The 72089-nt window shown below is 47.0% G+C and overlaps 2 protein-coding genes, 2 long non-coding RNA genes and 1 other non-coding gene across 6 annotated transcripts in view; 1 reads left to right on the top strand and 4 right to left on the bottom strand.

The window, feature by feature from the left end:
- Positions 1–25920: 25920 nt before the first annotated feature.
- Positions 25921–28648, bottom strand: LOC120974924 (uncharacterized). Its single transcript, XR_006670990.2, has 2 exons — positions 28384–28648; positions 25921–27047 (listed from the first exon to the last, which is right to left on the bottom strand). It is a non-coding gene; the product is annotated as an uncharacterized lncRNA (long non-coding RNA).
- A 10718-nt stretch (positions 28649–39366) lies between these two features.
- On the bottom strand, positions 39367–51998 carry LOC109761874 (uncharacterized). Its single transcript, XR_012201739.1, has 3 exons — positions 50345–51998; positions 50038–50201; positions 39367–39963 (listed from the first exon to the last, which is right to left on the bottom strand). It is a non-coding gene; the product is annotated as an uncharacterized lncRNA (long non-coding RNA).
- Positions 51999–54615: 2617 nt separating this feature from the next.
- LOC109761875 (uncharacterized) lies at positions 54616–56154 on the bottom strand. Of its 2 annotated transcripts, XR_002232609.4 has the most exons (4): positions 55864–56154; positions 55670–55790; positions 55205–55459; positions 54616–54981 (listed from the first exon to the last, which is right to left on the bottom strand). It is a non-coding gene; the product is annotated as an uncharacterized protein (transcript). The 2 variants fall into 2 exon arrangements; XR_012203715.1 differs by lacking the exon at positions 54616–54981 and having other exon boundaries at positions 55079–55459.
- A 4246-nt stretch (positions 56155–60400) lies between these two features.
- LOC109761871 (galactinol synthase 2) lies at positions 60401–61923 on the bottom strand. Its single transcript, XM_020320693.4, has 3 exons — positions 61519–61923; positions 60967–61428; positions 60401–60882 (listed from the first exon to the last, which is right to left on the bottom strand). Exons 1-3 carry the CDS (start codon positions 61834–61836, stop codon positions 60682–60684), a joined length of 981 nt encoding a protein of 326 aa, XP_020176282.1. The 5' UTR covers positions 61837–61923; the 3' UTR covers positions 60401–60681.
- An 8427-nt stretch (positions 61924–70350) lies between these two features.
- Positions 70351–72089, top strand: part of LOC109761868 (uncharacterized) — a 2330-nt gene continuing 591 nt past the window's right edge. The window contains exons 1-2 of the mRNA XM_020320690.4: positions 70351–71020; positions 71766–72089. The exon at positions 71766–72089 is cut by the window's right edge and continues 591 nt beyond it. Of these exons, the coding sequence (XP_020176279.2) occupies positions 70746–71020; positions 71766–72089 (599 nt within the window). The 5' untranslated portion in view covers positions 70351–70745. The remainder of the gene's footprint in view (positions 71021–71765) is intronic.

Raw genomic sequence — 72089 nt, 5'->3', positions numbered from 1 at the left:
CCTTGTAGATATTGAAGCAAAGGTAGCCATCCATTGCAGCGTAGTGGATGTGGTCTATATCTAGTACATTCCGCTGCAATGCATGATGATGAAACTGTTAGAATTAATGGGCTAGGCCCATAGCAATTTCTGAAATCTCAAAGCCCATGTGTAAAATGGCAAGTGGTGGTGCTAAGTTTAGTCCCACCTTGGAAGTTGAAGAAGAGTTGGACCTATTTATATAGTGGGTTCTCTCCACCACTCTAAGTGGTGTGTGAGAAGAGAAAGGGAAAAGCACACGTGCGCGCTCGCTCGCCTCGCCTCGCATGGCCTGGCCTGGCGTGGCGTGGCGAGGCGGCGCGTACATGCGACATGCGCGTGAATGGTTCGCCGAAATCCGGTCCGTCTCCTTGCAGGAGCGCAGCTTCCTTTTGCCGTTTTATTTTTATGTCTTGGCAGACAAGTTTTTGATTTCTTGTCCGGTAAGTATACGAATTAGAAACCGAGTCGGTTTGGGATTGTGGTCGCGACACAATACCGCCTCTGGTCCTAATATATATACAGCTACCGGCTGCGGCCAGAGACACACCGAAAAACACCTAGGGTTTTGCCTCATCTCACAACTTGCGTCGCCATCGTAGTCTACTCCATCCCAAACGCCGGCGTGCATCGGCGCGTGGGAGAGCAGGTCTCCGGAACCGTTCGTCTTTGCGATCCTGCACCGGGATAGGACAAATTAGGTTTTTGGGAAGCGCTGTGCGCGACTGCTCAAATTTGTCATCACGGGTCGTCTTCCGTCTAAGGCGGGCGGTGCTACTCATCGTTGTATTGATCGCCGTCAGCAGCAGATCGTCGCCAACATCGTCATCAACACTGTCGCACCCATAATAGCTAACGACCAGTACGTCCAACATCCTCTGTTCATGTCTGTTTCTACAGCTATTGTTACGTGTTTGCTGCTGTTATGCATGTCTTGCTGTTCTTCTAGTTTGCTAGATTATTGCATGCTAGTATCTCTTCTAGTCATGAATTATTTACTGGAATTAATCATGAACTTGCCTAATATTCCAACAGAAACGTGTATGGAGGTTTCTCCAGTTTACCGTACGAAGGATGAACCATGGCTCCTGCTAGGGTCAGCATTGAAGGCTGACGAGAGGACACCAGCCGATTCTTCTAGAGGTCGAAGGTGTTGCCTACAACAAGGCCTATCCGACGTAGGACTTCTTTGTCATTACCAAAGTCTACAGTAACAAATTTGACTAGGTTGCTCTCGAGGAAGTCCTTAAAATCCTGGCACTCAACCTCGGCATGGCATATGTGGTAGACCAAGCATAAGTCATGCACGCAAACCTGGATCACGGCGGGCTTCTTCCTCTCTTCGTCCTTTAGATCCTTCTCTCGTCCCAGGACTGTGGTGTACTCAACATCTAGCCCAGTGACCCACTCATCATCTGAGTCTTCGAACATGCGTCTGAAGCGAGAAAGGCATCCTTTCACCATCGCGGAAGAACGGGTGTAGATGACGTTGAACTCATCGCCGGTGATGGTTCTAACCTTGTACTCACCGCCGATCGTGGAGATTTGGGACGCCATGGATTTGGGAGGAGGGTTAGGATTAGTGGAACTGCCGTAATGTGAATGGACGGGACGACTAGGAGCGAACCGCCGTAGTATTGAAGGACGTGCGGGGACGAGTAGGAGCGAACTGCCAGTGTGCGAACGGCAGGGTAGTGGCTTTCCATTCTCCCATGATACGGGCTTCCGAGAGCCCTTGGATCTGAGATCGAACGGTTGCATGGCGTGATTCTAGACCTATGGGTGAATATCCTATCCTGGAGGGTTATTCTGCAAATTTTCAGCAACTTAGCATGCGACCGTTTGATCTCACATCCAAGGGCTGCCAGCAGCCCGTATCATGGTCGCGCCTACCACGACCGTCGCGTCGCTCGCGCCCTTGGAGATTTTACACGGTGCGTTAGGCTATCTGATGTTGGCATGTCATACATAGTCATCACTTAGTCACTCATACTACAACAAGGTTGGCTATAAGTGTAATTTTTTTTACTCCTCTCTATCTCTTTTTCCGTACTCCCTCCGTCCCATAATATAAGAACGTTTTTGACACTAGTGTAGTGCCAAAAACGTTCTTATATTATGGGACACAGGGAGTACCAGTATTTATTGCATTTGCCAAGGAGTGACCTCTTCCAATGAAATGGTGTTGCTAAGTTTGCTTCATTTAATTAGCTATAGACTCAAAATTGTCTTTTCACCTAGGTACACACGCTTAGCACCGTTTCTTCCTTTGGTCACCAAACTAGTCTCTCTCTTCTTGATTAACTTGCCACATCAGACTTTATGCCTATGTGGCAAGCTTAAGCACCTGTAGGAGCAAGTAAAAGTAAGTACAATAGTGCGCTTTACATGGCATTTTTGCATATATGGAGGAAAGAGAGGCAAGGAAAAAGTGGAGAAGTGGGCTCTCATGCAAGAGCCAGCCTCTACTACATGGTGGAGCATTGGGAGAGACACCTGTATGGAGGTGGTCAGGAATTGGGAGACTCACGCCGGTCGTAGCGCCGCAATTAAAATGATAATGGCAAGTCAAATCACGGGGCCCCACCTGTCCAGCAGTAACTCGCTGTCAAATCACACAGCCCTACGTTTGCAGCAGCCTACTCCCTCGTCTTCTCGCGTCTCTGTCGAACCGACTAGGCGGAACTGCCCCGCCTACCGCGCAGGAAAAGCCCCGCCCTCGACTTTTAAATAGTATACAGTATACTAATTTTGTATCCATGGATTGCGCCCACGCCATGGAGCAAAGCGTCTAGAAAACGGCGGTACACATGTACGGAGTATACAGCACGCCCGTCGCGTTCGCGTCGCACCCCAGACGGTCGGTCGGTTTGGCACGCTGCTCTCCGAATGGAACGCGTGTCATATTGCGTTTGCACACACATGTGGGATGGCAATTGAGAACCGACCATAGGCACACTCCCCGGCCCCGCAAGTCGGGTGACTTAATAGAAGAGGGAGATGAGCAATAGTACTAGAGAAGTGTTGTACTACGTTGGTGCCTGGACGATCCCTGCAAAACACGGAAGATCGGTTCGTCCATGCATGTGACCAGACTCCAGCAGACACGCCTGGATTGGCTATCGTCTACATATCGTGCAGGCTGTGTTGTACATGGCTGTAGTTGTGGTGAGAAATCTAGAAAAAGGTTTCTTGTCATCTCGCAAAATTAGGTGTCATGTGCTTCGGATCACTGCGAGGGTTAAACAGCGACAACTGAGTTGGGCTAGTCATTGGGGGCACATGCACGAACAGTGACTACTCGGCTGCCATCTAGGTCAAGCCGGCTATGTTAATTAGGACATCTATCGGTGGACCCCTTTTCTACGAGTTTATCTTTAATTTGAGCTTTGTTCCTCGTCTAGTTTGTCCGTCGGGATTCATGTTGTCTCCTTTGGGCAGTGAGGTTATGATTTCTTGTCATGTGGCATTTTTTCGTGTTATATGTTATAATCCGGCACTTCAGATGAAAATGACGACAACTGCGCCTCCGGGCCACGTGCATGAAGACTTCTCAACAGTCATTGACGAGGTCAAGCCGGCTCCGGTAGACAAAAGAAAACTAGTACTACTCCACTATATAGGCAGGAGCCTCCGCGCTTGCTTGCTAGTGTTGCTCTCTTAACACTGTCTCGGCCTCTCCAGATCTAAACACGACAGCGGTGGCCACACTCTCTCTCTCTCTGCTCACCGCTGGTCCCAGATCCAGCCGGATCCTCTCTGCCGGGGAAGGTGAGAAGGTGCAACGTTCACGCGGTCGTCCTCGGCGACGGCTCTTACCCACTGCTGGGCGCGTCCCGATCAACCTGCCTTGCCGTTCTCTCCCAAGCACCGCTGGCGAGGGAGGGCCTCCGACCCCTTCTTCCTCGCTGCCGTAGTGTGGGCAGATCCGGCCTCCCGCCGCCCACCTAGCGACATCCCGGCGACCATCAGGTATAACTTCCTTCGAAACCGGTCTTGCTCTACTTCCCGAGCTCCTGACGTCGCTGCATTTATATCTTTTACTATTTCTCAGGCCCCCTCATAGAAAGGATCTATCGGCTGTTCGAAAACCACCTAATTTTTTTACGTTTAAGAGGTAAAACTAGTTCATGCACTCGAATCTAGTACTACTTGGTTCAAACAAGGAAGAAAGGGGGTGGGGGTGGGGGAGGATTTGTTACCTGAATCTAGGACTTGGTCGAAAGAGGAAATAATGGGGGCGAAAAGTAGCAAAGACTGGCTATCCAACTGGTCTCTAGGTCTAATAGGGAAATAAAGGGAAACGCAGTACAAACTCAATATAAACCCGATCTATTGGTTGAAAAAGGAAAGAAAGTGGGGACTGGGGGAGAAGTCAACAGAGTAAGTCTAGCACTAGATTTGCTAGGCTCACACAGTATAAGGTGGCTATACCGAATAAAAATGGGACCAACCCAGATATCCTGTTCTGATGTTTGTTGCCCCGAGCCACTCTTATGTAATGCCAGTGGTAAAATGTAGCAGTCGCACTGCTAAAAGTAAGGACACGTTAAACCAATGTTGTTTTCAATGTAATGCCTCCAGTAATATGAATCAATGGCACTTCTTTACATGTCCTGCTAAAATTTCCCATTAAGATAAGTTCGTTCTTTTCGTTAGAAATGCAACTGTCCTGGTCCGCCTACTCTCCCGTGCCTAAAGTAATGTCGTATTTAACAGTTGTCATAGTTAATCCTAATGCCCACACTAATATCTAGCAATCCCAGTGCTTTAGAAATTGCTACTGTCCTTGTAGGATTGCCATTCAGATAAGGAACATGCTTCTTTTCATTTGATGCATGTTTCATCACTTGTTAGTCACCCTCCTTTCCACCTTTTTTGTGCAAACAGAGATATACATTTCACGCTCGATCTTAGTTGAACTGCACAAATGATATCCAAATTATAGTTGAGCATTCCAGGAGCTTCACAACCAACCTTGATGTTGCTCAATTTTATTGCAACTAATGAAGAAGAAGCTCTTTGGTTTCGTTTTCTGATGGAAATGGAACCAGGGCTGGAGCCCTTTCCTTAAAAAAAATTGAAGAAGCTGCTAGCTCACGAGACATTGCTTCATTTTAGGTGAACTGCACCAAAAGGTCCCATGAATTGAATCATCCATGTTGGTGACTGAAAGAGCCAGCTTCAGCATCCCAGTCTAAGCACCCCCGTCCTCCATCCTTGCGACGCACGGTACACCTCGTTTGCCACCTGCTCGACCCTAGTGTCACTGATAAAATGAAGTAATAATACAGTTAAAATAGAGCGAGTGTCATCTCTATCATTTCATTTCCAATGTAGATAAAGAAAGTGCTTCTCTTTGTTAATGTATGTTTCATCAACTAGTCCCATTGTTAATGTTTAAGCGTTTCTGCAAACTGGGGTGCTTAATTTTAGTTGATATGTACAAAAATATAGATTTGAATGTCTCAAGGCGCCTCCTTGTACTACCGATGTACACTGATGTTCATCACTGGCAGAAGGTGTATCTGGGAGACTTGGGATGATGTCCAGTATGAGGCGTACCGTATGAGGCGTCGCAGGGCCCATCTCGCCCTCGCAGCATGGCATACTATGATACTATCGTAATATTTTCTTCTATTTATTTTGTGTGTTTCATCAAGTAGTGCCACTATAATGTAATCACGCTTTTTCATTATCTGTGCAAACAGGGTTATTCAGCTGCATTTTGGTGAAACTGCACAAATGTACGTATGGAACCGGCATATATGCAGAGTGCGAGGTGTGCCAAGTAAAAATTACCGACACCAACCATGCTGCATGCACGCATTGGCATCCACCACCACCAGTGGGATGTGTGGCGCTCTCTGTGGACGGATCTTTCTCGGCAGCAAATCATCTAACCAAATACTAGTAGCTTATATTGGCAGTTTTCTAGGGAGTACTGTTTTCTGAAAGAAGCACCAATCTATTTTTCTTTATTTGTACACTGTGTCACAACTTTGACCCAAAGGTCCAGTGCTATTTTAGGGTGATTGGCATAGTACTCGGAGACTGATTGTAAGCATGATTTTCATTAGCTGTCACACTGATTGTAAGCATGAGCAGGTGGAAGATTAGGTTAGTGCGAACCTTACCTTAAACCCTACCGCCGGCGTTGAAACGAGGCGAGCGTCGAGGGAACCGTGGAGAACGACAGGGAAGCGACGTCGCGCCATCCGGCCTCCTCTTGCGGTGGGAGAATGAATACTCCTGTGGCTCCGGCTGGCTCTGCACCCTCACGAACGGCACACCATACTCGATCGATTCGTTATCCTCTGGGTGCTCGACCTTCGACCTGTACGCCCACCACCTCCGCCTGACTGTTGCCTCGGGCGAATCTGTCTGCTCCATCGCCCAGAGGAGATACTCGATGAACTCGGAGGACTGCGGCGTGACTGCCGCCGAGGAGTACATGTACATCGCCGCCCTCATCGCCGCCGTCTCGCTCTTTCGCATACATTGCCACATGGCCCGCACCGTCCTCGAAATCTCCCACTCATTGTCAAACCAACTAAGGATCTCCTCAACCTGGCTAACTTTGCCTGGTCGCCGCCGGCGATCTGCCTGATTCGCTGCTGCATCCTCTCCATAGATGTCCTTCTGAGTGGTCCGGTGCTAGCTTTGGAAGATGGGAGGAGAGACGGTGGTCTTGCAATAGAGAAGAGGGAGAGGCGAGACGGTGGTTTTGGAATGGAGATGATGGAGAGGAGAGGAGGTGGTTTTGCAATGGAGAAGATCAGAAGAGGGAGAGGCGAGACGGTGGTTTTGGAATGGAGATGATGGAGAGGAGAGGAGGTGGTTTTGCAATGGAGAAGATCAGAAGAGGGAGAGGCGAGACGGTGGTTTTGTTATGGAGATGATGGAGAGGAGAGGAGGTGGTTTTGCAATGGAGAAGAGGGAGAGGAGCGTGCGGCAGCGATTTAGGATTGGACGAGAGGGCCGGCGCGCTGTGACTGGATCAAAATCAAAATCAATTTACCCTTCAATTAAGAAAGCGACCCCACATTAACTAGTCTCCCTTTTATTCTGGGTCATAATTGACCATGATTTTCGCACATAAAATATATGTTATACGTTGCAAAAATAATATAATCTGAAAGTACATTCAGATACGAACCAAACAATACAATTTTTGGTGACATGCATTCACATTTTGCTTGTCAAATACAGTACGTGGTCAAACTTTGACCCAAAATACGCAAAACAACAAAATAATACTTCCAAGACCAGCGCCGCTCTTCCGCTCTTCTCCTCTTAAACCACCGCCGCTCCTCTCCTCTTCCATTTCAAAACCACCGCCCCTCCTCTCCCGTTCCAGTCCAAAACCAGTGTCGCTTCTCTCCCGTTCTAAGCCAAAACCAGCGCTGCTCCTCTCCTCTTCCATTCAAAAACCACCGCCGGCGAGTGAAGGTGCTATGGAGAAGTAGATCGATGGAGGAGTACAACCGATACGTGAGGATCGCAGACGGCGACCCTGTGAAGCTAGCTAGGATGTTGGAGATACAGTCTTGGTTTGACAACAAGGACCAACTAGCGGCGACGGCGACATCCATGGCCAAATATCTGCAACAGAGCGAAAAGGCGATGATACTCCCGGAGGGAGTTGCGCCGGAGTACATAGAGCTGCTCCTCTGGGCCATGGAGCAAACAGATTCACCGAATCCGATCGTGAGGGAGCGGTGGTGGGAGTATCGATCCCAGATGGAGCATCCACCAGAGATTGAAGGATCGAGCATCTACAGGGTGCCGTTTGTGAGGGTGTCCTGCCAGAGCGAGCCGGTGGAGTCTTCGTCGACCGAACCCAACTGCAAGAGGAGAAAAGCAGTTGGCCAGACGACGCTTCCCCGCCATCGTCTCCCTCGCCGTTCACATCGTCTCACGGGGCGGCTGTCTGCCACCGAGAAATAGGAGGGGGCTGCCCCCCCTCCCCAGCCCAATAGTCGGCCAGGTTGTGAATTGTCAGGAGGAGCTTAGGGTTGTCAGTATTTGCAGGTTGTGAATTGTGTTTTGTGTTGTGTATTTTGAGAGTACTTTCAGATATGAATGTCTTTTAAATTTCAGATTTGCAGTATTGAGCATATGAAGTATTTTATGAATTCTAGAGATCTATTTTTAGCACTTAAAAAAATGTAGTTTCATAGGAGTATAAAAGTGCAGACAATGTGATTCTCAGAGAAGAAACTGCAAGTTTCAGTTTCAGATAAGAAACTGCAAGTTCAGTTTCAGATAAGAAACTGCAACTTTCAGAGGCAGAGCATTTATATTAACACGGCCTTTTCAAACAGGGTTAACATCATGTTGGAAGTTTTATTCATGGTCGAAAATGTAACTACCAGCCAGTTAACATCATGCTGATCAACATTCATGCATAGCACATCTTCATATGATGCACAGTCAAAATGCCCACACAATGTCGAGTGTGCAAAACACAGAGAAAACGAGGGACGAAGTTTTGGCAAGTGTTGGACGTGGTTTTGGGCTGCCCCGTCTAGGCCTGCTCCCTCCTCCCCGCGGCCGGCTCTGCTGCCGCGCAGGCCTCACCGCCCCACCGTACTCCCATCGCTGGCCTAGCCATCCCTCTACTCACCCACACCTGCTGTTATTCTCAGGCGACGGCAGACAAACCAGTAAACCCTCGTACAGTCGTACTCCCCTCCGCGTGGGAAACAACTGCCGAGTCTTCCCTGCCTCCGTGTCGTTCCCTTCCTAGGCCTCGCCGTCGTTCACCTCCCTGGTGCTCTCGGCGCGGCCTGGTCAAAGTGGTCAACGACCGACATGCATCTGAAGTGGACTGTACGTGGAGAGGCCGACAGCTGGGTCCACGGCCGCACGCAAGGAAATGCCTCCTTATTACGCGCAAAATAATGATTCCTCCACCTGACATCAGGGACCCACCGAAAGGGCCTCTGTATTTCGCGAAAAAGCATTACCGCCGCTGACAGCTCGGACCCACCAGCTATATCTTCGCACGCAAGGAAGTGCCTCCTTATTACGCACAAAATAAATGAATACTCCCCTTGCTAGATGGGACCCACCATGGTGGGAGGCTGACTTGTGGGCCTACTAAGTTGACTGGGACGGGGGCCTTTGTCAACTTTAGTCAATATGAACGATTCTAGCTCCAGTGACCATACGATGTCCATCCAACGGCCGTAGTGCTTCTTCAACCTCTGGTCTTCTTGCTCCAGCCGCCCAAAGCAGCGCCTGTCCTGCCGCATGCTCCTGCCTCCCGTGGCTGGCTGTGCTGCCGCGGAGGCCTCACCGCCCCCTACTATTCCCACTGCTGGCCAGGCCCTGCGGCGACGGCAGCCTCACACCGCAGTCGAACCAGTGAACCCTCGTACTCCTCTCCGCGCGGGCTTCCACTGCCGCGTCTTCCCTGGCTCCGCGTCGTCCCCTTCCTAGGCCTCGCCGTCGTCCACCGCCGTGGTGCTCTTCGCGCGGCGTGGTCAACGTGGTCTAGGAACGACTTCCATCGGAAGAGTACTGCACATGGAGAGGCTAACAGCTGGGTCCACGGCCACAGCCCAGTTTTTTTGTGATTTGCCAAGTAAGTCACATTGTCAGACCTGTTGGGCTGCAAATCTTTCAAGACGAGGAGAGCTTTCATTCGTCTGGCCGAGAAAATGGGCCATCAGTAATGAGAAATGCGCTGTACATTTTTAAAACACATCAAACCGGCAATTAGTTTCAAATATCTTATTTTTTTCATTTCGAGATTTTAAATTACATTAATTTTTATGCGTGGAGAATTTGTTGGAGTTTATATTGATATACATTTATTTTTAAAATCAGTTTGAATGTGAGTCGAAATTTCGGGATTAAAAACAGTTCGGACCGCACCGAAATATGCAAAATTTCGTATAATTTTTTAACTGGGGCCACAATATGGGATGTAATGCTAACAAAAAGAATATGGGCTCCAAAAAAACCTAAATAATTAGCAAATGGGCTGTAAATTATTAGAAATAATGGCAGATGGGCTGTATGTTGTTTTTCACAGATTTGAGGCTTTCCTAAAAAAAGGTTGACACACAAGCAGTGACTGTTGGAGTGCCATCCAACGGCCGTCGTGCTTCTTCAATCTCTGCTCTTCCTGCTCCAGCCGCTCAAACAAGCGCCGGCGGGACTGCCTGCTCCCTCCTTCCCGCGGCCGGCTCTGCTGCCGCGCAGGCCTCACCGCCCCACCGTACTCCCATCGCTGGCCTAGCCATCCCTCTACTCACCCACACCTGTTGTTATTCTCCGGCGACGGCAGACGAACCAGTAAACCCTCGTACAGTCGTACTCCCCTCCGCGTGGGAAACAACTGCCGAGTCTTCCCTGCCTCCGTGTCGTTCCCTTCTTAGTCCTCGCACGTCGTCCACCGCCCTGGTGCTCTCGGCGCGGCCTGGTCAACGTGGTCAACGACCGACATGCATCTGAAGTGGACTGTACGTGGAGAGGCCGACAGCTGGGTCCACGGCCGCACGCAAGGAAATGCCTCCTTATTACGCGCAAAATAATGATTCCTCCACTTGACATCAGGGACCCACCGAAAGGGCCTCTGTATTTCACGAAAAAAACGTTACCGCCGCTGACAGCTCGGACCCACCAGCTATATCTTCGCACGCAAGGAAGTGCCTCCTTATTACGCACACAAAAATGAGTACTCCCCCTGCTAGCTGGGACCCACCATGGTGGGAGGCTGACTTGTGGGCCTACTAGGTTGACTGGGACGGGGGCCTTTGTCCACTTTAGTCAATATGAATGATTCTAGCTCCAGTGACCGTACGATGTCCATCCAATGGCCGTAGTGCTTCTTCAACCTCTGGTCTTCTTGCTCCAGCCGCCCAAAGCAGCGCCGGTCGTGCCGCATGCTCCTGCCTCCCGTGGCCGGCTGTGCTGCCGCGGAGGCCTCACCGCCCCTACTATTCCCACCGCTGGCCAGGCCCTGCGGCGACGGCAGCCTCACACCGCAGCCAAACCAGTGAACCCTCGTACTCCTCTCCGCGCGGGCTTCCACTGCCGCGTCTTCCCCGGCTCCACGTCGTCCCCTTCCTAGGCCTCGCCGTCGTCCACCGCCGTGGTGCTCTCCGCGCGGCATGGTCAACGTGGTCAAGGAACGACTTCCATCGGAAGAGTACTGTACGTGGAGAGGCTGACAGCTGGGTCCACGACCACATCCCAGTTTTTTTGTGATTTGCCAAGTAAGTCGCTTTGTCAGGCCTGTTGGGCTGCAAATCTTTCAAGACGAGGAGAGCTTTCATTCGGCTGGCCGAGAAAATGGCCCATCAGTAATGAGAAATGTGTTGTACATTTTTAAAACACATCAAACCGGCAATTAGTTTCAAATATCTTTTTTTTCATTTCGAGATTTTAAATTACATTAATTTTTATGCGTGGAGAATTTGTTGGATTTTATATTGATATACATTTATTTTTAAAATCAGTTTGAATGTGAGTCGAAATTTTGGGATTAAAACAGTTCGGACCGCACCGAAATATGCAAAATTTCGTTTAATTTTTTAACCGTGGCCACAATATGGGCTGTAATGCTAACAAAAAGAGTATAGGGTCCAAAAAAACCTTAATAATTAGCAAATGGGTTGTAAATTATTAGAAATAATGGCAGATGGGCTGTATGCTATTTTCCACAGATTTGAGGCTTTCTTAAAAAAGGTTGACGCACAAGGAGTGACTGTTGGATGGCCATCCAACGGCCGTCGTGCTTCTTCAATCTCTGCTCTTCCTGCTTCAGTCAAACAAGCGCCGGCGGGACTGCCTGCTCCCTCCTCCCCGCGGCTGGCTCTGCTGCCGCGCAGGCCTCACCGCCCCACCGTACTCCCATCGCTGGCCTAGCCATCCCTCTACTCACCCACACCTGCTGTTATTCTCCGGCGACGGCAGACGAACCAGGAAACCCTCGTACAGTCGTACTCCCCTCCGCGTGGGAAACAACTGCCGAGTCTTCCCTGCCTCCGTGTCGTTCCCTTCCTAGGCCTCACCGTCGTCCAGCGCCCTGGTGCTCTCGACGCGTCCTGGTCAACGTGGTCAACGACCGAAATGCATCTGAAGTGGACTGTACGTGGAGAGGCCGACAGCTGGGTCCACGCCCGCACGCAAGGAAATGCCTCCTTATTATGCGCAAAATAATGATTCCTCCACCTGACATCAGAGACCCACCGAAAGGGCCTCTGTATTTCGCGAAAAAACGTTACCGCCGCTGACAGCTCGGACCCACCAGCTATATCTTCGCACGCAAGGAAGTGCCTCCTTATTACGCACAAAAAAATGAATACTCCCCCTGCTACCAGGGACCCACCATGGTGGGAGGCTGACTTGTGGGCCTACTAAGTTGACTGGGACGGGGGCCTTTGTCAACTTTAGTCAATATGAACGATTCTAGCTCCAGTGACCGTACGATGTCCATCCAACAGCCGTAGTGCTTCTTCAACCTCTGGTCTTCTTGCTCCAGCCGCCCAAAGCAGCGTCGATCGTGCCGCATGCTCCTGCCTCCCGTGGCCGGCTGTGCTGCCGCAGAGGCCTCACCGCCCCTACTATTCCCACCGCTGACAGGCCCTGCGGCGACGGCAGCCTCACACCGCAGCCGAACCAGTGAACCCTCGTACTCCTCTCCGCGCGGGCTTCCACTGCCGCGTCTTCCCCGGCTCCCCGTCGTCCCCTTCCTAGGCCTCGGCGTCGTCCACCGCCCTGGTGCTCTCGGCGCGGCGTGGTCAAGGTGGTCAAGGAACGACTTCTATCGGACGTGGACTGTACGTGGAGAGGCTGACAGCTGGGTCCACGGCCGCAGCAAGGAAGTGCCTCCTTATTACGCGGAAAATAATGATTCCTCCACCTGACAGCTGGGACCCACCGGACGGGCCACTGTATTTTGCGAAAAAAAAACGTTTCCCCCTGACTGCTGGGACCCACCAGCTACATCTTCGCACGCAAGGAAGTGCGTCCGGGCAAAAAAAAATGATTCGCCCCCTGACAGCTGGGACCCACCAGCTACATCTTCGCAGGCAAGGAAGTGCCTGACAGTCGGGACCCACCTGGTCGAAGCGTACGTAGCGTTGTCATTCTGGTCGCGAACGCGTACGTACATATATACTGGTGTATGTAGAGGCGCGCACGTTTCGTGGTAGAGGCGCGTACGTGTCGTAGTAGAGGCGCGCACGTAGCATGTACACGTACGTACAGCGTCCAGGGTGCAAGAAAGAAAATACGGCCACGTATGTGTACATACGGGCGGGGGTCTCGAACGCCTACTCACGCATACGTACGGCCAGGGCTCGTGTACATGGCTGGGTCGGAACGGAGAAACAACGTCGTCGTCGTGTTCATGGGGAGGCAACGGAATGCGTCGTGTTCATGGGGAGGCAACGGAATGCATCGTGTTCATCGGGAGGCAACGGAACGCGTGGGAGCCAACCGGCTGGGTCACAACGGAATGCGTGGTCGTGTTCATCGGGAGGGCTTGGACGGAACAGGCGATGGAAATGAGGCCTGGCGTACCGCACAACGGAGGAAATGGACCTCCTACGTTCGGAATGGGGTCCTGTTGATCGGGAGGGGTGTGGCGTACCGCAAAACGGAGGAAACTGACCTCCTACGGTCGAAACGGGGTCCTGTTGACCGGGAGGGGTGTGGCGTACCGCAAAACGGACGAAACAGACCTCCTACGGTCGAAACGGGGGTGCTGTTGATCGGGAAGGGTGTGGCGTACCGCAAAACAAACGAAACAGACCTCCTACGGTCGAAACGGGGGTCCTGTTCATCGGGAGGGGTGTGGCGTACCGCAAAACGGGACTCCACGGGATACTGTTCATCTCCACCGTCGACCTCCTCCAGCCTCCACGGGCTACCGTCGACCTCCTCCAGCCTCCACCGCGCGCTACTCCATGTTCAACCACCCCTCCACGGGCACCCCTCCACCGTCTATTGTTCATCCAGCCCTCCACACCACGGGGTCCTGTTCAACCACCTCTCCACGGGCACCCCTCCACCGTCTAATGTTCATCCAGCCCTCCACCACACCACGGGGTCCTGTTCATCCAGAGGCAACGCCACCGCTCACTGTTCATCCAACCCCCCCCCCCCCCCCGCGCAACGCTCACTGTTCATCCCAGAGGCAGCATCGATCGGCTTCAGTTAGCAGCAGTAGCGAAGGAATCGCTCGATCGGGTTCAGTTAACAGCCATCGATCGATCGCTCGGGTTCAGTAACGCGTAGCCTGCAGTGAAATCGCTCGGGTTCAGTTAGATCCCAACGCCTCGCTCGGGTTCAGTTAGAGCCAACGCCTCGCACACACGCGCGTACGTGTACGAGAGAAACGCACATCGCTCGGCCCCCGACCTCCCACCATAACCGGGAACTCCCCGAAATTTTCCTCGCCCTCGCTTCTACCATGGTTTTTTCCGTCATGGACGGCCCAAAGAATGTCATGCAGCTGCGTCTCCAGCCCGCCCAGGACGAAAAGCCCATTTTCTGTCATGATTTTTGGTCATAGAAGTAGGAGCCCACCACATCTATGATGATACCGGGTTTTGTCACAATTATCGTCATAGAAGTGTCATATGTATGACAGAAAAAATTTCGTTCGGCCCAAAATGTCACGGATGTGTCTTTTTTTGTAGTGTATAGAGTATTACCATCGCGGTCCAAGTCATCTAGATTTCTACGTCAGTTGGACGGACCTTGTTTTGCAGAAGATTGTAATCTGCCAAGTGCCCACACGACATGCGGATTACGCAGACTTCAAGCTAATTGCCTTGTTCGACAAGGGACTCGCCTATCTTTACGCCGGTGCCTTCTTTAGATGGAGACAACTCAGCTCACAGTGGATCGTCGTCAAAGCTGATACACACTTCTGTGATGCTATTGAACACAATGGCATCATCTACGTGATCGACAAAGCAGATGGCACCACGTATTGCTGGGACGGCGCGTGTAAGTTGTTTCCGTCTCATGTTAATGATGACGCCGTGACACTGTTTGAACTTTTTGTGATGATTGGCATATCCCTGTTTGAGCAGAATTTGAGTAGAACTATGGCAATGTATTAGAGACGCCGTAAATCAGCTATATTTAGAATGAGTTAATTCATACGATTGCGATCATGTCATTACAGCCAATTTGTACCCCTAAATAATCAAACGGTTAGGAATATATGGATATTCTCCTTATTTTACAGTAATCTATATACTACTACTAAATATGAGTGTGTATCAATGGCCATGTTAGTTTCCTCAGTTTCATGATGTAGAAACATGCACCACGCTGTTGGTTTCATCTAACCATACATTAGGGAAGTAAATGTGCATATGGAGAACTCTATATTTGGAAGTAGTGAAATCCTGCAATGCTTACCATGTGTACATACCTATATTTGCCCTTCAGCAATCAATGGCTAGAATAATATCCTCACAAAAAAATTTGCCCACAGAACACGAGTATATAACAATGCATGGTCTGTTAGTTACCTTGAAGAATTTGTTTGTGAGGACAGAACATGATTACTCCCTCTGTTCCCAAATATTTGTCTTTCTAGAGATTTTAACAAGTGACTACATACGGAGCAAAATGAGTGAATCTACACTCTAAAATATGTCTACATACATCTGTATGTTGTGTCTATTTGAAATGCCTAGAAAGACAAATATTTGGGAACGGAGGGAGTACATAACATGCATGACATGGTAGTTTCCTGTGAAGAATCGATTGCGAGATAACAAGAGTATAACCATGCATGGCACTTCTATATTTTCGAACCCAGTATACATTTCCCTGTATTTTCCTCCCAGTTCCAACAGGGACATATCAATGTTGTTTCTTGCATTATCCTACTCATACTCTGAACAATGCTGATCTTACATTAACAATGCCTGTCCTTTTTGATAGGATGCAGTGTCCCTACAGTTACTGCCCTTTGTAATCACACCACCTTTGCCAAAAACAGGGAAGCACAACTGGTTCCTCGCTCGATCAGACGACGGCAAAAGACCGATCATCATTCGTACACATGAGTCGGAAAAGTTATATTGCAAAAACCCCACTGCATACAAGCACCGTGTAATACGTGAGTATCCGGACAGTGGCTGTTACGTCTATGAGCAGGATACCAGCTTGTTGGGGCCTTTAGGATTTTTTAGTTGGAGGCAGGTAAACAGCCTTGGTTCACACTCTCTGTTTCTGGGACTCAATTATCCGATTAACTAGGAGATCACCGTTGGCAAGGACCTTGATGGCAGAGAGGCTCTGTTTGCTATGGAAAACTGTGTCTACACGGCGAGCCCTAGGAGTTCGGGAGCAAACTCCCCTGATTGTCAACGATACAGCCTGCAGCCAAAAGAAGGTGAGAATGACAAAGGCATCCGGATTAACTTTGATCCTTGGATGTCTCAATTACGACAGGCAGTGATGTGGTTCAAGCCTTCAGGTTGATAGGTAATTGGGCTGTTGCATCGAAAGGGTGGAGTACTGGTGTCTCCGGATCACTGGTCGCTGAAGCGGGGCTGCAAATTATGATGGTGTTGGATCATCTCTTCGAATGACTTTGTTGTCTTTGCTGCTGGTTCTGGATGGGTAGTTCTTTCTTTTGTTATGCATATTCCTTGTCATTTGGTCATCCTCGTCTACGTCACTCTTACTATGTAATATTTGCTTCTCTTTAGAATGTCATTCTCGTCTGGATCACGAGAGTCTGAGCACTGCAGATGGGTGCGTTTTGGTGGTGTAGCAAGACTTCTTATGAACTATCATGTCTTGTTGTTTATGTCAGTAGTAGTCACTAGTCAGTGTTTGAATGTTGTATATATCGTTGTTTCGAACTGTTTATTGTCTCGAACTACTGGTGGGCTAAATGAGGGCATCACCATTCTCCAGTGTTCAGAGTATATCTCCTTTTTTCAAGTTATATAATTTGAGCTCAATGTCTTTTCGATGATGTACACTTGTTTGGGCCAGTGAGGTGTCGTTGAATATGGGACGAGTAGTAACGCAATGCCAAACATGTCAATTATGACTCTCAGGCCGGGCTCTCAAAAGATCCTGAAAAAAAAGGTCGGCCTCTCCAAAAAAATAAAGAATAAGGACTCTTAGGCCGACATGTGGGCGCCACCGGTGTTTTCGTGCGCTTGCGCGCCGAGAGCATATTGGCGCGTGCTCGAAATTCATGTTACCTTTTCATCCCCAGTCTCCCGCCCCTCCCCCACCTCTGAAATCTCGATTCCTACTCCAGTTCCCCCAAATCCCCCTCCTGTACTCCCTGTACTCAAGCGCACTATCATGTCGCCGGTCAACGCGGATCTCCGAGCCGGAGATCCTGAGGTCCGTCCTGCCTTCGGTCGCTGCGTGCCGTCGCTCAACAGTGGCATGGCGGCGCTTGACGACCAGTTTGCCGGCAAAGTGCTGATGGTAACCATCAACGGCGACCGGCCTCCCGTCTCGCCGGACGACCTTGTCAAAGCTCTTGGCATTGCGCACGGCATCCAAATAAGTGACTTGCTCGTCGAAGTCTGTCCGCCACCGACTGATTTCTTCGTCAGGTTTCGGACAACTTTCGACTGCAGTCGTGTGTTCGAATCTTCCCGGCGTTTGTTCTGTGATGGCGCGCTGGTGAGCTTTGATCGGTGGCACCCAGGATGGGGCTCGGTGCCGTCTGAGCTTGAGTTTTTAACAAAGCTTACCTTCCACGGCATGCCTCGACGTGCTTGGAACAGCGAGTCCATGAGCGAGCTTATCAACAACCTTGGAGGTGAGCTCGTAAGTATGTTTGTTCCTCCAGACAGCTGGGCTCTGACGGTTATGGCATGGATGAAGAAGCCGTCCACCATACCGAAGGTGATTGGTGTTGAGATACCGGTGCAGGAACCGGGGTTGTACTATTCGTCGCCACCAAGGCCGCCGCGGACCACGTTAGGGATGTAGCTGTATCGAGTGTTTGTGCATGTCGAAGAAGTGGTCAATCCATCAATCAAAGTCCTGCCGCCGCCGCTGGTGCCAGGGTCCGTCGACGACGTCCATTACAGGAGTCAACGTCAGACTTTCCCCGTGTTGCTCGGAACGATGGATGGCACAGGGCCTACTCCATCGCGCGGCGGAGGCCACTGCTTCTTTGGGAGAAGAGGCAGGGCTGGCTGCCTGGATGTGCTCTAATTTGAGGTAACAACTGAATCTTGTCAGATACTAGTTAAATCCGAGCTATGGGTGTGAAGCACTGATATGCCAGTACATTTGATTGTGACCTGTTCTAATTTTGTACCTGAACTTTTTTTAGAAAGGGTTGTACGTCAACTTAATGTGCTAGCAGAACTTATTGTGTTGTATGTCTGTTTTCTTTGCACAACATTCAAGATATTTCCCCGTCATTGATAAAGACGATGAACCGTTATGTACGACTTCGTTGGTTTCAACATAGACCTTCCCGTAGCGATCCACTGCTTCCATCCTGATTGTGCCGCCTGCGTGAAATTTTTGTATGCAAGTTCAGTGTGCTATGATGTTCTATATGATTGTGTCAACTATATAAGTTTTTACTGAGCATCAGCAATGCATATGGCTGAAAGATGTATTTACGAGCATCGACCGATGGGTCTCTCTCTATCTCTCTCTCTCTCTCTCACACACACACACACGCGCGCGCACACGCACAAGTGGGACCCGTTGAATTATTTATTTGCTCGTGACAGCTTTTAATTAGGTTCCACTGTAATCTAACTTTTTTCTTAAGTTATTAATTGAGCTCAGTGACTTCAAAAAGTTGTACAGAAGCCTTGTTTGGGCCTTTCCGGCGTCGCTGAATGTGGGCTGAGTAACCATGTTAGGTTGTACTGTACTACACAGGCCTTTTTTTCAACATCAGCAATAAAACTGGGCCGACAGTTGTACACAATATCCGGGTCAATTGTTATTCTCCGCCCTGCTGGGCTGCACACTTTCCTAGGAGGTACGCATTAGGCTTAACAAGAAAATGGACTTTAAGAAATAATAAATGAGATGTAATTATAATAACTGGACAGTTACTATGCACCAAACACGTAATTAGTTTGAAAAATATATTATTTTTGGAATTTGAAAATTTTAATTTCATTACTTGTTGCGCGCGCAATATTTTGTTAAATTTTAATGTAATACAACTTTATTTTGAAATTATATTTAACCTGACTAGAAATTTCGGATAAAAATATTTCGGATCCCATCAAAATGTGGGAATTTTTTTTGAATTCTGTTTTGAGCGGTTGTTTGAAATTATTAATCGTTGTCCTAGCTAGAAGTTGGGATGTACTTTTAACAAACTGTAAATGGGTTGTAGAAAATTCCATTAGAATTAAAAAATGGGCTGTACATTCTTACAAATCGCAAATGGGCTATATGTTCTCTGCCAAATCCGAGCTGTGGGCCTACTAAGTTGACGCGTACCAAGGGCTTTGTCAACTTAGTCAATATAAACGATTCTAGCTACAGTGATCGTACGATGTCCATCCAACGGCCGTAGTGCTTCTTCAACCTCTGGTCTTCTTGCTCCAGCCGCCAAAGCAGCGCCGGTCGTGTCGCGTGCTCCTGCCTCCCGTGGCCGGCTGTGATGCCGCGGAGGCCTCACCGCCCCGTACTACTCCCACCGCTGGCCAGGCCATCCCTCTACTCACCCACACCCCCTGTTATTCTGCGGCGACGGCAGCCTCACACCGCAGCCGAACCAGTGAACCCTCACACTCCTCTCCGCGCGGGCTTCCACTGCTGCGTCTTTCCCGGCTCCGCGTCGTCCCCTTCCTAGGCCTCGCCGTCGTCCAGACCACCGCCCTGGTGCTCTCGGCGCGGCGTGGTCAACATGGTCAATGACCGACTTCCATCGGAAGAGTACTGTACGTGGAGAGGCTGACAGCTGGGTCCAGGCGGCCACAAGGAAGTGCCTCCTTATTACGCGCAAAATAATTATTCCTCCACCTGATAGCAGGGACCCACCGGACGGGCCACCTTATTTCGCGAAAAAAACGTTTCCCCCCTGACTGCTGGGACCCACCGGACGGGCCAGCGTATTTCGCGAAAAAAACGTCCCCCCCGCTGTCAGCTCGGAACCACCGGAAGTGCCTCCTTATTACGCACAAAAAAATGAATACTCCCCCTGCTAGCTGAGACCCACCATGGTGGGAGGCTGACTTGTGGGCCTACTAAGTTGACTGGGACGGGGGCCTTTGTCAACTTTAGTCAATATGAACGATTTTAGCTCCAGTGACCGTACGATGTCCATCCAACGGCCGTAGTGCTTCTTCAACCTCTGGTCTTCTTGCTCCAGCCGCCCAAAGCAGCGCCGGTCGTGCTGCATGCTCCTGCCTCCCGTGGCCGGCTGTGCTGCCGCGGAGGCCTCACCGCCCCCTACTATTCCCACCGCTGGCTAGGCCCTGCGGCGACGGCAGCCTCACACCGCAGCCGAACCAGTGAACCCTCATACTCCTCTCCGCGCGGCCTTCCACTGCCGCGTCTTCCCCGGCTCCCCGTCGTCCCCTTCCTAGGCCTTGCCGTTGTCCACCGCCCTGGTGCTCTCGGCGCGGCATGGTCAACGTGGTCAAGGAACGACTTCCATCAGACGTGGACTGTACGTGGAGAGGCTGACAGCTGGGTCCACGGCCGCAGCAAGGAAGTGCCTCCTTATTACGCGGAAAATAATGATTCCTCCACCTGACAGCCGGGACCCGCCGGACGGGCCACTGTATTTCGCGAAAAAAAACGTTTCCCCCTGACTGCTGGGACCCACCAGCTACATCTTCGCACGCAAGGAAGTGCGTCCGGGCAAAAAAAAAATGATTCGCCCCCCTGACTACTGGGACCCACCAGCTACATCTTCGCAGGCAAGGAAGTGCCTGACAGTCGGGACCCACCTGGTCGAAGCGTACGTAGCGTTGTCATTCTGGTCGCGAACGTGTACGTACATATATACTGGTGGATGTAGAGGCGCGCACGTGTCGTAGTAGAGGCGCGTACGTGCTGTAGCAGAGGCGCGCACGTAGCATGTACACGTACGTACAGCGGCCAGGGTGCAAGAAAAAAAATACGGCCACGTATGTGTACATACGGGCGGGGTCTCGAACGCCTACTCGCGCATACGTACGGCCAGGGCTCGTGTACATGGCTGGGTCGGAACGGAGAAACATCGCCATCGTCGTGTTCATGGGGAGGCAACGGAATGCGTCGTGTTCATGGGGACGCAACGGAATGCGTCATGTTCATCAGGAGGCAACGGAACGCGTGGGAGCCAACCGGCTAGGTCGGAACGGAATGCGTGGTCGTGTTCATCGGGAGGGCTTGGACGGAACAAGCGATGGAAACGAGGCCTAGCGTACCGCACAACGGAGGAAACGGACCTCCTACGTTCGGAACGGGGTCCTGTTGATCGGGAGGGGTCTGGCGTACCGCAAAACGGAGGAAATGGACCTCCTACGGTCGAAACGGGGGTCCTGTTGATCGGGAGGGGTGTGGCGTACCGCAAAACGGACGAAACGGACCTCCTACGGTCGAAACGGGCGTGCTGTTGATCGGGAGGGGTGTGGCGTACCGCAAAACGGACGAAACGGACCTCGTACGGTCGAAATGGGTGTCCTGTTCATCGGGAGGGGTGTTGCGTACCGCAAAACGGGACTCCACGGGATACAGTTCATCTCCACCGTCGACCTCCTCCAGCCTCCACGGGCTACCGTCGACCTCCTCCAGCGTCCACGGGCTCCTGTCCATCCAGCCTCCACCGCGCGCTACTCCAACGGCTACTGTTCAACCACCCCTCCACGGGCACCCCTCCACCGTCTACTGTTCATCCAGCCCTCCACACCACGGGGTCCTGTTCAACCACCCCTCCACGGGCACCCCTCCACCGTCTACTGTTCATCCAGCCCTCCACCACACCACGGGGTCCTGTTCATCCAGAGGCAACGCCACCGCTCACTGTTCATCCAACCCCTCCCCCCCCCCTCCCCCGCAACGCTCACTGTTCATCCAATCGATCGGCTTCAGTTAGCAGCAGTAGCGAAGGAATCGCTCGATCGGGTTAACAGCCATCGATCGATCGCTCGGGTTCAGTAACGCGTAGCCTGCAGTGCAATCGCTCGGGTTCAGTTAGAGCCCAACGCCTCGCTCGGGTTCAGTTAGAGCCAACGCCTCGCACACACGCACGTATGTGTACGAGAGAAACGCGCATCGCTCGGCCCCCGGCCTCCCACCGTAACCGGGAACTCCCCGAAATTTTCTTCCCCCTCGCTTCTACCACGGTTTTTTCCGTCATGGACGGCCCAAAGAATGTCATGCAGCTGCGTCTCCGGCCCGCCCAGGACGAAAAGCCCATTTTCTGTCATGATTTTTTGTCATAGAAGTAGGAGCCCACCACATATATGATGATACCGGGTTTTGTCACAATTATCGTCATAGAAGTGTCATATGTATGACCGAAAAAAAATTCGTTCGGCCCAAAATATCACGGATGTGTCTTTTTTTTTGTAGTGAGGGTTTAGGGTAGTTGATGAGTGTTATGCACATGACCGCTTAATTAAGACATGCAAACGTGTGCGCATGCAGTTACCACTGGACCTTATTAATCATTAAAGTTGAAGAAGGAACAGTTGAAGTACTGGACTCACTACTTAAAATATAAAGTGACTACTCAATCTTGAAGGGGATAGTCGGCAGGGCTTGGGAAAAGTTCATCAACGTGACTCCAGGCCAATGGAAAAAAAAGATGTATTGGTTTCGACCCAAGGTAAGTAATTAAGTAGTACTAGCTAGCTACCATCTCTTTAATTCTTATTTTAATACCATTAATTATCATGCTTGATTAATTTTTATCTGATTAAATTCTATTCTCGTAAAGGCCCTGAAGCAAGCGCCGCAAGTGTGTGCATACTACGTTTCGAGAACATTCGCATGATAGCGTCCGAAAGGAGCAAATCTGATAGACAGTTATGGGTACGTTTTCCAGAAAACTATTCAGAATTTTTACATCATTATCAATATCTAATCACACAACTAATACATGCATATTGGTCTCCTTCTGAAAAGTTTAATGAGATGCGGGATAAGCTCCTACAAACGGAGCGCATACGAGCACTTCAAGAGGAAATAGCGGGATTTTTCCTCGACCAGGTCATAGATCCCAAAGGAGAATACCATTACCCGCTACCGCCCCCATGAACCACTCCCAATTGTCATCGTGCTCTGAAGGCACCAAGGCAAATGCCACTGGCTCCGAAGGCAACATGTAGGAGAAATTGTATATACCTAATTATATATATACATGTGTATGTGTGAATAGTGGTTGTGAGACATTCGATGATATATACTACCATGTGATACTTTATTTACTATTTTATTATTTTAAATATGTTCATGTATTATATCTAAGATATTTCAAAGCAAGCTACATGAGAAAATTGCAAATGAGCCATAGTTTTTGTTATATTTGTGAAATACGTACATATTTGTACGTAAAAAACAGCATACCCAAAACATGGTATATACTACCTAAAAATTAGTATATATACTACTTAATCATTGTTATATACTACATACTACACGTACATACTCTCAGTTTTGATAGATACTACATACAACATACAAAACGCAAGTGGTGATAACTACCACTGCTTGTAGGATATATATATATATATATATATATATATATATATATATATATATATATATATATATATATATATATATATATATATATATATATATGGTCGCGCTATTTATCACCCAGGGTGAGGAATTCTTATTCCTCACCCCAGTCCAATCTCACCGGCAAGACTTGAAAGCGTAAGAAAGAAAATACTTGAGGTAAGATTACAGTGGGGAGAAAAGAGACCGGTCTCCCATCGCACAAAGAGAGACACGTAATCTTACGGAATGCATGCTTGTAAGTTACGTCATGTCCATGAAACGTGCACCAAAATCATGCTATAAAAACGAAAGATAGTGTTGTAATCTTACGGCAATGAATGGGGTGGTGTTCATAATTTTCTTTATATGATAAGAAGCCTGCATTCCTATATTGTATTTTCTCTTAAGTAATTTTATGACCCGTATAAAATAGCATACATGAGGCATTTGGACGTCCATGGCGCGAGAAAAATCTGTACAGGAGGCATTTGGACAACCATGACGTAAGAAAAATCTGTAGCCAACATACAAATTATTGGAACCTCTCTAAAAGGTGATAATCAGGCCCGTGAGAGGCATTAATGTACAGAATTTGAGAGCCAAGACAAGAACTAACCTGATGGCCTTTAAATCATACTGCATGGAATAACAACGACATGGCCCAGGAATAACAAAGCCAAATAAATATATTCCATGTAGAAAAAAAACTGATGATTCCACAAAATATCTCACGTAATAAAAATCATCCATACGAGTACAAATGAAATTCCTTTGGAGAAACTAAATGCCACTTGGCACTCGGTAACCAGCAGCAGGAAAAATCACAAATCATTACTACAGAACTGAATACTACTGGGCTAATTACATCAAGATGCAAAGAGATTTGGAGGCGCAACTTCAGTGACATCGTACAGGTTTGAGCTTGGTCTTCAAGCTGCTTAATTTGCAGGGGGGCAAAGATTTCTCATCAATTTCATCTGTCCAACAATCTCTCCGGCGACTGGAACATTCATATCCATGAGTTGGAAGCAACATCATATCCTATTAATAGATCTGAAGCCTTTATGTTCACTTTTCTTCTCGCCAATCCTGAATTTTGCTACTGTAAAGGAAGATCCCAAAATTTGAATCTAACATTACTTGCACCCACCAAACAATAAAATAAGAAGACATGTTCCAGAAATCCACTCCAGTTTGAAATAAAATACTGTACATTCTATCCCTTGTATATTAGCAGTCATCCACTTGAATGGACACTTGAAAAACATACTCCGCTGTTAGAAGCATACCAACAAACAGGTAGAGGCCGCCAAGGCGCCAACACGCAAGAACATATAACATTCGTGGATTGTCTGAATGATGCAGTAAACCAAACAGAGCAAAAACTAATATAAATATGCAAATGATCAAAATGAGCAGATTATACAAGAACAAAGGGAACCTTAAACTTCTGATTTCCTCTTCGTATACTAATAAAAATTCTGTAAGATTATGAGCTAAAAGCTTGTCATGATAATTTAAACTCATACCCAAATTTGTACACCACATTTTCTTTTTCAAGGAATCATACAAACTAGTCTGTAGCCGGGAATTTCAATCAGTAATGGAGATGCATGCCATCAGTCTATCTAGTCTAGATTAAAACAAGCTAGTAGTCAAAATAAACCATCACAGGAAGCCAGAAGTCACTGAAGATTGATTTTTGGGGACAAAACCTACTCTTTTTGGTCACCTAAATCTACAGTTTCATGTATTGAGAAATCAAACCTTTTTTTTTAACCATCAAAGACAGTAGGAAAGATTCGTACAATCCTACTGACATGTATTAATTCATGAATCAATTTACAATTAAATGCTGGAGTATCACCCTATTCCTTCTCTCCCCATGACTGAGGAAAAGGTTATAGAGTAACCGCAAAGAGAAGGAGCTCTAAACTAGAGAGTTTACAAAAGAGTTTATAAAGGGCCCTAGGGTAGGTTTGGTTGTGTGAAATGGTACTAATACTCCCCCCCTCCCCGCCTCAATCATGCACTGTATCAAGCTTTTTAAGACATCACGTGTGTGGTATATGACAACGCTGAACACTCTTCCTCCCGTAATCAATGGAGGATGGAAACAATAGCATTTTCTTATTATAAGGAGATGGGCGCAAAGTAATATGAATGTATAACCATAGTCATAAACTATGAATTGACATGTACATGTCGAGTAAAGTTAAATTAGAAATGACACTATTTATGAACAAAAACAAGAAAAAACTCTGACCAAGCACATACAACTGGGGAAAACAAAATATGACAGTCTGAGTACTAAGCTTGTCGGAGAGCTATGCCCAAAACACCATACATCCGGGGACGAGATCAAAATAGTATACAAAATGCTTCAGCTCTGCATTTGGGGACGTAATCCATCCAAATTCAGGAAACTATATTTCTTATAGAATCTAACTTAATACAAGCAGATATTATAGTTATTTCGCACTCCTGAAAATCAAAACTGAACTCTGGGATCATAATTCATGTTATCTAAATATTACAGTTTGGACAGGACAATTGTAGAACCTTCAGCCAACAATTACAGTTTGGTCGTAGAGCTATCACTATATATTTAGGAGGCAATGTTATCCCTGTACTAACGAGAGCAAACTCAAAAACGGAAGTGCGCTACTGAATCCCCAATTTGCTGGAACTACCAAAGGCACTAGTTCTGAACGCCAATTAAATAGCTGCATAGTCCAGCCAGCTACACTGGGAGCTACAGAGTAGCTGGCTGGTAGCCTCGTACTATTGTCAGATCAAGCTAATTTTGTGGCGCACATGAACATCTCCTGAAGCGGCTGATGCAATCAAATTTGGGACTATTAAAATGAAGATGAATCGAGCCACACTCCTAACCAATCCGAATACCAATGGTTCTTGTTTTTCTTCAGGCCACCATCAAACAGGCCATAGATGAGGTGCTCTGTTTGATGGTTCAATAAATGACTCTATCTATGAACAAAACCAATAAGATATCTGACTAAGCACATACAAACTACGCAAAAGAAATTATGACAGCCCGAGTACTAAGCTTGTAGGATAGCTATGCCCAAAACAAATATATTTGGGGACGAGACCAAAATAAAATACATAATGTTTCAGCTCTGCACTTGGGGACACAATCCATCTAAATTTAGCTAACCAATTTTCTTACTGAATCTAACTTAATTCAAGCAGATACTTGGCATGGGAGAGTAAACTACACATACATGACGGAGAGGGGGCGATACTGAAGAACTCCGATGGTGAACACCTAGTTGCTGACCGTTGTCGTGGGAGTAGATGCAGCCCGCATCAAACAGAATGCCAACCACCACCGCACCCTAACAATGATTGCCAGTGATGTTAAAATATTATACAAGAACAGAAGTTCTATATGAAAACAGCAAATAAACACATAATTCGAGCAGATATATTGGATGGGAGAATAAGACACATACTCATATAATTTGATGGAGAGGGGGCCATACTGATTGTATTACTATGGTCATAGCAAGTGATAAGTAAAAGTGCACTGGGATTTCCTTTTTGAAGTTATTACTTCATAAAATTTCTTATTTATCCAGTAATCTATGTGGAGACTGTTTGAGCTAACTCAGCACTTCCTTAATCCAGTTATAGATGACCTGGTAGCCCTTCATAAATTTTCATGTTATGAAGAAAGTTTCAGGCAGCTAATTCAATATTTACGCAGAGACATCAGGCTAGCTGAAACCAAAACAAAGTGAACACGGTGATGGTCATAAGTCTATTTGATTATTATTTTTCTCCACGCCTTGAATCCGAACTGAACTCTTAGATCACGATTCATGTCATCTAAATATTACAGTTTGAACAGGACAATGGTGGAACTTTGAGCAAACAAATTTTTTTTCATTGGTTTGTAAAGTTATCACTATATATTTTGGAGGCAAAGCTATCCCTGTACTAAGGAGAGCAAACTCGAATACAGAAAAACACCCATAAGCTTTATACTAAATCCCTGATTTGTTGGAACTACCAAAGACAATAGTTCCGAATTCCAATCAGATAGCTGCATAGTACAGCCTGCTACACTAGGAGCTAGGGAGTATGCCTACTCGTACTATCTTAAGATCAAGCTAATTTTGTGGCGCACCATGGCCATCTCCTGAAGCGGCTGATGCAAACCAAAATTTGGGACTAATAAACCGAAGAGCATTCAAACAACAGTCCTAACATTCGGAATACCAATGGTTCTGGTTTTGCTTCAGGGTTCAGGCTACCATCAAACAGAGCACCTCATATACGGCATGTTTGGCAAATGATGGGGAGAGCAATAGGAGATTAAAGGAGGGAGTTAGAAGGCCCCCCTGGGTCTGTCTACCCCCGCCTCAGCAGCCTGATATTTAATCAACAACCCAACCTGAACTTGAGTGAGAAAACATTCTCCTATATCCTGAATATACAGTAGATGTTTCCTTACTGGGAACAACCTTATACAAGAAAGCACATCCGAAGCATGAACCTAGCAAGTAAGTAAATGTCTAAGGTAGTCAGATATGATTGCAATTCTTTATCACTTCACTGATGAGGCTTGGTGCACACTTCTCTTCCTATATAATATGCTAATTAATCTAAATGGCAGTAGCAAAGTGACTAATAAGAAGATACAGACAAGCATTGAGAGAGAGAGAGAACCTGGGGACGGCTTGGGTGGCAGCTATGCGACAGAGGCCATGGAACCTGTGTTGCTGCTGCTACCTTGCATCTTAGATGGAGGAGGGCAATGGTCAGCTCGCTGGAGAGTTCACAGAGACGGCCTCGGCTTTGTCCGGGCTCCGGAGCAGTTGTGACGGAGGGGTCGCAAGCCTTGCTCCCATCAGAACCCCTCCTTATGCCGCCGTGCGCGACGAAGAGAAGAGGAGCGTGGAGTAGAGGCAGGGGCCGCCGCCGCCGTGGCGACGAGAGTCCAGCGGCCAAAATAGGGGAGCGCGGGTGCGGGTTATGGAGAAGGAGGTCGGGCCATGGTCCTCGTCCATCGCCACGGGCCGCCACACTGTCGCCGCCGAAGAGGCCGCCACCCGCCGTGAAGCCTCTTGCAGCACCGGCCGCTCGCCTCGGTGCTGCCTCCGGCAAACGGGGCACCACCAGTGCCACACGCATCCGTGTCCAGCAGCAGCTGCCGGCAGCTCGCCGTCGAAACCTCCCGCCGCTCGCCTCCGAAAAACTGCTCGCCGCTTAGATCCAAAATGCCGGGGTTATCCATTCTTCTTTTCTTTTCTTTTTTTTTACTTTTGATCGACGGGAAGAGTGGGTTAACCGTCGCCTTGAAAAAAAAAGCTTGACCGGACAGCGGTGCGGCTTGAGCCATGTAGAGCGATTGCGATGGAGCCAGGGTCTCGGTTGGGTGCGGCCGTTCGACCCGGGTGAGGAATGAGTAATTCTTCACCCTGGGTTACTAATAGACTTTCTATATATATATATATATATATATATATATATATATATATATATATATATATATATATATATATATATATATGTATGATCGGTTCTACGAGAAATTCTATTTATATATATACATAACGTGTGCAATATGTAGTATCATAAAATACCAGCAAACGAAAAAGAATTAAATGGAAAACACAAAATTAAAGGGAAAAAAATCATGAACCCAAAACCCCCAAATCTTTTAGTACCGGTTGGTGTTACCAACCGGTACTAAAGGGCTCCCCGTCCCCGGCGCTGGCTCGTGCCACGTGGTGGCCTTTTAGCGGCGGTTCGTGCAGAACCGGTACTAAAGGGGGGACCTTTAGTCCCCACCCTTTAGTGCCGGTTACAGAACCGGCACTAAAGAGCCTTACGAACCGGTGCTATAGCCCGGTTCTGCACTAGTGGAGGAAGGGAAGAGGGGGGGCTGAGGAGAGGTGGCTAGGGTTGGGAGGAGGGGCGGCTAGGGTTGGGCTCCCCCGGTACGATTTAGACACGCCGATCGCAATGCCGGAACCTTCGTCGCGCTGGCCACCCAGGGTAGGAAAGCACCGTCCGGGGCCGAGCTGTTACGGTCCGTCAAAAACGATGAGGACATGCGCGGGGATCAAAAGACATGTCCATTTTGGATGAGCGGCCATGGATTTGGCTACTACCATTTTAAATCTTTGCAGATGCTACTCCCTCCGTATCAAATATAACACGTTTTTTTTACTTTTATCGATGCTAATCTGGCGCGTTGTGCCCCGCAAAAACTCATACGGCGTGGTCTCACACAAAAACGACTGAGCGCTGTGGCATTCACAAGAACATGCACAATAAATTTGCAATAGCTTTGATTTGAGCATGCAAAATACAAGTATACGTAACCAGTAGATTTATACATGGTTCATGCCTCATGCGTTCATGTCATGCGTTGTACCACTTTCTGTACTCACTCTTAACTTCTTCTATCAATGAAATGATACGCAAGCAAAAAGGAAAGAGAGTGGGAAAGCAACGTCCGGGGCCGAGCTGTTACGGTCGTGGACAACCAGGAGGGGGGAAAAGAGTGGGGATCGAGGAGAAAGCGGACGGGCGTGGGGTCACGACGTCCTGCACGTCGAGCGTGCGGCGGGCGCGGAGTGGCTGCCTCGGCCACTATTCATAGCCGACGTGGATGGCCTGGTTGTGTCTAGCAGGGGGCTCATCCTTTATATGTTCAATTGGTTGATTCTCGTAGATATCTCATGCCTTGACTGGCTGGCGACTTAATTAAAGAAGGTAAGGAGTGATTTTGGGTGTGATACTACCGGCCATTTCTATCACGTACGGTTCGTTGACGAATGGGACTTCAGTATATGCTACTGTAATAAATGGCAAGAGAAAATCAATCGATTTATCTATCCAATCTGAATATTTGTTGATTCATTTGAATCTAATCCAATTGAAGCAGGAGGTATGTCGGTTTTACCAAAGGTGAAACTCCTGGCAAGTCTAGCTACTTCAACCGCCCTCGCGAGGTGCGTCCCGTGAAATCTATTTCTTTCCACGCCTTCCTTTTCCGTCTATCACCCTGTACCCATCATCACAATAAAATGTTTCTGCGACAGAGAGAGGAGATCGATGGAACCTTTTGTGGTTCAGCTTCTTTTCCGGGTGTGGCACATGCAGAGGAGCCATGTGGATGGAGCCATCGACAGATCGCGAGATAACTAATTAGCACCTGATTGTGGTCAAACAACGAAACAAGGATTGCTGGCTAGTGCACCGTGTCATCAGCTCAGACGGATAACAGAATGGTGATGGAACTTGGACTGCGCATTGTGAATTTGACTCTACTACTATTAATAACATTATCCCAGGCAAAGTGGTAGCGGTGCGTACGTGTCACGACGCAAAGGCGAATGAAATCGTACGCCCTGCCTGCGTGCAAGAACCACACCAGATCCCAACCAACTTTTTGTACGAACTCAACAGGAAGCTACTGTATTGATCATGGCCGGTGCAGCGGTTGTTGTCACCGTTTTATCCGGATAACGTTCGTGGTGTGGCCGGTTAGTTAATTATGCGAGTAAATTCTGGTTTTTACCCCTATTTTGACATTTTTAACACTAATTACCTCATTTAATGAGATTTCATCCGTTTTACCCCATTTAACAAAAGTTCTGCCATAATTTATCCTGTTTAAAATTTTATGAGCATTCCGACCGGTAGATCCCAAATGTTAGGTCCAGCTGGCATGCCACATCGACGCTTTTTTTCTACCTATTTTTTCTCCTTGCTGAACCGGTCCTCGCAACTTCTCTCGACTGGGACCGGCCTGATGGAGCTTGCACACGTTGCGTCCAACGCACAACGCCCGAGTCGGCCACGCATCATGCTCGCCTCCAGCCGTTCTCGCTTGCGTTGCTCGCACCCAATCGATTGCATCGTCCAGGCTTCCAACCGCACACACCCGTCAGGCTCGCTCGAACCTAGGGTTAGGTATTGTGCGGTAGTGGCGACGACGACGGCGGTGGAGGGTGCTGAGGGGCCGGTCGTGCAATTTCGTACATCCTCGAGCACGGTTGCATGGCTGGAACATCAAGGCAAGAAACGACCCCGTGGAATCCGATGGCTCCGTCAAGCTCGCCGACGTTGGCCTAGTCCTCTGAATTTGATATACTTCAAAAACAAATCATGTACGTGACCCCATCAAGTTGTGCTCAGTTCTTCTTCCTAGTTTGGCGACATAGTAAGGACCCCATCAAGCTGTGCTTATAACTAAGATGTTTATTAGAAGATCACGTGTCTACATGGCACCCTTCTGCAACTGAGGTACGTTGATTTTATGTTTTTTTCAACATTTTGAATATTGACGAAATTCTTTTTCTTCTTCAGTTTGCTGAACCTTTGCCAGAATTGCTCTGAAATCAATTCGTTCGGGGTGATCTCCTCCAGTGGTTGTAAGGCACAGAGATGGAGGATGAGTTTTATGGTTTGTGATAGCTGCTTGAATCCATTGAGGACAAGATGATGCTAATCAGTTTTGACAGTAGTGTGAAGCATAAATACAATCTATTTGACAAAAGAGCATGATCAGGAGATGAATTGACATCATGACCCAAGGAACAAATAGGCAAAAGTAGTCGCAATAACACAAATTTTTCGCATTGTATTTCCATGATCTGTTGCAAATAATAGGAGAATGATCTGTTTTTTAAATGATAGGAGAACACCACCAACTCCAAAAATATTAAACAGGTTAAATTGGGACAACACAATTGGACCTGCCGGTCAGAATGCTCCCAAAATATTACACAGGGTAAACTATGGCAACAATTTTGCTAAATGGGGTAAAACGGATGAAATCCTGCTAACTTGGGTAATTAGTATCAAAAATGTCAAAATAGAGGGTAAAAACCGGAATTTACTCTAATTATGCTCCTGCGCCGTGAAAACAACACGGCTGGCAGCAGAGAAACGTACGCGTTTTTTTCCCGCCGACACGAGGTCACTCTCTGTCAAGTTAGTAATACCATCGAGCAGTTTTCAATGGAGAGAAATAGCGAGTCTTGAGCTAACAAGATTTGGACGGTGAAAGCACAGTCCATGCTTGGCACTTGGCAGCCAAGATAGAAGCTGAGCTCGTCCGGTTGGGAGAGTAGGACACCACAAGGTGCGGGCAGGTGGTTCCTCGCCTGCCTTCTCCCTCAACCGCTCAACTCTCTCGTTGCTAGTTGTGGGCGTGACCGGCGTTTGCGCATGTGCGGCAACAACACTTCTCGAGTTCTCGAGTTCTCGCGTGTCCTGCAGCAACAACAGGAGCAGCTGTGTCTCGCCGAAGCCTCGCAACTAATGGACCAGCCCAAGTAGCTTTGCAGGTTAATACTTTTTTCTTCTCTTTTGTTTTTATTTTCTAAAATATTCTAAATACATACATTTCAAAACATAAATGCACTTAATAATTTAAAAACCACAAATTTGGAAATTGTTAACACAGCGTAAATAAAAATTAGCGTAATTATAAAAAATGATGATAGCAATAAACAAAGATCTTTTTTACATTTAAAAATGCTCACATGACTCAAAAAAGTGTATGTGACATTTAAAAATATGTTTATACAATGTAAAAAATGTTTCGTAATTCATAAAGCAAATGTTTGTTCCATTCAATAAAGTATAGGGTACATTTAAAAAAGTGTACACACTTTCAGAAATATGTTCTTGACAAAATGCTCACCGCATATTAGGAGAATGTTCAAAAACATGTATATGAAAAAAAATTAATCATGTAATTAAAAAAGTTAATTGTGTATAACAATAATGTTTCAGATGTATACCAAAATTTATGACCTGTATGAAAAAAGTTGACATCAAATCATATATTTCCAAAAAATGTTATGTATTTGAAAAATGTTTAACATGTAAAAACATATTTTAAATGTATACGGAAAACATATATTTGAGCGAACCAACCTGTGGTTGGATGGTTAGGTGGACAGTGATATCCCCAGCCCACCAGGGTTCAAGTCCTAGTGCTCGCATTTAGGGGCAGTTCCCACAATCATATCATTACTTTGAGATTTAAGAATCATTTTGGTCAAACATTCAGCTGCAATGTTGAAAAAAAAAGGAAAGAGGGGGTCACCCAGTCTGACCCCCTTAGCAATTTGGAAATAGGGGCCTACTTTATCATTAATCTAAATGGACATGGTGCAATTATGTAAATCTTGTTTTACCCAATTGCGTCATTTAAAATTAAAACATCTAACTTGGTGGCATGCAATAAGAATGTCTCGATTGACCATGTCGTACGCCTTCTCAAAATCAAGTTTAGTTACAGGCCCCAGTTGCTTTTTAACATGAGCATGGTGCATTACTCATGTAAAGAAAGAATGTCATCCACAATAGATCGTTTTTTTATAAAAGAATCCTGATGAACACTAAATGGTTTAATAAAATAGGATCCCAACAAGTCGTATCTAGAATATCAGTTATATATGTGGTTTGAGGATGCAGGAAGGGACAAACCTTACTACGCACGTCAACGCATTCAACCAAGTGATCATGGAAATAGGTCGGCTAGAGGTCAAAGCGGGAAGATAAAGACATGACCTTTCTTCTGCTCACTTCATTATATCATAACTGTGTTCATTATATCGGAGCTGTCGTTGTAAGTGAGTTTACTGTGGCATTTCTAGTGCATGACGAACCTGAGCAGAACATTGCTACAAATGGTGTTCAATAACATTATTCTTCTTCCTCCTATGTGAGCATGTGAGGTACCGCTCGTGACAGGTCCAATAACATTATTCTTCCTCCTCCTCATCTGGCCCCTAAACCTCTATGCGATACCACTTTTAAAGTTTCGATGCGCAATGATCAATCTGTCAGGGATGGCAATGTGACTTCTTAACGAGGTTCAAGGCAAAGTCCTAAATTGCCAACACATGACTATGTGGGCTCATCTTAGGTATATTGAATAGATGACAAAATTAACCTGTCGGCCATCTGACAAAATATTCGACCACGGGTCGACAATATGCATGTGAGTTTCGTCTAGCTAGTATATAGTATGTTTTGGCTACCCACATATTAAGTATCATAAGCCGGGAATTACACGTGTACACTTATAACTCTCTAATTACAAGTCCAAGTCCAAATATATGCAAGTCATACACATAGTATGAGAATGGATTTTCAGCACCCGGGTGTCTAGGCACCCGGTTATCACCCCGTCCGTCGAGACAACGTTTGCTCGAGATCTGGACCAGGCCATTTTGCTGTAGTGTCATTAGCAGGTGCTGATTGCATGCAGGTACTGACGTGCGCTCTCTCTGTTGTCCACATGCAAGGTACTGACCTGTCATCTCTCTGCTGTCTACATGCAGGTACTGTAGTGACGTGAGTTTGCCAGGAACTGAAGCAGAGAGACAGAGCGCCGTTGTGCAAGTTTTTTCAGAAGATTAAGAGAGAGAGAGAGACTTGCAGCTGACCCAGAGAGAAGTATCGATTGCATTGCATCCTTTTGAGTGAGAGAACCTGGGACTTGCATGGGATATTTACACAGAGAAAATATTTTCTTTTAAAATCTGAAGAGAGATAGCAGGTGACTGTATGAGAGAGAAATCGGCTTTTTCAGAGAAGTGAGAGAAAGAACGTTTCTTTTAGAAGTGGGAAAGAGAACATGTGTGAGAGAGATGTTATTTTTGGTAAAAGGTATGTGAGAGAGAGCTTCGCTCGTGCATGCGCTGAGCTGCATGTCTGCATGTGAGACAGCTTTTAGCAGTGAGAGACATGGCATGGGGTAAAGTGATGGGACTTGTCTTGTCAATAGTATACCGCTGTTGAAGTTGAGCACCTATATTAGAATAATTATGGCCTGGACACTGCAAATCCTCTGTGGCTTATCAGAATAGGGCGCGAATCTTGGCGGGGCTCAACGCACGGGATAACCGAGGGCCGGGATTTCCGGCTGCTACCACGCCTTTTCGCACATAGTATTTGACACACACACACAATTCTAGTCTTTATACATACAAGTAGATGGCTACCAAATCAAGAAGAAGGATGATAGTCGTGCGCTACGCTGCTGGTGCCGAGCAGCTGGCCCAGCAGAAGAAGCCAATTAGGATCGCTGGGCTTCATGTACCTGACGCACTTCCGTTTGTAGTCGCGAATCGGCAGCGCTCCATTGGCGCGAAGCGCCTCCTCGTTGGCCAGCAGATAGGTGACAAGCTGAGCTCTGAACCTGCAGAAGCGGTTGGAGCGCCGGTTGGCGGCGGTGCCGTAGTACTCGGTGGCTCGCTTGTAGAAGAGGAGCGCGTTCGGGAGGTCGTTACGGTCCAGGTGAAACTCGGCCAGGTCGGAGGAGGCGGTGGCGGCCAGCCGCTGGTCGCCGTGCCTGACGAACAGCGCGAGGGCCTCCTCCAGGGCGAGCTTCATGGCGGCGACGTCCTCCTCGCTTTTCTCCTCGATCTCGGCGTAGCATTTCGCCGAACGGAGCAGCGCCGACCCCGCGCTCAGCTCGCTTCGTCTCTGCAGCAATGCACAGCGCTCGCTTCCTCTCTGCATCGCACCAATATACAGCGATCATCAGATGAAACTCTCCAAAAATAAGTAACTAGGAGTAATTAACACCAATTCTAAAACATAACTTGAAACGATATTTTACCCAGAGAGAATAGGCGGCTAACTCGTCGTATGCCTGCACCGCTTTTCTCCCTGCATTGTCATCGAAGCAATTAGAATCATTGGTTTGAGTTATTTGGGGGAGCATAGTAGTGGTGGAGCAAAATAGAGTAGTTAGCATGGTATAGTACGTACAGCTTCCGGCTCGGGTGTACATGTAGGACGCGTCAGCCAAGTCCTTCCAGCCGGCGAAGCTCGTCTCGCTCCGGCTCCGCAACCTGCACCGGGCCATGAGCCGGTCGCCGCACCCCTCCGGACCCTCCCCATCCCGCTCTTCCTCGCACTCCACCAGCACCTTCTTGCACCCCTCGCACAGCACGCTTTTGCATCCGTCCTGCACCTTTTCGGCTTCCTCCTCCTCCCCCGCGTCGCACCGCGGGATCCGCTTGTATCTGCGCCGGTAAGTAGGACGTCTACCTTCCCTAGATCCCTGCCCCCTCTTGAATCAGGCAGAGTTGAGTCCGGGCCGGTTTCAACGACCCGGGCGGGTCCGTGTCCGACACGAAAGACAAAACGACCCACGCCCCAGCCGTCCATCTCGCGATCAGATCGCACCACGTGGTACGAGCGACCGACCAGGGAGGGGATAGGGAGAGACGGTGCGTTCTATGCCGTCGCCGTTCGGTCCCACTTCCCGTTCGGAAACCGTTCTATCTTCGCCGTTCCCCTCGTCCCCCTCTCCGGCACAGGCGAGAGAAAACCCCGCTAGGTTTTTTGCTTTTTTTTATATCGCAGAAAATCAATATTAAACAGAGTCCAAACACGGCGAAACTTTTTGTAATTTTTTTATGGACCAGAACACCCAGGATGGGTCAGAGCAGCACCTGGGGGTGCCCAGAGGGGGGCACAACCCACCAGGGCATGCCTAGGGGCCCAGGCGCGCCCAGGTGGGTTGTGCCCACCTCGGTGGCCTCCCGCACCCCCTCTTTACCCTATAAATTTTCAAATATTCCAAAAACCCTCGGGAAAAACCTAGATCACTGTGTTCATAAAACACGCTACTACTACAATTGCCAAACCGTTGCCGGCAGGCCAGGCATAGTAGTAGCGCTTGTATGTAGAAAGCGCTACTGCTATTGTACGTAGCAGTAGCGCTTTCTACATACAGGTGCTACTACTATGGGCACCTTATCCATGCTCCGGCCCGCGCTCGACCTCACTCTCCCCCTCACACACTCTCACTCGCGCGCCCCCGTCGCGCGCCGTCGCTGCCGCTGTCTCCCGCGCCGGTCTTCAAGAGGAAGACTGACGCTGATGATAATGTTACTATCTACAAAGCTCGACTTGTCGCGAAAGGTTTTCGACAAGTTCAAGGAGTTGACTATGATGAGACCTTCTCACCCGTAGCGATGCCTAAGTCTGTCCGAATTATGTTGGCAATTGCCGCATTTTATGATTGTGAAATCTGGTAAATGGACGTCAAAACTGCATTCCTTAATGGATTTCTTAAAGAAGAGTTGTATATAATGCAACCAGAAGGTTTTGTCGATCATAAAGGTGCTAACAAAGTGTGCAAGCTCCAGTGATCCATTTATGGACTGGTGCACGCATCTCGGAGTTGGAATATACGCTTTGATGAGATGATCAAAGCATATGGTTTTATACAGACTTTTGGAGAAGATTGTATTTACAACAAAGTGAGTGGAAGCTCTATAGCATTTCTAAATATTATGTGGATGACATATTGTTGATTGGAAATGATATAGAATTTTTGGATAGCATAAAAGGATATTTGAATAAGAGTTTTTCAATGAAAGACCTCAGTGAAGCTACTTATATATTGGGCATCAAGATCTATAGGGATAGATCGAGACGCTTAATAGAACTTTCACAAATCACATACCTTGACAAGATTTTGAAGAAGTTCAAATTTTTTCAAAAAATAGAAGGTAACCCTACCTCCTCTCCTTGAACTCCATGAAATCTTGTACGTGATAGCTCATATGTGTGAAGGTTTTCTCATGAAAATGACCATAGACCAAGTTTATGATTTTTGGTTGGTAACATGTCACATAAGCCAACATTGTGTGTATGTATTATATATTTTTTGTTTGTTTTAATTAATTGTGCTCATTTGACCTCGATCGTGCCAGCTAGGGTTTTTCATTAAAATGACCATAGACCAAGTTTAGTATTTTTCCTCGTTAGTGTGTCTTATAAAACGACAAACGGCGAATGTTTCATATTTTTTGATTTTTTTTTTAAATTAGTTATGCTGAGTCAAGCCTTCAAAACCCCGTTGACCAGCTCAAAACCCTAACCCTAGCTTCGAATGTCAGCCGTCCGATGATACCCTGGCGCCAAGCGACAGCCCTCGGATGTGGTCTTCTAGAAGGAATTCGGCGGGCAGGCTGCGTGCAGGCTCCGCGCCATTGCATCACAAGGACGGCTCCGAATCGTTGGATCATGGGGCGATCCGTAAGAGGCGATCCTATTGGTTGTGCTCAGCTGGTCGCCCATCACTGACCACCAGGTCGGAGAAATGCAGGAAAGATGAGACCACAACAGGATAACCATCAAACTCCACACTTCCACAGAAGCTTTGTGGCTGCAAGGAAAACAAGAAAAGATTAGAGAAGCTCTTAATATCTTCATCCAAAGAGGATGAACATAGTATTGAGTCGAGCAACAGAAAACCATGCCCCAAGGTACAACCAGTGGCACATGCAGACAAATACAAGAACCAAATTACCACGGCTTGAAGGCTTAGTTTGAGACTACTACTAGCCATGTTTTCTTTCCCACATCACATGTTTGTAGGGAGAGTAAGGCGTCGTATGAAACTTGTAACATAGTTACCAGAAGTGTGTGGTTCATAGGGTTGGCATGTTATATCTCCTCTGACAGCCGTGTGTCTCCTGAGTTGCATGGGGGCATCCCAACTATTGTCCCGTACGCTGAGAGCGACGAAGAGGTTTCTCTTCCGAATGATGATATTGCCTTCTGCCTGCGAGCAATGTTTGCATCACTGGGTGAGTCGTAGTCTCTGTCCTTAAACATGTTAGGATAAAATCTGGAGAGGTTGCGAGTCGATGGTTGACTTGCAACTGCCCCCCTCCCCCTAATTACGGTATTTTCAGAGCTCCCACAAAACGAGCTCTCATAGAACTGCCCATCTAGTTTGAGATCTTTACAAAAAAGGGTCTAGTTATTGCGGCAAACCAACCCATGGTTTAAAATGTTGACAAAAAAGGGCCCAGATTTTGACAAGTCGGGGGAATATTCACTAGAAATTTCGGCAGCATAACACGTTGGGAAGAATTGCATGCATAATGGCAGTACAATAATATTCAACAAAGAATGAAGTTGTCTTGTTCATTCCAAAATTGCATTCATGAAGAAGAAGAAGAAGAAGAAATAATGTACAGAAATTTTTCTCAGCGAGCAAATGTACTATTTACTAGTGCAAGAATCTGTATGGTGGCAAGAATGTACATCTTGGTAAACTACCAGGGTTACCATGCTTAGAACTGCAACTTCGGGTCCTCGACTACACTCGGCACCATCGAGATCCTTCGGTTCAGTGCGTTGGCGTCTCAAAGCAAAATACCAACTAAACAGCAAGTCCAAAAAGATAGGCATCTTTGGCATACTGCTCCGGCTGAATAACTCATTGCATTGCAAAGTCCATGGCTGCAGACAAGAGATAAATGAGTAATTTTCATCAATATCAACAGTAGCCAACAGTTTGGCAACACCATGAAACAAACAATGCACAAAGAAACCACTGTTGGAAATATGCCCTAGAGGCAATAATAAAATGGTTATTATTATATTTCCTTGTTCATGATAATTGTCTATTGTTCATGCTATAATTGTGTTATCCGGAAATCGTAATACATGTGTGAACACATAGACCATAACATGTCCCTAGTGGGCCTCTAGTTGACTAGCTCGTTGATCAATAGATGGTTATGGTTTCCTGACCATGGACATTGGATGTCATTGATAACGGGATCGCATCATTAGGAGAATGATGTGATGGACAAGACCCAATCCTAAGCATAGCACTAGATCGTGTAGTTCGTTTGCTAAAGCTTTTCTAATGTCAAGTATCATTTCCTTAGACCATGAGATCGTGTAACTCCCGGATACCGTAGGAATGCTTTGGGTGTACCAAACGTCACAACGTAACTGGGTGGCTATAAAGGTGCACTACAGGTGTCTCCGAAAGTGTCTGTTGGGTTGGCACGGATCGAGACTGGGATTTGTCACTCTGTATGACGGAGAGGTATCTCTGGGCCCACTCGGTAATGCATCATCATAATGAGCTCAATGTGACTAAGTAGTTAGTCACGGGATCATGCATTATGGAACGAGTAAAGTGACTTGCCGGCAATGAGATTGAACGAGGTATTGGGATACCGACGATCGAATCTCGGGCAAGTAACGTACCGATTGACAAAGGAAATTGTATACGGGATTGCTTGAATCCTCGACATCGTGGTTCATCCGATGAGATCATCGTGGAACATGTGGGAGCCAACATGGGTATCCAGATCCCGCTGTTGGTTATTGGCTAGGGAGGTGTCTCGGTCATGTCTGCATGATTCCCGAACCCGTAGGGTCTACACACTTAAGGTTCGATGACGCTAGGGTTATAAGGAAGGTTTGTATGTGATTACCGAATGTTGTTCAGAGTCCCGGATGAGATCCCGGACGTCACGAGGAGTTCCGGAATGGTCCGGAGGTGAAGATTTATATATGGGAAGTCATCATACGGTCACCGGAAATATTTGGGGGGTATACCGGTATTGTACCGGGACCACCGGAGGGGTTCCGGGGGTCCACCGGGAGGGTCCACCTGCCCCGGAGGGCCTTATGGGCTGTAGGTGGAAGGGAACCAGCCCTAAGTGGGCTGGGCGCCAACCCCCCTAGGGCCCATGCGCCTAGGGTTTGGGGGGAACCCTAAAGGGGGGGCGCCCCACTTGCTTGGGGGGCAAGCTCCCTCCCCCCTTGGCCGCCGCCCCCCTCTAGATCTCATCTAGAGGGGCCGGCCCCCTTCCCCCTTCTCCCTATAAATAGAGGGGTGATGGGAGGGCTGCAGCACAACATCCAAGGCGCAGCCCCTCCCCTCCCCAACACCTCTCCTCCTCCACGCGAGCTTGGCGAAGCCCTGCCGGAGAACTGTCACTCCATCACCACCACGCCGTCGTGCTGCTGTTGGAGCCTTCTTCCCCAACCTCTCCCTCCTCCTTGCTGGATCAAGGCGTGGGAGACGTCACCGCTCCGTACGTGTGTTGAACACGGAGGTGCCGTTCGTTCGGCGCTTGGATCATCGGTGATTTGGACCACGACGAGTACGACTCCATCAACCCCGTTCTCTTGAACGCTTCCGCTCGCGATCTACAAGGGTATGTAGATGCACTTCTCCCCTCTCGTTGCTAGTAAACTCCATAGATTGATCTTGGTGATGCGTAGAAAATTTTAATTTCTGCTACGATCCCCAACAGTGGTATCAGAGCCAGGTTTATGCGTAGTTTCTATGCACGAGTAGAACACAAGTTGTTGTGGGCGTCGATTTTGTCAATTTACTTGCCGTTACTAGTCTTATCTTGATTCGGCGGCATCGTGGGATGAAGCGGCCCGGACTGACCTTACACGTACGCTTACGTGAGACAGGTTCCACCGACTGACATGCAGTAGTTGCATAAGGTGGCTAGCGGGTGTCTGTCTCTCGCACTTTAGTCGGATCGGATTCGATGAAAAGGGTCCTTATGAAGGGTAAATAGAAATTGGCATATCACGTTGTGGTTTTGGCATAGGTAAGAAACGTTCTTGCTAGAAACCTATAGCAGCCACGTAAAAGTTTGCAACAACAATTAGAGGACGTCTAACTTGTTTTTGCAGCAAGTGTCATGTGATGTGATATGGCCAGAAGGATGTGATGAATGATATATGTGATGTATGAGATTGATCATGTCCTTGTAATAGGAATCACGACTTGCATGTCGATGAGTATGACAACCGGCAGGAGCCATAGGAGTTGTCTTAATTTATTTATGACCTGTGTGTCAACTGGAACGTCATGTAATTACTTTACTTTATTGCTAACCGTTAGCCATAGTAGTAGAAGTAATAGTTGGCGAGACAACTTCATGAAGACACGATGATGGAGATCATGGTGTCATGCCGGTGACGATGATGAACATGGCGCCCCGAAGATGGAGATCAAAAGGAGCAAAATGGTATTGGCCATATCATGTCACTATTTGATTGCATGTGATGTTTATCATGTTTTACATCTTATTTGCTTAGAACGACGGTAGCATAAATAAGATGATCCCTCGCTAAAATTTCAAGAAAGTGTTTCCCCTAACTGTGCACCATTGCGAAGGTTCGTTGTTCCGAAGCACCACGTGATGATCGTGTGTGATAGGTTCTAACGTTCGCATACAACGGGTGTAAGCCAGATTTACACACGCAATACACTTAGGTTGACTTGACGAGCCTAGCATGTACAGACATGGCCTCGGAACACAAGAGACCGAAAGGTCGAACATGAGTCGTATAGCAGATACGATCAACATGAAGATGTTCACCGATGATGACTAGTCCGTCTCACGTGATGATCGGACACGGCCTAGTTGACTCGGATCATGTATCACTTAGATGACTAGAGGGATGTCTGTCTGAGTGGGAGTTCATTAATAATTTGATTAGATGAACTTAATTATCATGAACTTAGTCTAAAATCTTTACAATATGTCTTGTAGATCAAATGGTCCACGCTAATGTCAACCTCAACTTCAACACGTTCCTAGAGAAAACCAAGCTGAAAAACGATGGTAGCAACTATACGGACTGGGTCCGGAACTTGAGGATCATCCTCATAGCTGCCAAGAAAGCATATGTCCTTGAAGCACCTCTAGGTGAAGCACCCGTCCCAGCAAACCAAGACGTTATGAACGCATGGCAAACACATGTTGATGATTACTCCCTGGTTCAGTGCGCATGCTTTACAGCTTAGAACCAGGGCTCCAAAAGCGTTTCGAGCAGCACGGAGCATATGAGATGTTCCAAGAGCTGAAAATGGTTTTCCAAGCTCATGCCCGGGTCGAGAGATATGAAGTCTCCGACAAGTTCTACAGTTGTAAGATGGAGGAGAATAGTTCCGTCAGCGAACACATACTCAAAATGTCTGGGTTGCACAACCGCTTGTCTCAGCTGGGAGTTAATCTCCCGGATGACGCGGTCGTTGACAGAATCCTTCAGTCGCTCCCACCTAGCTACAAGAGCTTTGTGATGAACTTCAATATGCAGGGGATGGAAAAGACCATTCCTGAGGTATATTCAATGCTGAAATCAGCGGAGGTGGAGATCAAAGAGGAACATCAAGTGTTGATGATGAATAAAACCACTAAGTTCAAAAAAGGCAAGGGTAAGAAGAACTTCAAGAAAGACGGCAAGGGAGTTGCCACGCCCAGTAAGCAAGCTGCCGGGAAGAAGACAAAGAATGGACCCAAGCCTGAGACTGAGTGCTTTTATTGCAAGGGAAACGGTCACTGGAAGCGGAACTGCCCCAAGTACTTAGCGGATAAGAAGGCCGGCAATACCAAAGGTATATGTGATATACATGTTATTGATGTGTACCTAACCAGCGCTCGTAGTAGCTCCTGGGTATTTGATACCGGTGCGGTTGCTCATATTTGTAACTCAAAGCAGGAGCTGCGGAATAAGCGGAGACTGGCAAAGGACGAGGTGACGATGCGCGTCGGGAATGGTTCCAAGGTCGATGTGATCGCCGTCGGCACGCTACCTCTACATTTACCTACGGGATTAGTTTTAAACCTCAATAATTGTTATTTAGTGCCAGCTTTGAGCATGAACATTATATCTGGATCTCGTTTAATGCGAGATGGCTACTCATTTAAATCCGAGAATAATGGTTGTTTTATTTATATGAGAGATATGTTTTATGGTCATGCCCCGCTGGTCAATGGTTTATTCTTAATGAATCTCGAAAGTGATGTTACACATGTTCATAGTGTGAATGCCAAGAAATGTAAGCTTGATAATGATAGTCCCACATACTTGTGGCACTGCCGCCTTGGTCGCATTGGTGTCAAACGCATGAAGAAACTCCATGCAGATAGACTTTTGGAGTCTCTTGATTATGAATCATTTGACATGTGCGAACCATGCCTCATGGGCAAAATGACCAAGACTCCGTTCTCCGGAACAATGAAGCGAGCAACCAACTTATTGGAAATCATACATACTGATGTGTGCGGTCCAATGAGCGTTGAGGCTCGCGGTGGCTATCGTTATGTTCTCACCCTCACTGATGACTTGAGTAGATATGGGTATGTCTACTTAATGAAACACAAGTCTGAGACCTTTGAAAAGTTCAAGGAATTTCAGAGTGAGGTTGAGAATCAACGTGACAGGAAAATAAAGTTCTTACGATCAGATCGTGGAGGGGAATATTTGAGTCACGAATTTGGCACACACTTAAGGAAATGTGGAATTGTTTCACAACTCATGCCGCCTGGAACACCTCAGCGTAATGGTGTGTCCGAACGTCGTAATCGCACTCTATTGGATATGGTGCGATCTATGATGTCTCTTACCGATCTACCGCTATCATTCTGGGGTTATGCTTTAGAGACTGCCGCATTCACTTTAAATAGGGCTTCGTCGAAATCCGTTGAGACGACACCGTATGAATTATGGTTTGGAAAGAAACCTAAGCTGTCGTTTCTTAAAGTTTGGGGATGCGATGCTTATGTCAAGAAACTTCAACCTGAAAAGCTCGAACCCAAGTCAGAAAAATGTGTCTTCATAGGATACCCTAAGGAAACCATTGGGTATACCTTCTACCTCAGATCCGAAGGCAAGATCTTTGTTGCCAAGGACGGGTCCTTTCTGGAGAAAGAGTTTCTCTCGAAAGAAGTAAGTGGGAGGAAAGTGGAACTTGATGAGATGACCCCTCTCGAACCAGAAAGTAGCGCAGCACAAGAAAATGTTTCTGTGGTTCCTGCACCGACTAGAGAGGAAGTTAATGATGACGATCATGATCAAGTTACCACTGAACTTCGTAGGTCCACAAGGACACGTTCCGCACCAGAGTGGTACGGCAACCCTGTCCTGGAAATCATGTTGTTGGACAACGGTGAACCTTCGAACTATGAAGAAGCAATGGCGGGCCCAGATTCCAACAAATGGCTTGAAGCCATGCAATCCGAGATAGGATCCATGTATGAAAACAAAGTATGGACTTTGACAGACTTGCCCGATGATCGGCGAGCGATAGAAAATAAATGGATCTTTAAGAAGAAGACGGACGCGGATGGAAATGTTACCATCTATAAAGCTTGACTTGTCGCTAAGGGTTATCGACAAGTTCAAGGAGTTGACTACGATGAGACCTTCTCACCCGTAGTGAAGCTGAAGTCCGTCTGAATCATGTTAGCAATTGCCGCATTCTATGATTATGAAATATGGCAAATGGACGTCAAAACGGCATTCCTTAACGGCTTCCTTAAGGAAGAATTGTATATGATGCAGCCGGAAGGTTTTGTCGATCCTAAGAATGCTGACAAAGTATGCAAGCTCTAGCGCTCAATCTGTGGGCTGGTGCAGGCATCTCGGAGTTGGAACATTCGCTTTGATGAGATGATCAAAGCGTTTGGGTTTACACAGACTTATGGAGAATCCTGTGTTTACAAGAAAGTGAGTGGGAGCTCTGTAGCATTTCTCATATTATATGTGGATGACATACTATTGATGGGAAATGATATAGAATTCTTGGAAAGTATAAAGGCCTACTTGAATAAGTGTTTTTCAATGAAGGACCTTGGAGAAGCTTCTTACATATTAGGCATCAAGATCTATAGAGAAAGATCGAGACGCCTCATAGGTCTTTCACAAAGCACATACCTTGACAAGATATTGAAGAAGTTCAATATGGATCAGTCCAAGAAGGGGTTCTTGCCTGTATTGCAAGGTGTGAGATTGAGCACGGCTCAATGCCCGACCACGGCAGAAGATAGAGAAAAGATGAGTGCCGTCCCCTATGCCTCGGCCATAGGGTCTATTATGTATGCCATGCTGTGTACCAGACCTGATGTAAACCTTGCCGCAAGTTTGGTAGGAAGGTACCAAAGTAATCCCGGCATGGAACACTGGACAGCGGTCAAGAACATCCTGAAGTACCTGAAAAGGACTAAGGATATGTTTCTCGTTTATGGAGGTGACGAAGAGCTCGTCGTAAAAGGTTACGTCGATGCTAGCTTCGACACAGATCTGGATGACTCTAAGTCACAAACCGGATACGTGTATATTTTGAATGGTGGGGCAGTCAGCTGGTGCAGTTGCAAGCAAAGCGTCGTGGCGGGATCTACATGCGAAGCAGAGTACATGGCAGCCTCGGAGGCAGCACATGAAGCAATCTGGATGAAGGAGTTCATTGCCGACCTAGGAGTTATTCCCAATGCATCAGGGCCGATGACTCTCTTCTGTGACAACACTGAAGCTATTGCCCTTGCCAAGGAGCCCAGGTTTCACAAGAAGACCAGGCACATCAAGCGTCGCTTCAACTCCATTCGTGAAAATGTTCAAAATGGAGACATAGACATTTGTAAAGTGCATACGGATTTGAATGTCGCAGATCCGTTGACTAAACCTCTTCCACGAGCGAAACATGATCAACACCAGAGCTCTATGGGTGTACGATTCATCACAATGTAACTAGATTATTGACTCTAGTGCAAGTGGGAGGCTGTTGGAAATATGCCCTAGAGGCAATAATAAAATGGTTATTATTATATTTCCTTGTTCATGATAATTGTCTATTGTTCATGCTATAATTGTGTTATCCGGAAATCGTAATACATGTGTGAACACATAGACCATAACATGTCCCTAGTGAGTCTCTAGTTGACTAGCTCGTTGATCAATAGATGGTTACGGTTTCCTGACCATGGACATTGGATGTCATTGATAACGGGATCACATCATTAGAAGAATGATGTGATGGACAAGACCCAATCCTAAGCATAGCACTAGATCGTGTAGTTCGTTTGCTAAAGCTTTTCTAATGTCAAGTATCATTTCCTTAGACCATGAGATCGTGTAACTCCCGGATACCGTAGGAATGCTTTGGGTGTACCAAACGTCACAACGTAACTGGGTGGCTATAAAGGTGCACTACAGGTGTCTCCGAAAGTGTCTGTTGGGTTGGCACGGATCGAGACTGGGATTTGTCACTCCGTATGACGGAGAGGTATCTCTGGGCCCACTCGGTAATGCATCATCATAATAAGCTCAATGTGACTAAGTAGTTAGTCACGGGATCATGCATTACGGAACGAGTAAAGTGACTTGCCGGTAACGATATTGAACGAGGTATTGGAATACCGACGATCGAATCTCGGGCAAGTAACGTACCGATTGACAAAGGGAATTGTATACGGGATTGCTTGAATCCTCGACATCGTGGTTCATCCGATGAGATCATCGTGGAACATGTGGGAGCCAACATGGGTATCCAGATCCCGCTGTTGGTTATTGGCTAGAGAGGTGTCTCGGTCATGTCTGCATGATTCCCGAACCCGTAGGGTCTACACACTTAAGGTTCGATGACGCTAGGGTTATAAGGAAGGTTTGTATGTGATTACCGAATGTTGTTCGGAGTCCCGGATGAGATCCCGGACATCACGAGGAGTTCCGGAATGGTCCGGAGGTGAAGATTTATATATGGGAAGTCATCATACGGTCACCGGAAATATTCGGGAGTATACCGGTATTGTACCGGGACCACCGGAGGGGTTCCGGGGGTCCACCGGGAGGGTCCACCTGCCCCGGAGGGCCTTATGGGCTGTAGGTGGAAGGGAACCAGCCCTAAGTGGGCTGGGTGCCAACCCCCCCTAGGGCCCATGCGCCTAGGGTTTGGGGGGAACCCTAAAGGGGGGGCGCCCCCCTTGCTTGGGGGGCAAGCTCCCTCCCCCCTTGGCCGCCACCCCCCTCTAGATCTCATCTAGAGGGGCCGGCCCCCTTCCCCCTTCTCCCTATAAATAGAGGGGGTGAGGGGAGGGCTGCAACACAACATCCAAGGCGCAGCCCCTCCCCTCCCCAACACCTCTCCTCCTCCGCGCGAGCTTGGCGAAGCCCTGCCGGAGAACTGTCACTCCATCACCACCACGCCGTCGTGCTGCTGTTGGAGCCTTCTTCCTCAACCTCTCCCTCCTCCTTTCTGGATCAAGGCGTGGGAGACTTCACCGCTCCGTACGTGTGTTGAATGCGGAGGTGCCGTCCGTTCGACGCTTGGATCATCGGTGATTTGGATCACGACGAGTACGACTCCATCAACCCCGTTCTCTTGAACGCTTTCGCTCGCGATCTACAAGGGTATGTAGATGCACTCCTCCCCCTCTCATTGCTAGTAAACTCCACAAATTGATCTTGGTGATGCGTAGAAAATTTTAATTTCTGCTACGATCCCCAACAACCACCGGGCAACAAAATAGCCAAGTAGCCAGAGAACTAAATCTGGACAGCCACTATGGCATTATCCAGCAACCTAAACTGCATGATGCCAAATGGAACTAGTTCTGGACAAACACTATGGGAACACAAGGTGAAGTAACTAATCCAGCTCTAAGACTTTATGCAATAGATAAACTCTATTGGACGTAGTAATTTCCCTTGCTTTCAAGAACAGCCTAGGCAAAAAGATAAAACAACACTATCAGAAATCAGAAGTCATTGCGTCATCACGAGTACGAGTATGAACCACACTAAACCTAAACATTAGCACCTCCAAACGGTAGGAACATGTAGTCAGCCTTCACACAATTTGAGCACAACCATAGCAACGTCAAGGGACTAAATCTACAAGTCTATAACCAAGTAAATGAATGGTTCTATGTTACTCAACATGAACAAAGAGCAGAGATTAGGAATATGAACACCAAGTTCACATCCAAAGTACCCAACTCAAGATCGGTGGAAACGAGCCTCTCCGCTTGACAAGGTCGTACAGTTCTCATCAATCACACGTGTGTGCACCACTGTTTTTCGAGTCGTAACTAGAAATCGACTCGAACACCTTGACGACTAGTCGAGACTAGTCGATCGGCAAGGCATGACTCGTCAAGAGTCTCTACCCCAGAACAACTCGTCGACTCAAAAACCTTGGTGCACGCGTGCGCGCGCACACACATACACAAAGCATGTATGTCCAGATGACCAACCCACAAGCCAAGCCCTACCCTAGAAAAAACAAATACCATAGCTCAAAGGCCGGGATCACAACATGGCCTCGACACGATGGCAGGCACCACGAAGCATTGGGTAGAGTAGGGATGTGACCGAAAACAAAGAAAATAACACGCAACTCAGAGTTTAAACACTTAAATCACAAGATGTGTCTGTACAGCAAGAAATGGAAGAAACTACAACACTTCCAAGGCATAACTTTACAACCAACTAAGTTCCAATGCCCCAGTTCGATGGCTGAGAGCACACTATGACATCATCGCCACAAGAATCACTTTCAGTTGTGGCAAGAGCATGATAGGTACTCCCTCCGTTCCTAAATATTTGTCTTTCTAGAGATTTCAACAAGTGACTACATACAGAGCGAAATGAGTGAATCTACACTCTAAAATATGTCTATATACATCCGTATGTAGTAGCCTATTTGAAATCTCTAAAAAGATAAATATTTAGGAACAGAGGGAGTGGATGAAACAAAGAACTTACGTTTTGGAGTTGTATCCGATGCTCAACATCAACACGGCAGCAGCAGCCCACATAACAAAGTCGCAGACCATGACCATGATGACCACCAGGTCGGAGAAATGCAGGAAATATGAGACCACAGCATGATAACCATCAAACTCCATACTTACACAGAAGTTTTGCGGCTGCAAGGAAAACAAGAAAGATTAGAAGAGCTCTTAATATCTTCATCCAAAGAGGATGAACATAGTATTGAGTCGAGCAACAGAAAACCATGCCCCAAGGTACAACCAGTGGCACATGCAGACAAATACAAAAACCAAATTACCACGGCTTGAAGGCTTAGAATGACAACATAGCCTCGGCACGATGGCTGGGAACTTATGTGGACTTCTCTCATTCCAAAACGCAGGTAAAAAATTCTGCAAGAAAAGAATATGAATAGGGAAAATAGTCTGTATCTTCTCGTGCAGACGATCTTTAACAGTGATAGAATATAGAATTTCAAGTAATTTAGCGGGATACCCTTACAATTCCTAAGTAGGTAAATGATAACCACTCTCAAAGTTTCAACAAGTTTCGGAGGTTAAAACTCACGTATGCTTTCAGTATAATACAGATATCCTCTGAAGTTTACACAAAGAATGGATAAACATGATGCTAACAGTACGCCAACCTTATTTAATAGAGCTGCTGATGTGTGAATTTATTGAGATGTCGTCGTAGAGGATGGCCCCGGCGCCGCTCGTGCGGGCCCTGCAGCCGCGGCTAATGGCGAAGCTGGTTTCCGCGGCGCCGACGATCGTGCCCTTGCTGGCGCTGAGCAGCATGAAGTCCATGTTGGTGTTGGGGGTGTGGAAGGTCATGGTGGTGGGAGGCAGGCGAGCCTTCTCCACCGCCGCCGGCGCCGCGCGGTCTGGTGAGCCATCGGGCCAGAAGTGACGCGTGTACGTGTGCCTGCGCGCAGGTGCGAAGCTGTCGAGCACCGAGTAGAGAAATCGCCGGTTCATCGCCGACGGTGAAATCCCGATGGGTCAAAACTGCTCTTCCGTCCCGGCCGGCCGTGTTAGGATTTGTTAACCAAGGGTTTATTACGAGAGGTCAAACTCAAATCGGCAACGCATGACCAACACTACAGTAGTTAACACTTCATGGGTCATGCATGCATGGGCCTATGCTTAATTTGTCCACGTACACTTTAGCTACTTTTCAGTCGATTGAAAATTTATGTTTGGGTCAGTCGATTTTTTCCCCACTGCCATATGCACTTGACTAGCGCTACAATGTGCATGCAGCTGAGGCATGCAAGCTTGCTTAATTAGCGTGAGTACTAATTACTAGACCGACTAGTAGAACGCCCATGCGTTGCTACGGGCTTTAAAAAAATCAAGATGCTTCTCACAGAGTTAAAATAACCAAGAACTATGCACGTATCAGCTAACACACATCTTTTTAATTGATAACCAGACCATCAAACACAATAATATGTTATTGACAACTAAAAAAATGTTACTGAACTCAACCGGTAGTTCAATGGTTAGAAGGGTTGTATTAGCCATCCATGTGTGTGGTGGTGGTGGTGGTGGTGGTGGTGGTGGTGATGTGCCTGCATTGTTGTCCATATTTCTATAAACTTTTATCAAGACATATAACAATTTTTATTATATTACTTTTTTCTTAATTCAAATACAAACAGATCATAGAAATCTGGAGTCCATGTCGTTATTCCGTGGGGAGCACATTTGAGCCACCGCTAATTTCTAATAATCTTTTGAACACGCTTCCTAATATCTCAACATTCCAACCTTTTAGACATGGAGACTGCCTAGTATTTTTTACCATCATGACTTCTTTATATGGTAGAAGAAGCCATCCTTTCTACATAAGTATGACATAATTCCTAAAACACATACAATGATTTTATTTTCATTATGAATAATTTGTTTGTGTGTGAGTCATACAAATTCGGTTGCACACTTGCGGAACATCCAATGAATTTTCTAGATTTAGTTACAGACCAAGCATGGCATGAGAAAAACTAACAATGATGTGTGCCTGAGCATCTTTTCACCATGAAAAGAAATGCATTTTGGGAGTCTTGATCATCACTGAAAGTAAGCTGATTTATGCATTGTGAACCCTTGTGCTTTTTCTAGAAGATAGAGATGGCAAATAATTTGAACTGTATGGACAAAGAATTTGAACCGTATGTACCAGTTTCCTAATTGAGGCCCTGGTATTGACATGTGTGTGTGGTGTTTTTTCAAGTATGTCTGAAACGCAGGTTGTATTGACATGCAGAAATGGCTTTTCAAGTATGGCTGCAATACAGTTCTAAAACACGACACATTTATTATACACCCCAGAACATTTGAATATTTTTTGATGTGGGTATTGGTATTTTTTAGAACAAGACTAAGCCCCCACAAAAGCAGATGAGGTACCAACAGTTTCAGTAACATATTAACTGACTGGTGTTATTAATCCCGAAAATCTGGTCCAGAAAATTACCTAAGAAATTATTGCAAGTGATAGCAGAAACTGGTGCCCTACAAAAACGGTAAGCAAACATTAAAAAGTAGTCATGATATATATGAAATATCTTCTGTACATTACAACAGATCACCATATACGAATAAAATTAGTTGAAAGTAATTGGACATATTATGACATGCTAAATTTGAATCATTAACTATGCAATTTAGTGGGAGTTTAGAGTATCGCACCGCTGATGTGCTTCGCTTACTCGCTCCTCAAGGAGAACATTGTACACACATATAGAAAGAACCAGATCAATTTACAAAAAATATAATAAAGAATGGTCACATGATGTAACTTGTTCGTTGTTCTCGGTAGAAATAAATAGGATCAGCAGTCCTTTACTAACAAATCTGAAACCAAGAGTTAATTGTATGTTCCATCAACCTCTATGAGATCCCAATGATATACAAAAAACAAGTTAAGAGGAAATCCTTGATTTTGTTTCACTCAAGCTATACACGGAGTACATAGCAATCAATGGATACCGATTTTAATTGGCTTACATAATTCGTTACCTTCCTGGAAGCCTCAAATTTGATTGAAGATCCAAAGTAGTCTGGTTGGATGAACATGTTTGTTCAGTCATGGCTATTGAACCCAAACTGCTTACCATTGACGCAACATAATGAATGAACCTACCATGTGTGTGTGTGTGTGTGTGTTTGTGTGTGTGTGAATGAAATAATCAAGTGGGTATGCTAGCAGCTAGATTATTACAGAGACACACGTCAAACCACATATAGTAACATCGATCTGGCTACTTTCCTAGACTACTGGCTGCAAGGATTTGCTAGTAATGAATAAAACATTCTAGAGTAACCACATAACATGGGAAGCTGGTAGTTCACACAAAATTAGAGCATTGAGGTTGGTGTCTCACCTTGGATGCTAGCCATACCATCAACTATAAATCTGCCTTCCGAAGGATACTGTAGTGTTGGGATACATAAAAACAATAAAGTAGAAGTTAGATCCATTCAGTGGATATGGTAGGATGGTCAAGGAGAATATATTTTCCATTCACTTTGTACCTTTGCAGCCTCAACTACAATTTATTGAATTGTACAAATTAGTTTAGTAAAATATTGGTCAGCACAAAATTTACAGGGAATGCTAGAAGATAAGCTATTATCAGACATAGTATTGCATCAAAATAGCAGTTTCATGCAGTTACACACTTCTTTGCTCAAAGATTATCAACACAAGATCTTTCAGAAGATATCTAAGTGAGACATTTGATGGTTCTACATCAGCACGCGCACGTGGCCGCTAATATTTGAGAGCAAGCTAGAAGAACTTCAACAAACTTTTCAGCATCCCGGCTGCATTCAAAATAGCCAAATATGATTTATTATGCAAAGTAGGGTGTATTACCTTGAGCCAAATTGATGTTTATCTCAATTCCTAATCTGAGAAATTGGCCAATGAATACCCGCGAGAAATAAATATTTCATCAGCTTGTGAAGAATCGGATGCCGCTTGAAGGAAGATTGAGATCCAATAAAATGTAGAATACCACAAGTTCTGATTGAATAATTCGAGAAAAATGAAATCTGACGGGGACATGAGGTCCAAACTCAAGCACTGGAGTTCTTATAGAAACAAGCAAAGAAACAGAAAAACTCAAGCACTGAAGTTCTTATTGAAATGGATATTCGATTACAGTCACAGTAACTTCACCATCTTAAATCCTAGGAGAACACAGAACCTAACAACCTAAGAAATCAGTACCATATTTTTCCCTCATGGAGTTGGCGCTGATCAACAGCGACTCGGCCAGGCTGGCGGCTCCACCGCGAGTGGGTATGATAAGAAGCGTGGTGATGTTACTGAAGATTGTCCCACTTTCCTGCCTAAAGCTTGGCCCTTAATTTAGGCTATGCATCCACCACTTATAAAAGCAAAACAAATATGAAATATTGCAATCGGAGCCAGGGCCCTCCATTGCCTGATCGCGTGCGTATGTGTTTGTGTGTGCACGCGCACGCACGTGTGTGTGTGTGTGTGTGTGTGTGTGTGTGTGTGTGTGTGAGAGAGAGAGAGAGAGAGATGCAACATCTGCATGCGTTTTGATAGTTGTAATGTAACATAAACATACAAAAAGATTATTTGCCTTCACATTGTACATTTATCAACGGAGAACTGATAACTCCACTACAAATTACACTTCTATATAATTTCCAAGCAGGCTTCAATGATAACAGTTTCTTGAAGTACTTTGAATTGCCAAACCTTTCCACATGCGGCTGCTAATAATCTCTACAGTAGATTAGAAAGAGAAAATACCGTGTGAAAACCTGGATGGTGATCATCCTGTCCCTGACACACGTCCATTCAGAGCTGAATGTCGGGCTAGAACCAATGAGCTGCAGCAGCGGCACCATTCACCAAAAAACTGCATAGCGTCCCACTAAACAAGAGCATCTGACATAGAAAAAAATTTCATCAACTTTGCATCTGACATCAAAGGACTTCTGTTTAATAGCAGCTATACACAGAATTAGCAAAATAAAATAGCTACTTGAGAAGAACAAAAAGCTTAGATTAGTTTGTACAAAAAAGGCCTTGGTGATTGTCTCCAAGTACAGAGCGTAGTTTACAGTATGGAGCATCCACATGAGAAGAAAAGCCAAACAACTCCAGCGACCTGAACTGAGATGATATATGCATCATTCTTCTCTTCCAAACGCCCGATGACCTTCATATGGATGATACTTGTATTTGTTTAAAGTATCCTTGCATTGTGTGCATTCACTGCCCGATATCCGGGTGTTGTCTCTCCTCTACCTGGTCTCCCGTCGTCCTCTGGATTCTGCTCCACCATCTCGATCGTCTCCCTTGGCGCCGAATTCTACACACCTCCCATCCTTCTCCTCCTCCCATGTGCTCCAGAGTACCCAATCTGCACGTGATTTAGACAGACTAAAGATTAGGTTCACGTTCTTGCGACAAACTAAAAATTACAGTACATAGTTCATCATCCAGATGGTTCAGAGACATAGTAAAAATAAAAATACAACAATGAATACTTGTGTTGAATCTGGAGGTTGAGAGAGGGGGTGGAGGAGGGAGTCGGATCTGGGGGTTGAGAGAGGGGGTGGCCATGAGTCACCTGCACAAACGGAGGCAGCCATGAGTCATCCCCAACGCTGCATCGTTCGTCCACGCGCTGAACATAGGGAGCAGCGTCTCCATGGCCTTCCTTGTTGTGCACAAGCAGAGATGAGTCGGGCCTGCACACAACAGCACGCACGCACACATCAAATCGAGAAGAAGAAGAAGAAGAAGAGAAGGGGATGCACTCACACATCAAATGCTGTTCTTGGAGGGGATCCTGCTGGCTTGACCTGCCGTTGGAAGGAGGGGCTAGGGTTTCGGGCGGCGGTTGAGGTCGGACGCGGCGGCTAGGTCCTCTGCTGCTCGCTGCAGGCCAACCATGGTGGCGGCGCGAAACTGGGCTCCTCTGCAGCGACCGGAGATGAGACGAGATGGGGGAGGAAGAACGCGGGCGCGGGCTATGGAGTGAGGGAGAAGGTGGGGGCGGGGTCGGCACCGGGAGTGAGGGAGGAGATGGGGGCGGGCGGCGCCGGGATCGGGGAGGAGATGGGGCCGGGCGGCGCCGGGAGCCAGGGAGGAGGTTGGGGGTTGGAGGCATCGATCATAGGGTTTTATTGGCACTTTTTTTTTCGTGGGTGGGTTGCGAATTAACGGAGGTGGGAGGATGACAAAAAAACCGGAGGTGGGAGGATGACGAAAAAAAACTAGCGAAAATAAACCGCGCAGACTATTCACCAACTGCTCCATTAGGAGTAGAGATGACATGCGGACGAAAAATACTAATCTGCGTGTTTCTTGGGCAGTGCCAATTTAAATTTAAAGAGAAATTTTATGGTGCTTTTGCTATTTGATAGTGTCTAAAGAAAACCGGTTCATGCTATTTTTTCTTTTCTTTTTATGTGTTTTTGTTTCTCCTTTTTGTCTTGAGTCATTTTTTATGCACTTAGCTACTTGTAAGTTGCCTGAATTTTAAATTTGGGCCAGTCGATTTTTTGGCCGTTAATTTTTGCTTTATGATTCGTGTTGTATTTTTTTCTGCCTGTGCTACTTGTTACACTTGGCTTGTTTGTTTCGATTGGCCGCATATTTGAGTCAGTCGATTGCCACTGGACCGAAGCCGGTTAAGAGCGCGATCCAGCATTCATCTCTCTCCCTTTCTTTGTTTTTTTGTCGGTATTTTGCTTCATTTTTTATTTCTATTTTCTGTTTCTATGTGTGTTCTTTTTCTTTTTCTCTTTCCTTTATTAGTTATTTTTTGTTACTTTGTGAGTTGTTGGCCCTCTCCTCGACCCCTGTCTTCTTTTCTGTTTTTATTTGTTTGCTTTGGTTTTTTGTTTTTCTTTATGGTTAGTTTGTTTTTCTATTGTGGATGTTGGGTCAATGTAAATGTGTACACACAAATACTATAAAGTATATGGAAAGCTTGCGCTATTATATTATAATTCTTTGCATACTGCAAAATGTGCAATTTCAGTGCAAAGTGGTGTGCAAGTTTTTTTTCCTTCTTTTGAAAGGTTAATATCAATGTCAATAATTCATTTTTTCTCTAAAACTTAATTATTTTGATCTTTTAGTTATTGTTTTATTCTTTTTTAATTTACTAACAATGCCACTAATTCATTTCTCCTTAGGAAACTTTTTTGCGGAATTTTCACTATTGTATGCTTATTCTTGCATATTTGAAAAAATGAAATTTGTGTGTATATTTTGTGCAAATTTTGTTCTTGATTGTTTTAGATTTATTTTTATTTGTTTAAGTATAAATGCAAGTACTAAATAATATGTGTGTGAATTATAGTAGAATGTGGAATTTGTGTGTGGAATTTTTGGATGTTGGGTCAGTGTAAATGTATACCCACAAATAATATAAAGTACCTGAAAGATTGCACTATTATATAATTATTCTTTGCATACTACTAAATGTGCAATTTCAGTATAAGGTGGCGTCCATGTTTTTTTTTTTTAAAAGGGTAATACTATTGTCACTAATTCATTTTTCCTGTAAAACTTTATTATTTTGATTTTTTTAGTTATTGTTATTTTTCTATAAGTTAATAACAATGCCACTAATTCATTCCTCCTTAGGAAAAAAATTTGTGAAAGTTTCACTATTGTATGCATATTCTTGCATATTGGCAAAAAGCGTAATTTGTGTGTATATTTTGTGCAAATTTTGTTACTGTTTGTTTTAGATTTATTTTTGTGTGTGTAAGTATAAAGGCAAGTACTAACTAATATGTGTGTAAATTATAGTAGTATGAAAATTGCACTATTATATGCTTATTCTTTTCATATTTCAAAAAAAGAAAATTGAGTGCAAGTTTTGAAAGGGTTTCATTTTTTTTATAAAACTTCATTATTTTGATTTTGTTCTATTTTTTATTTTCTTTCTTTTGAAAGGGTAATATCAATGCCGCGAATTTATTCTTCCATAGAAAACTTTATTTTTTATATTGTTTTAATTTTTATTTAATTTATTGATTTAGTTTTATTTTTTATTTTATTTTCTTTTGTAAGGATAACACCGATGTCACTAATCCATTACTTTTTAGAAAATATTTTGTGTGTGGAAATCTCACTATTATATGCTCATTTTTCTATAATATCACTAATATGTTTGTGATGAGTAGTTGACTGATATTTGTGTAGCCTGTTATGTGCTCTTCATCTTTCTTTCTTTTTAATATGAGCTACGTGGACGGGGATGTGTTGTATTTTGGCCTCATCATATACGTGCATACATACATAGGTATGCTTGTAATATACGGTTACATATGGAGCTGCTTGCCATGTATGCATGCACCTGTAGACAGCAATTAAGTGGATGTACTACGGAGGGGAGTCGTCCTTATATGCATTAGCTCCGACGGTGGCATCATTACTTGCTCCTAATAGTCACGGCCCAAAGAAATCACAAAGAGGCCAGAAGTGACTGACCCAAATACGATATCAGTCGATTGACATGTAGTCAATCCCGTCCACGTAAATATAATGAATTGCTAATCTTCTTGAGTCTTTTTGATCGCACGTAAGTGGGCCTTTTTTAGGTGGTCTTCCCAGTGGTTTTAATCGCTCGCGTCGCCGGTGCTCCGGGATCACGGCCACCGGGAGGACGTACGGGAGAGATGGAAGGCGACATACGTTCGCTGGCACGCAAGGAAGGAACCAGTAGCGTCCGGCCGGCCGAGCACGTGCCAGACGAGCGGTGCTAGTGCGGCCTAGAACGCTTTTCCTTTGCACTCACCGAATCATGCATGCACACGCGTGCGTGCAACTTTAGCCGGTTGATTGCTCCATCTCCATCACCAAGCTAGTCAGATCAGGCTAGCTTCCCGAAGCAGCTCGCATTTGCTCGACGGACCGCCCTGCTCCGGAGGGCGGAGGCCAACGACGTTTGTCAGCTCATCCTCGCCGCGTTTGTGCCGTGGCCCGTAGGGAGCAGCGCAGTGTTGACAAATAGCGTCCGATCAATCGATCGGTACGAGACACTTGTTCCACGCTTGTGCATGGCGCCCTGCAGATTGATTAGACTGGACTTCCGATCGTGTACGTGTGCGCCGGCGGGCGGGGTGGCCAGCAGCGCGAGTTCAGCATGGTCGGTCACTCGGTCGCCGGCCGCCGGCGGCGGAAACTTTAGTGGACATAAATATTCTGGGGGCTGAATGTGCTGTGCCCTGAGCTGCATGCTACCCTGATCGATCGAAGTATTCTTCATGACTCGGTGTGTAGTATGAACAGTAATATAAACCCTGCACGACATGGAACTTAGGGAGTGTTCGGAGTCCCTCCGCTCAGACTCAGCTTGCGGAGCTGGCGAAGCTCCAGATTAAAATAGCGGAGCTGGAAAGTTGGTGCTCCGCAGATCCTGTAATTCCGCGGAGCTGGTGGTACGTATTTGCCAAAGAGGGATAGTACGTGGCCGGTTCGGAATTCTCGAAACAGGGGTACGTAGCATTGACAAAAGGGATCCAATATAATAAAGGCACAGTGACCGTTTGGTGCACGCTAACGTGACGGTGAACACAGTTACGAATAGGATGCTGCGATAAGCGGCAAAGAGATGGGGGCACTGGGCACAGCTACAGCCCGCCACGTATGCCGGGAAACATGGCATCTTCCGTCAGAACCGGCACGCACACCAGCAGCTACTGTGCCTACCTAGCTTCCTAGGGCGGCCACGCGCGTCGATCATCCGTGTCGGTCGGTCTGTTCATGCCGAAGCAGCAGGACGACGTACACGTACTACAGGTGGCCCGTTCGATCTGTGCGACCGATGAAACCGGCCAGACGATGTCCGTAAGTTAAGTCAAACGCTTTGAACGCACAGCATGCAACGTCGGCAATATATATACCTGCCCGTGTGGGCGATCATGACGAGGACGACGACGGCTCGTAGACGTCCCGGCGAAGGCTGGCCAGCACCGGCCGTACGGACGTGGACGCGCCACCGGTACGATTTAGACACGCCCGTCACGATGCCGGAACGTTCGCCGCGCCGGCCACCCAGAATAGGAAAGCACCGTTAGGGGCCGAGCTGTTACGGTCGTGGACAAAGGCGCAAGGCACAGCCGTCGCGTCGTCACAAGCTACGACTAGTCCGCCAATGAGCGGCCATGGATTTTGGTTGGCGAATGCTAATTTAACTTTGACAATGCTAATTAATCCAAAGCTTTGCAAACGTTAATTAACTTTGTCGATGCTAATCGGGCGTCCGCAAAAACTCATACGGCGCGGTCTCACACAAACACGACAGAGCGCGCGCTGCGGCATTCATAAGAAGAACATGTACAATAATTTGCAATAGCCTTGATTTAAGCATGCAAAATACACGTACGTAACAAGAGTAGATCTATACATCAATACATGGTGTACACGCCTCTGTTTTTCATGCAAACTAAAACAAGAAACACGTACTAGATTGATCTACAATACCAGAAACCGTGTAGATCGATCCTGATCATACTTCGATACTATATAGAGTATAGTTCATTGCTGAAAATTCGAAATCCCCTAACTGATAGCACTTAATTAATCATCCTGCCGGGCTAACGCCGGCATGCAGCGGGCCTACGCGGCCGAGGGCGCCGGGAAGTACTTCACGGCGCCGGCCTCAACAAGAGCTCCACGTAGCAGGTTGGTGGTCTCATCGCCGGCCTTGTAGTCGAGGCCCTCGTCGTTGTAGATGTCCCACCATTTCTTCACGAGCATCTTGATGTCCTCCCTCTCCATGTTGGCCTCCTCGCCGGTGAACCTCCAAGGCTTCGAACCCTGCACATATGCATGTCATGGAAACATCAATGATAAATTCATAACTAAGATTCATCTGTGAGAAAATCGATGACAAAGACGTACCGCGGCGCAGTAGTGCACGACCTTGACCTTCTTGAGCTCGACGTTCTCGGGGTGCCTCCAGAGCATGGCGAGCACGAGGTTGTACACGGGCGGGATGGGCTTGTACACGTCCCTGAAGAACATGTTGAGAAAGTCCTGCTCAGCAAACGGGGTCGGGTCGGTGACGACGAGCTTGTCGAGAAGGGCCTTGGCGGTGGCGAGGCTGGGCTCGTGCACGAACATGCCGGCGTTGAAGTAGAGCGGCGGCGGGGGCACGCCCAGCTCGCGCTCCGGCCACGCCACCCGGTCCGGGCACTGCTGGCAGTAGCCGATCTTGTACTGTAGGGTGTGGCTCCACGTCTTCTCGCAGAAGCAGTCCATGACGGCGTAGAAGCTGCCCTTGTCGAGGTCGAACAGGTGGTCTATGTTGTCGAACACCTGGATGTCCGCGTCCAGGTACACCATCCTCTCGTACTCCACGAACTACCCAAGTACATCATCGTCGTCAGCATCAAACCAAAGATGAAACTGAAGAAAAGATGGATCCAGATAGCAAGTAGGTGCTGTACGTACCTCCCAGATGCGGAGCTTGGAGTAGTTGATGACGTAGTACGCCATGGCGAACTGGGTCTGGCTCTCCGGCGGGTACACCGGCGGGTACACCGGCTCGATCTCGCGGACGAGGCAGCCCTGTTCGACCAGCCTGCGGCGGTGGTCCTCGGGGACGTCGGGGAGCACGGCCACCACGAGTGGGTAGGCGGAGTTGACGGCGCGGAGGCCCTTGGCCAGGCCCACCACGCCCTTCCAGTAGTCGCCGGAGCCGGCGAGGAAAGTCACGTACGCCTCCTTCTTGGGCTCGTCCTCCACGATACGCTTGAGCATCGGAGCCATGGCTCGCTCGATCTCTCTTGTCTTGCTTGAAAGAATGGATGAGACGAGATGGGTTTGTTGTGTGTTGTGGACTTGTGCGTGTTTGTGTTTGATGCTTGATGGTGGTGCCTACTGGGCTATATATAGGCGACGGGGGTGGGTCGAGTAGATCCGCGACGAAATGGAAAGCGTAAAAAAAAGGGCATATGTGGATTGGAATGTCTGAGAACTGAGATAGACTTTCCTGCTAGCTATTTTCTCGACCCGTTGACTTTGTTTCCTTTTACTCTTGTGTGGATTTTTCTTGTTAGAAGATCACCCTTTGTATGGATTTTTTTTTTACGATCAAAAAGGGGCCACAGCCCCCCTGTTTTCATTTTGTATGAATATTTGACTTGTATTAGGTTGGTCAAATTGACGACCTAGAGGTACGCGCACGCCTTGTAAACTGAGAGGGAGGGAGTATATCCAGTCCGGATAATATTAACCGGTTGTTTCCCATTCAACTGAAGCAGGAGGCAGGAGGTATGCCGGTTTTACCTGCAGGTGGGGTCTAGCTACTTCAACCGACCTCGCGACGCGCGTGCCGTGAAATCATTTTCATTCCACGCCTTCCTTTTCTGTCTCATCACCCTGCATCAATCACAGTATAAAGTTAAAAAATTGTTTGTGCGTGCTCCATTTAAACGAAACCATGTGGTCATGTGGATGGAGCCATCGGCAGGTCGCGAGATAGATCATTAGCGCATGGTGTGGTCAAATGAAACAAGGATTGCTAGCTAGTGTACACTATATTAAGTGTTAATCAGCTCACAAGGATGGCACAACGATGATCAAACTCAGATGCGCATGTGAATTTGATACTACTCCAGCTTAAAAAGTGCGTACGTGTGACGTTGCAACACTGAATGATAATTAATCGTCCGCCCCGCCTGCGTGGAACAATCGGACCAGATCCCAACAAACATTTTGTACGAACTCAACTGGAAGCTACTATTGGTCATGGCCGGTGCAGAAGTTGGTGTCACCGTTTTTCCGGATAACGTACGTGGTGTGGCCGGTTAGTTAATTACTCTCCTATGCCGTGAAAACAACACGGCTGGCAGTAGAGAGACGTACGCGTTTTTCCCCGCCGACGCGAGGTCACTCTCGATCGAGTTAGTAATACCATCGAGCAGTTTTCAATGGAGAGCAAGAAATAGCGAGTCTTGAGCTAGCAAGATTTGGACGGTGAAACAGTCCGGTGCTCGGCACTTGGCAGCCAAGATAGAAGCGGCCGAAGGTGAGCTGAGCTCGTCCGCTTGGGAGAGTAGGACACGACAAAGGTGCGGGCCGGTCTTTCCTTGCGTGGGCAGTTCGAGGACAATTGGTTTGGTGCCAAAGAATTGTCACATTCAAATATTGGCTACTACTTTCTTCATAAAAAAAATATTTGACCGCACATTTTCAGTATGCTGCTTAATCACATTAATTTGCTTACCTTTTGCAGCACTATATCATCTCCATCTTAATTAACTTACCTTTTGCATCAATTCCATATATCACGTGATTTACTGACCTTACACATAAATTCAATGATTATTCACGTAACATGAATGACATCGTACATTCTTTATTAATTTTGTATGTTTAGATTTTTTTTTTGTACACATTTGATTGTGAATTGGCTCGCATGCGCGCTAAGGTTAGGAGATCATGCATATGCATGAATCGGTTAGAGTGCCTGGGTTTGGGAATGTTTGGATTTTTCCTGAAGACGCGATTCATATATCTCCTTCTTCTTTCTCCGACTTAATTAATTGAAGAAGACAAGATCTAGAAGCCGATGATGCGACGACAACCGCGATGGGCTCATCAGTGCATTTTCCATCTACGATTGTTGCGTTCGAATTATTTGGCCCTCGTAGCAACGCACATGCAATTACCTAGTCTGAATAAAAGATCTTACAATGATTGCCTCATCTGTAGCTACCACTATGCGTAGACAGTCCATTCTCTATGTTTATTGCAGGTGGTAACTTAGTATATGTTGTTATTTTATGAGATCATATATAAAGTCTCTTGTTTTTGAAGATTTTTTCATAATTACGATGAAATTTAAGAATGTTGGTCTAGATCCACCAAGCAGAGCCATTATATATTTCACAATTAGTTAATGTAGTATTATTTTATGTGAAAATCCACTCTATCTCTTTTTACTATTTAATGTAGTATTATCTATTATTTTTCATAAACACTCCACTGTTAAATTTTGCCATGGTGTCTTCATCATTCAAACATGATTATCCAGTGATTTCACATACATACCTATGCTATAAAACAATAATTTTTCATGGAGCATCGCCGTGCATGAACAAGTGCCGCCAATTACCGCCCCACCAACATCAGCGGGCCGCCACAACCTCCATCCAGCCACCAGGTACCTTCATTGCAAACGGCCATTGTACTGTGTCGAAGGCTTTTGAGATGTCGAGCTTGACCATTACAGAGGCACTCTTGAGTGCATGTAGCTTCCTCGCAGTACACTAAACTAGCATAAAGTTGTCATAAATCGATCTCTCACGAATGAACGCACTTTGGTGATCCCCCACAAGCCGCGGCAAGTCATCCGTAAGCCTCACCAAAAGGATCTTGTTAAAGATCTTGATGGCCCCGTGCAACAAGCTCACCGGTCAAAAGTCCCGGATCTCCTCCGCGTCGTCTTTTTTTGGGATTAGGGTGACAAGAGCCTTATTAATAGCGTGCAATCCCTTCATATCTCCTCTGAAGAAGCAATCTAGTGCCCGTATGAAGTCACTCTTGATGACCCCAACAGCTAGCGTAGGAATGCCCCGTGAACCCATCCGGCCCTGGTGCTTTGTCTCCGGGCATAGACTTCAACACCCTTGCCACCTCGTCCTCCGAGAAAGGCACCTCAAGGTGCGCCAAATCTAGCTTTGGCAAGCCCAGCATGTCAAAGTTGAGGCTCCTCTTGCGCTGCGGCTTCGAGCTGTGGATGTCATCAAAGTAATGGTCCACCGCCTCAGCAAATTCCCCCTGCCTCATGATGATTCTGTCATTGCATCGAAGGCTCATAATGGCGTTACACCACCTCCTATGACTGGCATGTTGTTTGAAGAACTGCGTGCTAGCATCCCCTTCCTGAAGCCACGTCATCCGAGACCATTGGCGAGTTGTGGATCTTTCTAGCGAGCATAGGCCAAGCAGCTTTCTCTTTAGGACCCTCTTCAGTCCGATTTCCTTCTCCAGAAGTTGTCTTGACTCCATTGCCACATCCAGACGAAGAATTAACTCGAGGGCAATGGCTATTTGGATTTTCACATTCCCAAACCACTTATCGCTCCACCTTTGCAAAGCTTTGGCTGTGGTCCTCGGCTTATTATCTAGCACCATGAATGGATTCTCGTTCGGGGGAACGGACGCCAATGCGGCCGCCACCACATCACAGAATCCCTCCGCCTTCGCCCAGAATGCCTCAAAGCAGAACCGCTTGCCCGTTCGAAAGTCCGCGTTATATCCAGTATAAGGGGGCAGTGGCCCGTCACGGCCGAGAGAAAACACGAGGGGTACAACTCCTCCCAGTCCATCGTAGAGAAAACGTGATCAATCTTCTCAAGGGTGGCGCTTCTACGTTCATTCAACCACGTGACCTTCTGCCGTTGAGATAAACCTCCTTGACCTCTAGGAGATTGAGATTGTTACGGAATAGCACCATCATGTGACGGTTGATAGCAGTGTTATTCTTGTCTTCCGGGTTAAAATCGCCCATGATTGCCCATGGTTCGGCTATTAGCTGACGAATATCCACTAGCTCATGCATGAACTCCAACTTCTGGGCATCTGGTTTGGGCCCATAGACCTCGGTCATTCACCAATGCGATGACGACCCAGCAGGCTTGACTAGCACGGGGATCGCATTATCCATGTAATGCGGGTTCGAAAGCTGAACCACTAGGGGATCCCAAGCTAGAAGGATCCCTCCACGCGTGCTGGAAGCAGGTAGGTAATAGAAAACTCTCAAATTTATTGCCCAAACAGTGCGTGACTATAGCCGCGGTTACAACTTCCATTTTCGTCTCCTGGAAACAAACTACGCTAGGATTAGCCGCCGAAACCACTTGGTAGATTGCACTCCTACGAGCTGGATCGTTGAGACTATAGCCGGAGTTAAAACTTCCATTTTCGTCTCCCGACTACATCCTTTAAGTATCATAAGCCACGTGTTTGGCTCAAACACTTGTAACTCTCTAATTACAAGTCCAGGTCCAAATAAATGCAAGTCATACACATACTACGTACTATTTGATACACACAATTCTAGTTCTAGTCTTGTAAAGACGATATACTCCTAGATGGCTAAATCAAGAAGAAGGATGATAGTCGTGCGCTACGCTGCTGGTGCCGAGCATGTGGCCCAGCAGAAGAAGCCAATGGGCTTCATGTATCCGACACACTTCCGTTTGTAGTCGCGAATCGGCAGCGCTCCATTGGCGCGAAGCGTCTCTTCGTTGGCCAGCAGGTACGTGACAAGCTGAGCTCTGAACCTGCAGAAGCGGTTGGAGCGCCGGTTGGCGGTGCCGTAGTACTTGGCGGCTCGCTCGTAGAAGAGCAGCGCGTCCGGGAGGTCGTTACGGTCCAGGTGGAGCTCGGCCAGGTCGGAGCAGGCGGTGGCGGCCAGCCGCAGGTCGCCGTGCTTGACGAACAGCGCGAGGGCCTCCTCGAGCGCGAGCTTCATGGCGGAGACGTCCTCCTCGCTTTTCTCCTCGATGTCGGCGTAGCATTTCGCCGAACGGAGCAGCGCCGACCCCGCGCTCAGCTCGCTTCCTCTCTGCATCAATGTATGGCGACCATGATATCATATGAAACTGTCCAAAAATAGCTAGGAGTAATTAACACCAATTCCAAAGAAAAAACTTGAAACAATATTTTACCCTGAGAGAATAGGCGGCTAACTCGCCGTATGCCTGTATCGCTTTTCTCCAGCTTCCGGCTCGGGTGTACATGTAGGACGCGTCAGCAAAGTCCTTCCAGCCGGCGAAGCTCTTCCCGCTCCGCATCTCGAACCTGCACCGGGCCATGAGCCGGTCGCCGCACCCCTCCGGGCCCTCCCCATCCCGCTCTTCCTCGCACTCCACCAGCACCTTCTTGCACCCATCGCACAGCACGCTTTTGCACCCGCCCTGCGCCTTCTCGTCCTCCTCCTCGGCGTGTGTAGGATTGACACCCATAGAAGAAGAGAAGCCCGCACACGAAACTGTGCGGCGAGAAGCACATACCTCGACCAAAGAACTGGGGGTATGCCTACAAGATACCACTACTACGTTGAAATTCTTTCGAAGACCACTCGGGGTATGCATACCACTATTACGTTGAAACTCTTTCCAATATGGATCCATTTCTTTCTCGACAAAAAGTGCCTAAGCTTCTTCAGTTTCACAATCACACTAGGCAACTCATGTATGCCGGATGCAAAAGGTCTAGTGCAGTGACGGAGCTTCATGGGGCCAACCTGGGCCATGCCCCCCCTCCCCCGGGGGGGGGGGGGGGCCTTTGCGCGGCGGGTTAGGGTTGGATTGGTTCTGCTTCTCCCTTTGATGGATGGTTGGATGTGGACGGGGCAAGTAGTGGCGGCGTGAGCAAGTATATATCCTTGGACGTCTCCCTAGTTCGGGCCTGTTTCGGCGACCCGAACGGGTCCGTGTTCGACACGAAAGTCAACACTTGTCTTCCCAGCAACCCTGAGATCCACCCTAGTTAGGATTGTGCATCCGCTGCCGTCTCCATGGGAACGAGGAGGCGCAACGGAACAGCGAAAATGCACGAGACGCGCGAGACTTAGGCGAGCCCGGGCTTTGCGCGGCGGGTTAGGGTTGGATTGGTTCTGCTTCTCCCTTTGATGGATGGTTGGACGTGGACGGGGCAAGTAGTGGCGGCGTGAGCAAGTATATATCCTTGGACATCTCCCTAGTTCGGGCCTGTTTCGGCGACCCGGACGGGTCCGTGTTCGACACGAAAGACAACACCTGTCTTCCCAGCAACCCTGAGATCCGCCCTAGTTAGGATTGTGCATCCGCTGCCGTCTCCATGGGAACGAGGAGGCGCAACGGAACAGCGAAAATGCACGAGACGCGCGAGACTTAGGGCTTTGACGATCGATGGGATTCACGATCGGTAGGGATCACGGCGAGGCCGATCGCTGGGACGAGGTGGACTTATGACAAGGGAGTCGCCGCAAGGAAAGGAAACCCTAGGCGCCGCCAGGGGACAATTGAATTATCAAACACAATGTTCTTTGTAGGGTAAAACCACTTTCCCCTAAACATGCTTAGGCTTTTTTTAGCATCGTGCTTAGGTTCTAGCAATGTTGATTGATTTTTCTTTGTATGTCAATCGAATTTGTTATCCAACCATGTTGTGACACATGTGCATCTCTGCAATGGGAGAATATCACATGGAAACTAACATTTAGTAAAAACTGATGAAAGCTAGGCAAAAATATGTTTTAAAGATTTGAAAAAATCTAAAAAAAATGAGATATTAAGATGTTGATGTTTTATTGTCATGTCAAATTTCAAGTTCAAACACATTATGGGATGTGAGTTACAAAAATAACATTGAATAGTGTCAAACGGTAACGTCACTATTACTGCTGAATTTGTCTTTTTAATAGCTCACATCTCATAATGTGTGTCAACTTGAAATCCCGCAAGTCAATAATACATCACCCTCTGAACATCTCTCTTTTTTCCATATTTTTTCGAAATGTTCAAACATCATTTCCATGAAGGTTTCATTGACTGTTGGTTTCTGTGTGATATTCTCTGGGAAGTTCTTCTGGACCTTAACTCGGAAATAGTAACGGAACAACTTGAAGTGCGGCTCCGTCCCGAGAAAACATTCGCACAACATAATGGCAGTGTGTAGGATTGACACCCATAGAAGAAGAGAAACCCGCACACGAAACTGTGCGGCGAGAAGCACATACCTCGACCAAAGAACTGGGGGTATGCCTACAAGATACCACTACTACGTTGAAATTGTTTCGCGAAGACCACTCGGGGTATGCATACCACTATTACATTGAAACTCTTTCCAATATGGATCCATTTCTTTCTCGACAAAAAGTGCCTAAGCTTATTCAGTTTCACAATCACACTAGGCAACTCATGTATGCCGGATGCAAAAGGTCTAGTGCAGTGACGGAGCTTCGTGGGGCCAACCTGGGCCATGCCCCTCCCCCCCCCCCCCCCCCCCCCCCAAGTTCAGATGAAAACAGGCTTATATCCCTTTGTATTAGGTCTATTTTCCACTAAAAATAAGCTGAAAACAAGTATGTTTGCCCCCACCCCCCAAACCCCTCAAGCCCATGCCCCCCATGTTTTTGGCTCAAGCTCCGCCACTAGTCTAGTGTTAACAAATTTGAAAGCTTCTCAATGGACCTCATGAGCATCTTCTCTTTTGAGTTACGCAAGCCCAAATGGTGGGGACTAATTAAAAAGATCTCCAATAGTTCTTGGAATCATCTTGATGGGTAGACCCCCTTAATGCTAGCAGTGTCATATATCTTGACTCCTTGCATAGAAGAGGTAGTAGAGTGAATGTTGGCATGTTATTGTCCAGTTCAACGATAGTTCGAAGTCTATACTAGAAACTGACTATTGAATATCCTTGTTTGATTTATGCAATACCAATCGATCTCCACCCGTCTAGAGTACCCCCCCACACACCCCCCCCCCCCCCCCCCCCCCCTCAATTATAGATACCCTCGCGCGTAACACCAAACAGTTCTTTTGGCACAATTCAACCGTCAATTCAGGTAAATATCGCGCATTAGGAATTTATTTATCCTACCAAATTTGTTTCGCTTAATTAGTTGTACTAGCATATTCCTGTCAAACATCTTCTGATAGTGCTTCAGGAAAAAAAACTCTCTTAGATAGCCTTCTGCCACTTTTTTTTCTTCTATATATAGTGTGCTTTCACCTCTCCCCCGTATGAGCCCCAAACACACACGGACGAAGGAATCAGCTCTACTACGGGCCCAGGTGGTACAAATCGCGACACAACAATAAGCCCAAGAGAAACAAGCGATCAACAGGAGGCCCGGCCCAGGAGGGTGAAGAGAGAAGCCTGGTACCTAGATCTGAAATTCTGAATCTGAAACAAGAACAGGGAGGAAAACAGAGAAAAAAGCATGGAGTTCCGAGGAACTCTGCTTGACGCCGACGGTCGGCCGCGTGTGCTCGTGGTCCTGCTCCTCGACGCCGACCGTCTCCCATGCATTTTTGCTGCAGCGCTCCTGGATCTTCAGGGCCGGCTGTTGACGGCCGTCGTCGTGGCCAGGAGGCGGCCTCTTCGACTCGGCCCCGTCGGCGGCGTGGCTCCCCCTCCGCCCGCCGTCGGGCTGCGACTACCTCTGTCCAACATCACAGCCGTCGGATGGACGCTCCCCATCGACACCAGCCTGCCTCTTCGTCCCCCACCACTCTGCAGCATCTCGCCGCCGCTGCTTCTACGCAGCCTCCCCGTCATGACGCGAGGGCCGCCGTTACTTCCTCCCCTCGCCGTCCCGGCACCAGGGCCGCCCCGTCGTCCCCGAAGCCCCGCGAAGAAGCAGCTACGGATTACTCTGCCGCCTCTTCCGCACGGCTCCGTTGCCAAGAACCTGCTGCCGTCGCCTCTCCTTCCCGGCTCCTTCGCCAACAACCTGCCGCCGCCTCGCTTGCACGGCTCCATCGCCAACAACCTGCCGCCGCCTCGCCTCGCCCCATCCTCCACGAGGCTCTGCCATCAATCAGGCAGAAATTGCTCTGCCAGGGCCCGGCGTGCCGCCGCTTGTTTTGAGCGGCCCCGTTGTCAAGAACTTGCCGCCGCCGCGCCCCGTCTTTCGTGCATCTGTTGCTCCTCTGGTGGCGTCGCCGGATTACTCGATGCCCGCACCTTCACCTATTCCGGTCACCAAGAGCACGCCCTCCTGCGTGCGACCCGACAAGCACTTGCCGCCCTTCCTCAAACCTGAATATCTTGTACAGTTTCTCGACAATGCCTTGTCAATGCTGGATAAGTTACATGATCACAGTGAGGCAAACCTTAAGCCAATGCATATCGGTGAAGTTGGAATTGAGATGGCCCGTTTGGGGAAAACCTTAGCTCGTGATGATGAAATCAGCCGGATGGAGGCTGGTCTGCTACCTCCCCTGCTCAGGTATGATGTTACAGTGGCTTAGTTTACAGCTCAATTGCAACTTGCAACTGGAAATGTGCCATAGTATGTCTTTATACCGTAAACGATTCCACTTAGCTTCTAATTTAGTTTTGTGTTGGTAGTTGCGCTTCATGATCATCTTACTAGATCCGAAAGATATAGTGTAGTTGTACGGTTAATTAGGGCTTTTATATCGATGTTCTTACTGCATTCTTCTCATAAATAAATGATTGCAGAAAAAATTGTCCTATTGTTTTAGTTATTTTTCTACCGTAATGGGCTCATACCAGTTGCTGCTTGGTATCAAATGTAAAAATGGAAGGCCTTCTTAACTAATAAATACGCAAATAGCATAAGGTGATATGGTTATGAGCAGCTATCTCTCATTTTAGGTGCAAGTTTCCTTTGTTCATTTTGCTTGGAAATGATAATTTCGGCTGCTACCTCATTGTGATGTGTGATAAATTAGAAGCTATATGTAGTACTCCCTCCGTTCCTAAATACTTGTCTTTCTAGGCATTTCAAATGAATATCACATACGGATGTATGTAGACATATTTTAGAGTGTAGATTCACTCATTTTACTCCGTATGTAGTCACTTGTTGAAATGCCTAGAAAGACAAGTATTTAGGAACGGAGGGAGTATATGATTATGACCCATAAGTTTAACATGTGACTAGGATACACACTGATAAAGTTAGAAATGCCCTATTCTGATATTTGCTTTATTTCTCAATTTTGTAGCGGTGCATTTAATTCATTTGAATCATTCAAGCCACAAGAAGCCAGCCAAACGAATGAGCTCATAATTTCACAAGTTGCAAATCTCGTTGGAAATATCTATCGCGATTTACCAGAAAATTTGCAGAAGGAATTGCTAAATGAACTAAGAAGGGCCACGGAACAACCAACAGATAACAGTGGACAGGCGAAGGGATGGATGTGGGGTACGTTCCTCTCATCAGTCTGCGTCTCATTGGCCTCCCATTTGGCCATGTTCTTGCTGTCTGCTCTGTGGCCCAGGAGCGAAAATGTCAAAGAAGAATCAGCTGTCGGCTCGCCAGCTCC

This window comes from Aegilops tauschii, chromosome 2 (assembly GCF_002575655.3).
Source record: "Aegilops tauschii subsp. strangulata cultivar AL8/78 chromosome 2, Aet v6.0, whole genome shotgun sequence".
NCBI lineage: Eukaryota > Viridiplantae > Streptophyta > Magnoliopsida > Poales > Poaceae > Aegilops > Aegilops tauschii.
Note: the sequence above shows the minus strand (reverse complement) of the source record. Positions and strands in the feature narration are given on the sequence as shown.

What these genes read in the sequence shown, in the direction of transcription:
- LOC109761871 (XM_020320693.4), bottom strand. Translation starts at nt 61,836, where the DNA reads ATGGCTCCGATGCTCAAGCGTATCGTGGAGGACGAGCCCAAGAAGGAG. An exon ending in CCAAGCTCCGCATCTGGGAG is followed by an intron (nt 61,429 to 61,518) that starts GTACGTACAGCA and finishes GTACTTGGGTAG; the next exon opens with TTCGTGGAGTACGAGAGGAT. An exon ending in TCGTGCACTACTGCGCCGCG is followed by an intron (nt 60,883 to 60,966) that starts GTACGTCTTTGT and finishes GCATATGTGCAG; the next exon opens with GGTTCGAAGCCTTGGAGGTT.